Here is a 60948-nt window from a genome sequence, read left to right on the forward strand (position 1 = left end):
AAATGGGGATCTTGATTTAGGATGTAGCTCAGTTGGTAGAGTGCTTGACCAACACATATAAAGCCCTGGGTTCCAAGCTCAGTACTACATAAAACCAAAGGTGGTGCATGCCTGTAATCCCAGCACTCCACAAGTTCAAGGTTATCCTCAGCTACACAGAGAGGTTTAGGCCAGTTTGGGCTGGAGTTCCTATCAAAAAGCAAAACCAAAAACAAAACATAAAAATTTAAAAAAAAAAAAATAGTGTGAGGGTCCCGGTAGGAGCAGGAGGCAGGGAGGGATGAGAGAACCCACAGGGTATTCAGCCTCTAGCCTGGAGAAGATCTGCTGGTATGGGTTCAAACCCTGCCTGACCCTCGAGAAAGGGCCTCACCTCCCCATCCTTAATTTCTTCTGTGAATCTGTAAAATGGGGTGTGGGCAAGCCCTTATCAGATACTCCTGAGCAGAGTAGCCCCACACTGCTGCCTCTTTGAGTGCCTTTTTGAGCCCCAACCTGTGCGAGCAGCAGGCCCCATGGTTATTCCACTCTAGTATGGCCTTCCTAGGGCCTCATAAAGTCGCTCTTGTCATCTGAAAAGGGGCCTGCACTGTCTGGCTTAGTTACTGTGTCATAATGAGGCTCTTTTGCTGAAGCTCTGCTGCTTGGGACAAGAAGACAGCCCTGGTGGAGGACAAATTCCCCAAAGGAGCAGTGGTAGGCAACTGGGCCCCCCACCCACCCGGGGCCCTGGCAGTGGGGAGCAGCCAGAGCCAATGTAACTGCAGCTTTGGAAGTCAGGCTCACAGAAAAGACCTAAATAGCTATCTCCTCGGGGGAGGCTGGGAGCGGGGGAGGGCAAACTCTCACAGAAACGTCAACTTTTTTAAAAATATGTTTTCAGTAATTGCTGTTCTGTGTCAAGTTTCAGCCTGGTGGGAGTTTCCTGTCAGAATTACTAAGTAGGTGTTCCTAACAGACAAGATAATCACCCCTGTGTAGGTAGGGGCGAGATGCTGAGCACTGATCCGGATCCCTGTGCCCAGGTGAGGTGCCTCCTGGGTGTGCTAGAATGGGGGGGGGCCTCTGGGCTGGGGAAGGTGCTGTGCAGGGGCAGATGAGACAGGGACTCAGAGGGTAACTACACACCAAAAGTAGAGGATGTCGTCCCATTCCAGTCCCTTCAGGACTGCCTTGATCATGTCCTCAGCATCCTAGAGGAGGCAGGATGTGTGTTCTGAGAGGCCTAGAGGGGGCTTCTCTCCCCACCTCAGCTGTGGCTCCTCTCAGCAGCACCAGAGTTCACCTGGGTGATCTCTGGCAGTTTCCAAATCTGAGGTTAAAGGGGTCACTCACTGTCTATCTCTGTCTCTTACTGTCACTGGGGACTTTGGGGTTTTGTTGTTTTGTCTTGCTCAGATTTATTTGTATGTGTATAAATGTTTTGCTTGCATGTATGTCTGCACACTAGGTGCTTGCCTGGTACCCAAAGAAGTCAGAATAGGTCATGACTCTCCTGGAACCTGAGTTACAGATGGTTTTGAGCCACCATGTGGGTGCTGGGAATTGAACCCTGGTCCCCTGCAACAACAGCCAGTGCTCTTAACCACTAAGCCATCTCTCCAGATTTTGCGGGGTGGGGAAGGGCTGTTTGCTTGTTTTTTATTTTGTTTTGGATACAAGATCTCACTATGTAGCCCTGGTTGGCCAAGAGCTCACTATGTAGATCAGGTTGGCCTCAAGTTCACAGAAATCACCTCTGCTAATGGCATGCATCACCATGCCCAGCATGACAAGCTGTTTTTGAGAAAAGGCAGCATACTCTGTGACAGAACTTGGAACAAGAGAGGAATTTATCATTTATCCCACCATCTATTCATCTACCTATCTACCCACCCACTCACCCACCTACTGTCTACCTACCCACTCACTCATGGATCCATCTGTGTATCTACTTATCTACTCATCTACCTTCTAGTCCTTTATGTATCCACCTACCTATCCATTCATCAACCCATCCACCTACCTACTCTCCATCCACCCATTCATCCATCCACCCATCTATCCATCCACCCATCCATCCATCCATCCACCCACCCATCTATCCATCCATCCATCCATCCACCCATCCATCCACCCACCCACCTATCCATCCATCCATCCACCCATCTATCCATCCACCCATCCACCCACCCACCATCCATCCATCCATCCACCCATCTACCCATCCATCCATCTACCCATCCATCCATTCATGCATGACTCCATCCAACCATCCATCCATCCATGCATGACTCCATCCATGCATTCATCTACCTACTCATCCATGTACCCAAGCATTCATCCATGTACTCATCTCTCAACCAGCTCTCCATCCATGCATTCATCTACCTCCTCTTCCATCTACTCACCTATCCCTCATATCCCTTTTCTGAGCAACAGGAAACAGCTAGAGAAGCATAATCCCTGCCCTCAGAGACCACACAAGCTAGGAAGAGGAAGACACAGACAGAAACCCCAGAGGAAGCTGCCTAAGGAACAACCATAAAGTTGGGGGAGAGGAGTGGGTAGCTTGCAGCTCAAGATCATCAGAGGAGATCGGATCAGGATTTTAGAGGCGTCATCCAGGTGAGACTTGAAATCAAGGATCATAAAAGTAGGAGTGCTAGAGAGAGTGATGCTGTCTTTTGTATTTTAGGTTTTAGGTTGTTTGGGTTTTTTTTTTCATTGTTGTTGTTGGTTTTGTTTTGATTTTAGTTTCTTTCAGTCATTATTTGACTCTATAGCCCAAACTAGCCTGAAACTCACTCTGTAGTCCAGACTGCCCTCAAACTCACAATCCTACCACTTCAGCCACCCAAGAGCTGGGGTTACAAATGTGCAACTCTACCCGTGGTTTGTCTTTGAAAGATAAGATAGTACCCATTTCCAGTTATAACTGGGTCAGGGATGTAGATGTAACCAACTGTCTTATTAAATAAGAAACACAGAACCAATGTAAAAGAGAAAGCCGAGAGGTCAGAGCTCAGAGCTAAAACCTTACCCTTCCTCCTGCGGTGTTCCTACCTCTCTGAAAGAGACCTACTTTCTGTGTGTTTGTCTTTAATATAGTCTTTCTGTTCTGCCTTCTCATTGGTTGTAAACCCAAACACATGACTGCCTCGTCACTGCCTGTAAGTACTGCCCTCCAGGTCTTAAAGGCGTGTGTCTCTAATGCTGGCTGTATCCCTGAACACACAGAGACTTACCAACCTGGTCTACAGAGCTAGTCCAGGACAGGCTCCAAAGCTACAGAGAAACCTTGTCTCAAAAAACCAAAAAAAAAAAAAAAAAAAAAAAAAATTGTAGTTTCTAGTTTCCATTTCCTCTGTGCTTTCTTGGGGGTAGGTAGGTGCAAACATTCTAGAGGACACACCTGTAGCCATCAGAGGACAACTCTTGGGTAGTTCTCTCTTTCCACCAGGTGGATCCCAGGGTTTGAACTCAGGCAGCATGGCTTGGTGGCAAGCACCCTTCCCTCCCGGGCCATCTCACTGACCCTCTGTGCCTTCTGAAACTCCTGTTCATCAAATAATAGGTCTCTTGGATTGGAAATCATGTTTTTCCTTCCTGTTGACCACCTCCTTGTAACTTCAACGCACTTTCTCAGAGTTTTCTTCAATTATTATTTAGGTTTTAATTTCTGCTCTCAGTTTGTGAGCTGATAGCTCTTTCTGCTCTCTAACGTGCTTTTATTTATTTATTTATTTATTTTTATTTCATGTGCATTGGTGTTTTGCCACAGGTGTCAGGTCCCCTGGAACTGGAGCTACAGACAGTTGTGAGCTGCCATGTGGGTGCAGGGAATTGAGCCCAGGTCCTCTGGAAGAGTGTCCCTGAGCTTAACCACTGAGCCATCTCTCCAGCCCCCTCTAACATGCTTTTTATGTTCCATATAATTATGTGCCATAACATCCATGACTATGTGTGTGAATTCTTTCCACAGCCAAGAGTATCTGTTGTCTCTTCAAGGATAACGTCTCTTCCCATTTTCTTTCACTGTGTGTGTGTTTATCTCCTATTTCCACTTTGCTGGGTTTTTTTGTTTGTTTGTTTGCACTGCTCAGGACCAAAGCCCAGGCACGGAAGGCCCCTGCTTTGACCTCGCTACAGCCCTACATTCTTCCTTTCTGTTTTCTTCCAGCTCCTTCTCTGCAGTTGTCTGTTTCTGTCTCTCCAACTAGGAGCACCCCATAGCCTTACAACAGTAAGGAGTGTGAAGTTTAAAGGCGGACAGGAAGCTGGTACCCGTCTCTCTGTGGATTCTCTTCAGACTAAGAAAAAGGCCTGCAGCTTTCCATCCTCTCATCTTCTCTCTTTTCAGAACTACACACCATTCCCAGCCTCCAACACAACCAGAAGGATCCCAGCCGTGAATCCTAAGCAGGGGTAACAACCGCTGCTTCCCTCTGCCTGTGGGAGGCAGTCTTGGAAACTGCAGCATGAAGGTGAAGAGCCTGGCTTCAAACCACACCTGGGGTGCATCTGCCTAAGACTGAAGCAAGGGCAAGATGAACCTCTGTCCTCTGGGACCCTCATGCATTGTCAGGCTTATCACAGTTATGCTAATCTGAGCAAATAAGTAAGGGTAGTTAGTAAACATTAAACATTAACAGCCAAGCGGCAGGGAGCCTGGTTTCTTGACAAGACAGAGGACTAGGGACTGACTTCACGCTCTTGTCTGAATCAACTGGAAAAAATTAACTCAAGCAACTGCTCTCAAGATCTGGGACAACTGGGAGGTAGAGAAGAGTGGATCCCTGTGAGTTCAAAGCCAGCTTGGTCAACATAGTTGAGTTCCAGGGCTCCCGAGTAATTTCCTGTTTCATCTCAAAAACCAACAAGACTAAAAACCCCCCAAACAAAAGCAAAACACCCTTCTTCTATCTGAAGGGGAGGTATTTGAGGCCAGGCATAGTGGCGCACACCTTTAATCCCAGCATTTGGGAGGCAGAGGCAGACAGATCTCTATTGAGTTTGAGGCCAGCCTGGTCTATATAGTGAGTTCCAGGATATCTAGAGCTACATTGTGAGACTCTGTTCGAAAAACAAAACAAAACAAAAGAGCTCAGAAAACAGGTGCCAACTTTGGCAAATCATCAGGGTTCCAGGCATCCTGAACCCTTTCTGGAGAAACACAAGATACAGCTTAAAACTAAAAAAAAAATAAGTACTGGCTTCCCCAAAGACCCCTCCCTTTGTCCTCTATGTCCCTCCCCATTAGAGACCCTTTCGGGTCATCCTCACCAGATGACTCTTCTGCCTGTCCCTCTTAGTTCCCCAAACTGTGCTGGTGCCTGTACCAGACCCTGGGTTCCTTTCAGGGCCAGGCTCTCTCCAGGCCAGGCCACGCCCCCAACAGGCTGGCCACGCCTCATTCTGTCCACGGGAGAGTTTCTTCAGAGCTGCAGGTGGGAAGAGACTAGGAAGGTGCACAAAGCCTGTCAATTGGAACCCGCGCGGAGGGGAAGCGTTCCAAAGATCAAGCTGAGTTAGCTGTTCCCGGGTTTAGTAGCAAAACCCTCTCCCGCTGCGCTTCTTGCGTGATTACATGAGTGGGGCTGTGCGTGAGGACGCAGATGAGACGGAGCAGCCCCAGTTCGGCTGCAGGGCCCGACTTTCCCAGTTTCCCCTTCTTGGAGGAACCCAGGAGACCTGCTGGTGGGCTCTGCAGGCCGCAGGCCCAGGCCCAGAGCATGAAATGCGCTGGGACCTTTGCTCTCTGCACGCGGTGGGCGGAGCCGAGCCAGTAGACTGGGTCAGAAACCGAGAGGAGGGCAGGCATGTGGGCGGGGCTTGGAGGAGGGCGGGATCGGGAGAAGGAGAGAGGCGAGGTCTGGAGGTGGGCCTGTTTGGTGGGCGGGGCTACAGGTGGGCGGTCCTACACGACCAAGCCTGTCAGTCGGCGAGCCTCAGTCTCTGCAGAGAAAGATGGCGCCGCGAAGAGAGAGGGTTTCTACGCTGCCTCGGCTCCAACTGTGGGTGCTGTTGTTTCTGCCGCTGCTGCTCGTGCCCCAGCCCATCGCCGGTCATGGCGGCAAGTACTCGCGGGAGAAGAACGAGCCTGAGATGGCCGCCAAGCGCGAGCCCGGGGAGGAGTTCCGCATGGAGAAGCTGAACCAGCTATGGGAGAAGGCCCAGCGGGTGAGCGGGATCGGGGAGATGGACGGGGCTGGGGGTGAGGAGTTGCTTGTGAGCAAAGGAGAGCAGTGCCCTGGTCAAGAGGCTGGCGTGGCCTCCAGGCCGAGGGCAGCCTACCTTTTGTACTGCTTCCCCTAAGTGTCAGGTGGGCCACCCAGACCTTGCAATAAGGAGAGACCCAAAGGCCCAAGAGGAACTTGGTGCTGATCGTACGGGGCTGCGGTTGCCTTTAGTGTAGCTGAAGACCCCAAAGAATGAGTGATGCACCTTCCTACCTATGCACACCAGATCACTCTGTCCAGAAAGCCAATTTTCCAAAGAGCCAGTTATTCAGATGCGGGTAGCCGGGTGCTTTCTACATGAGATCTGGTTTGCAAGCCTTTTCTTTTATTTATATTTTCCCCCTATGCAAAGAAGAAAAGCAGATGACCTGAGATGGTGACAGTAGAGGAACAGCAGATGTCTCAGTTGCTAGCAGAGCTGGTTAATTTGGATGCCTTTCCCAGGGGGGTGAGGGGTGTCACTACACAAGACCTGGAGAATGCCTAACTCACATTTAGCAGATATCTTTATCTGATTCTCTTCCTTTTGGAATGGAGATAGGAAGAGCCTGAGGGCTGGCTTGGAACTTGGGTTCCCCTCCCTGATTAAGATCCTAAAGCAGGGCTTTTGTTGTGGTATAAATAGGCCCTCAGGGCCACAGTCTCTTCCATTCTAGCTTGAAGAGAGTAAGTAGCCCAAGTAGCCCTTTAGCCCTCCAGCTTGAACATTCCTGAGTTTGGGAGGATAGTAAATAATTTGCAAACGAAGAATGAGTTTTCAAAGAAAACAGTGGAGAAACTTTGGCCCTGGAGGATTAGGATGGAGAGATAGTTGGGAGGTTGGCTTCTGGGTCAAGAGGAGTGGTGGACAGCCCCACTGGCCCCTCCTGAACTACCACAGGGCCCAGCTCAGGGCCCAGCCAGTGTCTTGCTGCTGCAAGAGAGGGGACTGTGTGCAGTGTCCAGCCTTGACGGTTTGGGACAGCCCTGTGGCCTGAAGGACCAGTTCAGCAACCTGGAGAAACAGGCCAGGAACACAGCGGGGAGTGGACACCAGCAGAGTGTCAGCCTGGGAACCATCTAGAGTGAAAAGGCCTGCTCTCCCCGACAGCTGTCTCATGTCCACTGTGATGTTCACTGTGAGGAACACTGTTCCCCTGAGATTACCCAAGAGAAGGATGGGGGCCCTGACGACAACACTAGTCTGATAGAGACAAAGTCTGTTGGGGAAATGCAGTCTGGTGCCCACAGAGCCTGACATCCCCTTTTGCTCAGAAGCTAGCCCCAAGTCCTCCACCTGCATGTCCAGGTGACTTTCTCAGACCTGCTGTGGCCGGTCGGTCACCTGTCCTCATCCTGTGCCTGTGTGGTCCCTGGGTCCTTCCCTGCTGTATCCACTCATCTGTTGCAGCATCAATTGTGTCTCCTGATTGTCCACAGCTCCGTGTCACTGCTGGGATGGCTGCTCTCCTCATCCTGGCTAAGCCTTGGGCTGCATGTCCTTCCAGCCCTGGAGCCTTAAAGTTCTGCTAAACGGAAGGGGAGAGATGTCTTCCAGGTGGCTTTCCTTTTAGGCTGCCTTGTGTCCACTCCTCACTTCCAAAGCTGAGTAGTGTTGCTTTTCCTTCCAGCTGTGCCCTAGCTGCTAAGTCACCTCGGCTGAGGGGAAGAGCACCAGGTTCTTATCTTTCATGTAAACATTTGGAATTGGCCTTCTGTTCCTCCAGGATTCAATAGTTATTAGTGCGGCCATCTCCCACCCCTACCTCCACCCTTTAGGTAGATAGGGTGCTCACCTAGGCCCTCCCTGGATTGTAGTCTCTTAGGGGTTCTCGATGATCTTCACCATTCAGGGAGGATTTATTTAGTCTTTAAACAGTCTGTGTTTCTTTGTTTTCCAAATGCAAAACTACATTGTAGTGAATGGAATATAGTTTTATCATGTACGAAGCCAAAGAAAAGATGTGGCAGAGCCGTTTGCCGCACCCCAGTTCCAGCCCACCTTGGTCAGTCTTGAGAGCCCGGGGAATGGAGTAGGTCACGGGAGAATTCTGCAGAGGCCTGGGACCCACCTCCATCTTGTGAGATTGAGCAATGTGACACTTGGGGAGTCATTGCTTCATGCCAGTCTAGCCCTCATGCCCTGACTCTGGTATTACCCAGTTCCTGTTTCATAGACAAGCTTAGGATGAGCTGTGAGCCGGTCAGTGGGGGACTCCCAGCTCAACCAACCATCCTGACTCAGTGCTGTGCCATGCCTAGTGCGTTACAAGATGGAGACTCCTGGGCAATGTGGAGCAAAGGACTGTCCTTGGAGTTGGGAAGAGGGGAACCTCTACAAGTCGTTACACATTCCCAGAGACTCAGTTTCTCATCGACTCTTAGAGCGGCCATGTATTCAGACGACAGGAGTTGACTTCTCAGGTCCCTTGGGAGGGCAGTCCTTCCTTCTGATTTTTTTTTTTTTTTTTTTTTTTTTTTTTTTTTTTTTTTTTTGAGACAAGCTCTCTCTGTGGTAGTATGCCTGGAATGTACAAGTACAAGGCCCTGGATCCCAGTCCTAGCACCTCAAAAAAAAAAAAAAAAAATCAAGTTTTTATTGGGAAGTTTTCTGTAAACTCAGTCTTCTACTATGTGGTGGTTCTTTTTTCTTCTCACACTTATTGTAGAAAAATCATTTCTTTACCAGGTCCAGCCCTTTGCCTCGTACATAGCTCCAGGTGTCAGAATGGGAAGGTGTAGCCGGGTGGTGGTGGGCATACCTTTAATCCCAGCACTTGGGAGGCAGGGGCAGGAGGATCTCAGTGAGTTTGAGGTCAGCCTGGTCTATAAAGCGAGTTCCAGGACAGCCAGGACTGTTATACAGAGAAACCTTGTCTTGAAAACAAAATAAACCAAAACAAACATAAAAGAACATAAAGGTGTCCTGCCCTGATGCAGGAGGCTGCTGACAGCAGACCTCGCCTCAGCTGGGTTTCTGACACAAGGTACAGTCTCTGAAGTCCTTGTGTGTCTTGTCAGCACCCTCCAGCCCTTTCCACTCTGGACTCCTAGTCACCCCCTGCCCCCAGGTCTTGTTGACCATGCCTGTCACACGGAGCTCATCACATGTCGCTCCTTTCTTCTTGGGCAGCTTCATCTGTCTCCTGTGAAGATGGCGGAGCTCCACTCTGACCTGAAAATACAGGAAAGGGACGAACTCAACTGGAAGAAACTGAAGGCGGAAGGCTTGGACGAGGATGGGGAGAAAGAAGCAAAAGTGATCCACAACCTCAATGGTACCTTCCCGTTCTCACGGCGGGTGTAGCCACCAGCTAGGGGCCAAGTTGAGAGAGTGGGGATATTGAGACATCAAGTGTAGCCTGTGAGGTGGCTCATCTGAGGACAGATGTCCTGGGTCGTGGTCAAAAGTCTCTGTGCTGCTTTCTGAATGTTGGAAGGGCGTCAGGTCTGGGGACTTGACGAATTGATACCAAGGCAACCAAAGGCTCTGGAGCTTTTTGGCCAGGAACAGGATATAGGATGTTGTCAGCCAGATGAGGAAGCAGGTATGATCTCAGAATGGACTATGCTGATAAGGCAGGGTTGTGAGCATCACCTTGTTGTGGACATTGAAGGTGGGCAGAGCGCTCACATGCCCTATTCGGTGTGCATACTTATGCATCCTTAGGTCTAGATGATAGGTGTGACTGCTCCACTTGGATTTTCCTCTGCCATCCTCCCAACACCCTCAGCCCACACTCAGGCACTAATAGGAAGAGTTGGGTTCATTGTGTGCCATCCTGTGGCATTCAGGATACAGCACGTAGACTGGCCACCAACCCTTGTGTATGCCCTGGGCAGTGGGGTTCTACCCTAGCTCTGCCACCCCATCTATAATACCCCCACTCCTTGAGCTAACACACTGCTTCCCACATGACCTGGTCATGTGCTGCCTCTCATGGAAGTCCCAAACTGAGTGGAGTGTCTGCCATGAGACGCCACTGGACTGCAGGATGGGTGGAGTTCTTGTTGACTGGCCTCAGCAACTGAACTGTACCCAGGGTTCACACAGGTGGCTTGTTCAGAACTAGCCCTCAGAGTCCATACCTCAGGCCTGATGTCCAATGTGGAGTTGGTCCCCCAGGAGAGGAGGCCAGGAGCTGCCAGAGGGAGGTAGGCAGCCATCTCTGCAGAGATGGGGTTGGGCTCAGAGACAGAGGGATGCAGACGTTCCAAAGACATGGGCTAGTGACCAGCCTCTGGCTAGCCAGGGTCCTGGGCAGGGAGTAGTTTCTTCCAGCTTGGCAGAATCTGGCCCACAACTCAAGTAGGACAAGGCTGCTTGGGCGATGCTTTCTTCTCACTGGTGCCAGGCAGCCGACCTATCAGGGTTTGGAGCCGACACCTGAAGCTGACTCTTCTAAGCACTTGGTAGATGGGTGTTTACTGATGCTGGCTACCCTCTGGCTGTGGTCCATGTGCGCCCCTCCATTCATTGCTTGAGTCATTGTCAATGCTGGTCCCACACCTTGGGGACCAAAGTACAGAGTACAGACCCGTAACCTGGGGGTAAGAAACAGACCCTGCTGGTAATCACAAGGAAGAGGTTAGGTCCCCTAGCTATAGCCAGCTCTACCCTGGGCCAAGCCAGATCCTTAAGGCCTAGTCTCATGGAAGCAGCCTCATCTAGACCCTCAGCTCCTGTGTGCAAAACCCCGCATGGGCTCAGTCCTATGAGGCAGCGATCCTGTCTATTCAGGGGTCATGCCCACTATCAGCTCCAGGGCTACCTCACTCCCCCGGCTGGACCTGGACACTGCTGGGAACTATGTGAGACCTCAACTTTCTGGGATTCCATATCATACAGAGCTCAGCACTCCAGGATCCAGAACCTTGCTCAGCTTTACTTCTGAACAGTCTTGAGCAATTTGCTTATGGGCCCCGAGTCTGATAAAGCCCCCTCTGCCCAAGCTCCCCTCCTACCCCTACCCAGCTCAGGCACCAGGGTTACCCAGCTTGAGGGTAACATTGACAGCTCTTTCCCATGGTGGCAAGCAATGAGCAGGCTTGGGCTGGGCAGCAAAGTTGCAGAGGCAATGCCAGGCACTGGCTTTCTGAGGCTGAGGTATCTGAGCCCCCAGACTCCAAGACTCCAGCAATCCTCCTGCCTAAGCCTCCCACTAGCAGGGATTACAGGCACCAGCGGCTGTCCACTTATAGCTTTGCATGTCTGAGTTAGAGTCCAGATCAAGTCAGTGTATGTACCCACCCTGTCTGCTCACGGATGCCTCCTGACCTATGAGTAGAAGTGGCTTTCCATGGTCATCTAGAAAGCTACAGACCGCTTGTGGCTGTGGTGTAAGGCCCTGTGCTCACAAACTGGACGGTAGGAATGCATATTATACCAGGTTCCAGGGGTTCAAGCTTCCAGACAAAATGAGGCACCTTAGTTCTTAGACCTGGGAAAAGGGTAGAAATCCCCCAAAGACAGGTACAGACTGAGCAACGGGGACACTTGGAGGGCTGGCCGTGACGGAAAGCAGACCCCAGAAGAAGGAACAAGGTGGGGGCTGCAGTGTCAGCCATGTGGCCACTGACCCACTGGAGCGTGGAGACCACAGTGCCATGTAGAACTGTCCAGTGAGTGTGGTGTGGTGAAGGCCCCAAGGAAATGCTGGGGGTCACTGGGTCACCGGCTTAGATCTGACAGGGTGACACAACAGAGAGGTTCTGTACCCTTTCTAGAGAAGACAGAGTCACGGGAGGGACTGATCCCCAGTGGCTAAGTAGACATTAGGCCTAGGAGTGTCTCTGCCTTTAAGAGACAAGCAAACCCTCTAACCAAACAGACATTTTGAGTGGCTGCTCATGGAATACAAGTTCCAGGGCAGCCTGGCTGGCAGGGGCATGGAAGTTAGAGGCCAGGCATTTCTGAAGTCATCTGGCCAGCCTGCCCTTGTTATGTGTTGGTGACAAAAGGTGCCGAGTCCTCCAGAGTGGAGGGGCTATGGTGTGGGTTGGCACAGAGCCTGGGCATCTCAGAGGCCAGGTGCCTGTTGGCCAGCCTCTCCCAGCTATCACCCTGACACCCAGGAGACTGTTCTGTGCTGGTTTTTGCAGGGGTTTGGCATATGCCAGAAATGGGAGCATCATAATGCGGTCCTCCTCCACACATCAGGTCACACACCCTCCCATGAGCTCCTGATTCAGGAGGGCTCAAGCAGGGGGTGTCTGTGGTGGATGGAGTTCAGGATGTCTGTGAGTCCCTGGCCATGCCCTAACCGGGTGCGTGTTTTCCCAGATCACTTAGGAGAAGGGTAAAAGGAATCTTCTAGAAAATGAGAAGCAGACTCACCTTACAGGCCCCCGTGGCAGCTTCTGCCTGTCAAGGCAAACAGTGTCCACTAAAAATCAAATCCCCGCTCTCTAGTCATCTTGGCCAGGTACGGACTGGATGGGAGGAAGGACACCCAGATGGTGCACAGCAACGCACTTGAAGACACCCAGGACGAGCTGGGGGACCCCAGGCTGGAGAAGTTGTGGCACAAGGTACCACTCACCTTCCCACCCCCCTTCTGAACTTGGGTCGACCTATAGAGTTAAGATGTGGGGCCATGGGGCTCTCTCTGTGGTCTTGCTGCCTGCTCTGTGGTGAAGCCTGCTGTGTGGGAACCAACTCAGAGGCTGCTGGCTTCTCCACGAGACATGATCTGTGCTCAGACTTCCCTTCCTGTGAAGTCTGCTGTCCTGGTTGGTCAACAGAGGAGTTCTACACTGCTCCTGGCTGTCAGGACGGCAGGCATTAGACTCTTCAGGGTGTGTGGCTAAATCACACAGGTGTGTCAGGTCAGGCCGCTCTGTCTTTGCTTTGTCTCTGGGACCGGCCTGCGGTCTTGCTTCTGTGCTTAGGTAGGGGGCTCTCAGCTGTGTGCAATGTCAGCGTGGGCTCTTGGTGCCGTGATTGGGAAGGCGGGCAGTGCTGGGTCTGGCCCATCTTTGCTTTGGGGTGCAGACCTAAGCAGAGCACAGGTACAGGGTGGGCGTTGGGATATGGCAGCGGTTCAGTGCCACAGGCTCACTTGGTCCCGCTCCCAGAGGAGCCCGTCTGGGTTACACTCATCTAGTCCCTGCTGGACCATGGAGACGGCCCTGGGGTCACCACCATCCACACAGCCAGAAGAGCTAAGCAGATGTAGGTAACTTCCTCAGTCAGGGTCCTTCCTCTCTCTTCTCTGGCCAGCCCTGTGCTATCTGTGGACATCAAGGAAAAGGGACAGTGTCCATCAGGAGCTTCCAACTGGGGTTTTCTTCTCCTGGTACACACACTTTGTAGAGGGTCACAAGGCTTGCAGAGGATGAGAACAACTCCAAGCTCTTTGCTCTGGAGCAAGGATCCTGCCGACAGGTGCCTGAACTCCTGGGGGGGGGCTGCTAGTGATGAGACAGGCATGGTCACTCCAGGCTGTTTTCTTCTCAGGCAAAGACATCAGGGAAATTCTCCAGTGAAGAACTAGACAAGCTGTGGCGGGAGTTTCTGCACCACAAAGAGAAGATCCATGAATACAATGTGATGCTGGACACACTGAGCAGAGCTGAAGGTGCGCCCTGTGTCCACCTGTGCCCCCCACGCCCACCTGTGCCAGGCCCGGTGTTCCACGGTTCCCAAGGGTTGTGGGGAGGGGACGGGACACTGTTCTCGTGTTTCTACCCATGTTCATGGACGCAAACAGGTTTTGTACCAGTCATGTTAACACCAGTCCGGCTGCACAGATGCAAGGTGGCTTCTGGGGTGACTGAGGTACCCTGACGTAGCAAGCCACCTCGCTCTAACACAAGCCAGCCACCATCACTTTTGACTGATGTGACCTTGCCAAGTAGGGGACCCGAGAAAGTTGGTCCCTGGGGCAGGCCTTTGGGTACAGATGCCGAGACCTCCACCCTTAGACGTTTGTGTGAGAAAGAAAGCACATGCACCAGCCAGCACTCAGGGTCGCAGAGGCATGGCCAGTGGATGGACTCAGGGCCGTCGTGGCCGCTGGGACCCCAGGCCTGCAGGGGAAGGCCTTGTCGGACATGCTGTGTCTTGTTCCACAGAAGGTTATGAGAACCTTCTCAGTCCTTCCGACATGAGCCACATCAAGAGCGACGCGCTGAGCAGCAAGCACAGTGAGCTGAAGGACAGGCTGCGGAGTATCAACCAGGGCCTAGACCGCCTGAGGAAGGTCAGCCACCAGGGCTACAGCCCCACCACCGGTAAGCCTTGCTTGCCCCTATCGGTGTGCAGTTTATTATTATTATTATTATTATTATTATTATTATTATTATTATTATTATTATTTTGTTGTTTGGTTTTGGAGGGGGGTTTTGATTTTGTTGTTGTGTGTGTGTGTTTGTTTGTTTGTTTGTTTGTTTGTTTGTTTGTTTTTCAAGACAGTGTTTCCTCTGTATAGTTTTGGTGCCTGTCCTGGATCTCACTCTGTAGACCAGGCTGGCCTTGAACTCACAGAGATCCACCTGGCTCTGCCTCCCGAGTGCTGGGATCAAAGGCGTGCGCCGCCGCCGCCGCTGCCGCCGCCGCCGCCGCCGCCGCCGCCGCCGCCGCCGCCACCACCACCACCCAGCACCCTATGTGCAGTTTATGCCTGATGGGGGAATTGTCTGCTTCTGTTTGAGGCGGGCAGACTGACAGACACATGCTTAGGGGACAGGTACATGGACTCAGGAGTGCCCAGGAGACTTGTCAAACTCAGTCCTTGTCTGTGTTGAAGAGTGGCCTGTCCTGGGCCTCACTGTAATATAATATAAATGTCTGGGCTGGGAACTAGAGAGAGACGGCTCAGTGATTAGGAGCACTGGTCTCTTCCAGAGGACCTAGGTTCTATCCCTGGCACCGACATGGCTGTTCACAACCACTAACTCCAGTCCCAGGTGGTCCAGTGCCCTCTTCTGGCCTCCGTGGGTACCATGCCTGTGATAGATACATAGACATACATGCAGGCAAAACTCTCATAAAGGTTAATCACCAGAATTGACTTGAAGTGGTAGCAGGGTGGGCCTCCGGGTGGTGGCTCACCCAGGCTGCCTTTTCAGTCTTGATAATCTCACACGGGACTCTCTCCCCAAACCCTTGCCAGTGGAGGCCAGCTTTGCCAGTGATCTCACACTGGCCTTTAGCCCTTCTATCAAGCAGGATGACGACTTCTGCGGCAGTGACAGTCCCACCCTCTGGGGCTTACAAAAGTGTTGGGGCCAGGCTTGCTGTCCATCCTGGGGCTCTAGGCAGTAGGTACCTAGTTTCATCCCTAAACACAGGGCAGTAGCCAGAAATGGATAGAGTTGTGGGGCGTTTACCCACCACCCCCACAGCTTCCCAGAGTTTTCTTGAGTGCGAGCAGCAGGAAATATTAGATAGAAGGATTTATAGCGGAGAATCTTGCGGAGATAAACAGATAGAAAATAAAGGATAGCCTCGAGAGGGCCTGGAACCTATTCCAATGGGCCCGGACTGTCTCTAGTCCAGGGTTTTTATAGAAACGCCAAGGGGTGGAGCAAAAGACCTCGTCCCCCAGCACAGCCAAGTGCAGGCCATCTCAGACACCTGCACTCAGGCCCGTGGTCCTGATCATCCTCTATTCGGACCTGCTGGGTAAAGCCATGAGGAACCCCAGAACGGGCTCCCACATAGAGTCCTGCTTGCACAGCCTTAGACAGCATGGGCCCAGGCAGAACCTCCTCCTTCTGGGGCAGCACCTGCAAGGCCTTGTGGGGCTGGGCTTGAGGCCTACTGTGAAGTCTTAGCACCCTTTCCCAAGACTGCTTGCTGTGGCGATGACCAGTCTACCTTGTAGGCCAGCTGTGAGGTACTGTTGTTGGGTTAATGGGACTTTACAAGGGAGTCTGGCCATGGTCAATGTGCTGGGTGTCACCTCTTTCTCCAACCACAATCCTGCTCTATAGTTGGAATTTTGTCTTTGGGCTGCCAACCAGCTCCCAAATAAAGACACAGAAATTTATTATTAGTTATGAATGCTCAGCCTTAGCTGAGACTTGTCCCACTAGCTCTTTTAATTTAATTTAATTTAACCTGATTCTTTCTATTCATCTGTTTTGCCTCAGGGCTTTTTACCTTTTGTTCTGTATGTCCTTCTTACTTTTCTGCTTTCTTCATGTCTGTCTGGCCACTGGCATCTCTGTTTCTTTCTTCCTTCTTCTGCACCCCGCCCTCAGCCTAAATTCCTCCTCCTCCTTACTCTCCCTGCCCGGAAGTCCCGCCTATACCTCCTTCCTCACTATTGGCTACTCAGCTTTTTTATTAGACCAATCAGGTGCCTTAGGCAGGCAAGGTGAGACAGCAATACATCTTTGCATAATTAAACAAGTGCAGCACATCTTTACATGGTTAAACAAATATTCTGCACCACTGCCCTCCATGGGCCATCTCCTAGGGAGCTGCATCCAGACAGTCCCTTCGCTTCTCTCACTGGCCTGCCCGTTCCTAGCCCCTACACTCCCAGGAAAAACAGGGTTCCCTTGGGTCCTAGACAGGAGGAGCCCTATGGAAGACTCCTGCTGTGGCTCAGGAGTAGCTGGACCAGGGAGCCTTGCTGTTTACCCCCAGGGGTGAGTTGATATGCCCATCTGGTCTTCATGGACCTATCACACCCCAGCTCTCACTCCCTCTCACCTCAGCAGCGGTCAGGGGTGTGCTGATGGTCCTGGCCAGGTGTAGCAGGTGATTCTGAGTCCAGGGGATATGACCCCTCACTGCAGGCAGTGAGATTACAATCATGCTACATCTAAGCTGGTGCTGTGGGCACAGACCATATACTTACTTAGTGCTCCCAAGATGCAACACACACAGTATTCCCTCAGGCTGACAGGCCACATGGGCCCCTAGCCCCAGGGTGTGTCCTCTACCTACCCAGACAGACGACCCTTGCTCTCCTGCAGAGTTTGAAGAGCCCCGAGTGATAGATCTGTGGGACCTGGCCCAGTCTGCCAACTTCACCGAGAAGGAACTGGAGTCATTCCGGGTAAGGAAACTGGGAGGCAAAGATGTGTCACCTTCTCTTGTGGCCTCCGTCTCTTGCCGGTCTCCAGTGGGATCAGGCTCTCTGTTCTTTTTCCTCATACTGCAGTCCCTTCATGTTTTGTCCTCACCCTTTACCTGCCTGCCCCTGGCCTCTGCAGCCCTGTCATCCTGGTTGGAAGCCAAGTGGCAGCAGGTGGGCACACACCTCCCATGCCCCCAGTCTCAGTACCTCCTGTGTGTGGCATCTGGTTGGAGTGGGGGAGAGGGGCTGCCCGGCATTGTGCTGTGAGAAGCTGAGAGGGATGACGGCCAAGGGGTGAGGTGTGGGCAGAGCTGCGGAGGCTGAGGGGTGGAGTACCTTCTAAGCAGGATTGTTGATAGTTAGTTGCTGTGTAGGGTAGGGTGGAACATGCTTGGGACATGGTTTGAGGCCCCCAAGTTCAAGGCTCCTCCAGTGTGTCTGTGCCCAAGGAGCTCCAGGGGTGGGTCTTCTAGAGGCTGCCACTGACCTCCCAGAAAGCACTGGACCCATGGGGTAAAAGGGAGCAGGCAGCCTGTGAGAAGCAAAAGGCGACCTTGGGAGGCAAGGCAGTGAAGCGGAGGTGAGCCTGTCCTCATGAAGCTTGAGCTTTTGTGGCCTTGGCAAGAGACCTTGTATCCCAAGATGCAGGCTCCCTCAGTCATGATCTCATGAAGGCAGAAGACGGGATAACCACCAGGACCTGGGGTGGTGGGCCTGTTAGGGAAAGAGGGAGCAGAGAAGGTACACAGCACTTGTGGTGAAGCTAATCCCTGGGCATCAGCCTGTCCATGGGGCCAGGAAGGAGCTGGATGCCTAGTAGGCAGGGCTGCTGTTTCCAGAGGTTCCATATCTAGATGTGGTGGGTGGGAGCAGAGTCAGCATGGGAAAGAAGGTACCCAGGGATGAAAGTACAAAGGTCCCTGCTGCCACCCAGTTCTGGTGGACAACCCCCATTTAGAGATTCTTAGCAGTTAAGCATGTACCAGTTTTTGTGTGTGCAGCCAGGTGGTTGCCGGCAGTGGTCAGGACCATTGCTGGACAAGAGACCTTGGGCCTCTGTGTTGGAGGAAGCTAAGTTGTTGACACCCTCTAGGAGGAGCTCAAGCACTTTGAGGCCAAAATTGAAAAGCATAACCACTACCAGAAGCAGCTGGAGATTTCCCACCAGAAACTGAAGCACGTGGAGAGCATCGGTGACCCCGAGCACATCAGCCGCAACAAGGAGAAGTACGTGCTGCTGGAGGAGAAGACCAAGGAGCTGGGCTACAAGGTGGGACACGCCGTTCCTCCCACCCGCCCCGCCCTTGCACCCAGTCCTCTTCAGCCCTGTGCTTTGGGTCTCAACACGTGACCTCCTGACTCGAGGAAACATAAATGCCGTCCATGGGAGCTCGGAGTAGCCAGGTGCTCAGTGTGGCAGATGCTGGCCCTGCCAACAGACGTGATGCCTGTGGACGTGTAGGGCAGCAAGCATGGTGGCAGTCGGGGACAGGGAGCTGTTTCCTGACCTGCTGAGAGGTGTGGGCTTGAATCCTAGGCTGGCCGTGCTGCGGGGAGACTGGGGTGTCCTGCAGAGGCGTGGGGGTCCCCGGGAGCCCTTTGGGGGAACAATCTCTGGGTTAGCTGCAGACAAGCAGAGGCACAGCAACTGCATGAGCAGTCCCCACGGGTTCCTGGAAGCCTGAGGAAGCAGCTTCCTGCCTCTGGAGGGACCTGGGGCTACAGCCGGCATGGGAGAGCTCCTCCCGTACCTTCTCAAGTTGAGCCGCCACGGGGTGTGTTAGCGATGCAGAAATGAGCAAATCTGAGAAGTTAAATGGCAAGAGAAGAGTGCTTACGGATGAGGCTGAAATCCAAGCACATTCTCAGCTGCCCCTGGCTGCCAAGGGACATGGAGCAGTGTGCGAGGGGCCCCGTGAATCTGGACAATAGACTGGGGGTGCTGGGGCCACGGGTATGCTTAGAGACCTGCCAGCAACCGACTCCAGTGGGTAGCACTCCCACCCACCATTTTGAGAGAACTCATAAAATCAGAGATCAAGCCTGGGCCTTGCTGGCAAGCCACTAAGGTTCTAAGTGTTCTTGTGGTGTTAGGGGGTCAGAAATGGAGTCATCTGTGTCCCCTTGCAGGCATCCACCACTGTGAGGGAGAGTCACTGTCCTCATGGCCCATCACAGGGTCTCCAAGAAATAATAGGGCAGACAGATGTCCCAGTGTCTGTGTCTTTTGGGACGATCTGCTTCCGGCTGCTTGTTTTTAGTATCCCTTGTGTTTTTGAGTCTTCCTTATGACATGTTCTAGATGGCTCTGTAATGGAAGATGGCCAGAGTGTTCAGTACTGGTTTTCAGCTGTCTCCTGTGATCTCATGAAATGACAGGCTTGCCATGCTGTCCCCCACTGACAGGTGTCTCTTCCACAGGTGAAGAAGCATCTGCAGGACCTGTCGAGCAGGGTCTCGAGAGCTCGGCACAATGAGCTCTGAGGACCAGGAGCCACCAGCAGAGAGGCTCCTGAAGACACTGGGAGCCAGCAGCATGCCGTCTGCATGCACAGCCCCTGTAACTGGTGTGGCTGACCACAGTGACGTGGCAAGGAGGATCCTTGGACACACCAATATGATCCTGCTGTGGTTGGCAAGGACTTCTTTTCTCTCAAGCAAGTGTGTGTGGCCGTCACCACCCTGGCAGAGGGCCTCGGGCACAGCCACCAGTGAGACATGACTGTTCTCCATGCTGCAGCAGCACAGTTTACATTGAAATGACATAAATCTGTCACTGGAAATGTTCTGTACGGAGTCCTTAAATACATGGCAGGATTTTGAGCCACCCAGTCCTTGCCTGGTGTCTCGATGGATGGGTCCAACTTGAGTCAGAGCCAGCACCGTGGCAAAGTAAGTTATGGATGAAGGGAGGAGGGATGGGCTAGTTTAACCTCTTGAAGCATTTTCCTCAAGGCCCCTATCCTCTCTGTCATGGTCCCCAGACAATCACCGTCCCACTTCACTCACCTTCTCGCCCTCCTTGGTGTCCTGACCCCAGGTAGTTTGAAATCAAGAGCTCAGTAGAGGCGAGATTTCAGGAAGAAGATGGCAGAGGTGAAAGCCAGCAGGTGTGTGTAGAGTGGGGAGGCAAGGGGCATTTTGTGCCTCCCCAAATACCCTGATGGGCTTCCATGCCCAGACTCAGTATCTGATCCCTCACACAGGAGAGTAGCCAAAAGGACCTCTGACCTCTGCAGCCAATCCTGGAAGATCAGGCCATTGGGCTCCATAGTGTCTGGATCTCAGCTCAAAAGTTGAAATCTGCCTAACAGGAGTACACAGTTAACCTTGTTTATAAGAACATCAAAGCTGGGGAGATAGCTTAGTAAATAAAATGCTTGCTCTGGAAGCTTGAGGTCTATCGAGTTCAGATCTCCAGAACCATGTAAATGCCTTGTGGGTGTGGCGGCCTGCCTGTAATCCCAGCACTTGAGAAGCAGGGAAAGAGGACAGCCAGGGCGAGCTGGCTAGCTCTATCAGCCAGTTAGCAAAAGTAGAGCATGATGGAAGAAGACACACAGTTCTGATGTGTGCACACACTTACACGTATACCTGTACACAAGTGAACACATGTAGACACTCATACATGGGCAAAACTTCAAGGGCAGCATGCAAGAAGCCTCCTGTTGGTTAAGGACAGCAGTGGCAAGGAGCAGCAGGCCACAGTGGCTCCCTCACCCACCCAGTGTGTGCCACCGTCCACGCCAGCTAGGATGTGTCCCTTTCAGAACTAGTAAACACCTGCCCAGAGCTCTCAGCAGTGTCTGAGGCCCAGGGAAGTGCCTGTGACAAGGGTTTCAGCTCTGTCTTTCTGGGTCAGAGACACTCGGGTACCCACCAAGGGCCTCCTGTGCCACACGCAGCTCAGGGACCTGGGATGACGCCGGGCCCCTCGAACACCAGGCTCAGTCTACTACAGGAGTAATGCCTGGTATCAGATGCAAGAGAAGGAGATGAACCTTCACTCAGGTTTGTTTCTGTCCCTAGAGCCAGAGGTCAAGGCTGCATTTTCCTACGTAGAAATGAGAAATGAGCGTGTTACGCTGTGTTTGCAGCCCAGTGAGCCACCTCTGTGAGTGATGTGGAGCTCATAGCTGAGTCGGAGCAGATGTGACCAGTGCAGGGGCTGCCTGCTCCTCAAGCTGACCCCTAGGTACAGAATTGGGAGGCTATTCCTGGATAACTCAGGAGTCAGGCCCTACAAACTGCTCCCTGGGTGAGTGTGACCCATGGCAAGGAAAGCTCAAACTACAAACCTGGACGAGGTGGTTCTGGCTGGCAGTGCTCTGCCATCTAGCAGAAGTGCAAGTCCTCAGGCTGGCAGGGGAAGGCATTTGCTGCCCAGGCTGGTGACCTAAGTTCAGTCCCCAGGGACCATATGATAGGAGGGAAGAACAGATTTGTGCAAGTTGTCCTCTGACCACATGTGGGGACATGTGACACGTGTCCCCACACAATAAAATATTTTTCAAAGTATTTCTGGGAAAATGACCTGTGTCCCTATTTTTCCAACCCAAAGGTAAGGTCCCATAAGCCCAGGGTAGCTCAGAGTTGAAAACACAAGACAGCCAGGCCCAGGAGGGAGAGCTTATAGGGGTGACAGCAGAAAGGAGCCAGCAGGTAGGGGGGTGGTGAGACAAACAGGGATGCGAGCATCTGAATGGCACCTCTAGATTCAAGAGATGTCTGCACTGGAAAGAGTGTCTTCACAGGAAAGGAGCTGGAGCCACTTGGCTCATTGGAGGAAGACTAAAGTCACCTTGCATCATGCACAATGCAAAACTGTCCATGGGCCCAGTGTACAAACCATACTGATGGGCCGGGTGGTGGTGGTGGTGAAGAACTAGAAGATGGCCAGGCAGTGGTGGTGCACACCTTTAATCCCAGCACTCAGGAGGCAGAGCCAGGCAGAGCTATGTGAGTTCAAGGCCAGCCTGGTCTACAGAGTGAGATCCAGGACAGGTACCAAAACTATACAGAAAAACCCTGTCTTCAAAAAAACAAAACAAAACAAAATTAAAAACAAAATCTAGAAGATGGCCAGGTGCTAGTGGTGCATACCTTTAATACCAGCACTTTGGGATATAGAGGTAGGTAGATCTCTGTGACTTCAAGGCCAACCAGAGTATAAGCTCCAGGACAACCAGAGCTACACAGAGTAACCCTGTCTCGAAAACAAAAAAAAAGAAAGAAAAGAAAAGAAAAAAGGTAACCCAGGAGGATCTCTTGAAGTTAGACTAAGTTGAATGGTTTACTCATGAAAGAAAAGTTTAGATTTCATCAGAATTGGAAATCTGCTCAGCAAAGATGCCACTAAGAAAGTCAACAGAAAACTGGGCTGTGGCTGGCTCAGTTGGCAGAGTACCCGCTTGGCATGCACCGAGCCCTGGGGTCAGCAGTCCCCAGCACCTCACGCACTGGGTGTAGCAGCACACACCTGTGATCGCAGCACTAATTGGGGAAGGGTCAGAAGTTTGAGGTCATCCTGGGCACGTGAGACTTTATGTCCAAAAAAGGACTTGCCTAAACGGCATAGAGAATTGTCCAGCCAGTTCTTTTTAATGAGCAAAAAGATCGTGTAGGCTCTCTGCCAGTGAAGATGCCCAGCAGCATGAGAAGGGGCACTCAGCATGTACAGGTGGTGAGGATGCAGAATCTTCCAGTGAGATGCCACTGTATCCCCCTCCCTTGAAATGGCTGAGCTCAGAGTCCCCAGGCCCTAGTGCTTGAGTGTGTGTGTGCTTACGTGCGTGCATGTAATGTGCAATGGTGAAGCCTCCCTAAATTTGAACACCACTCTACCAGACAACCTGAATCGGCACTGGCATGTCCTAAGATCAGAATTCCCCAGCAAGTTTACTCCCAGCTGGCCCAGCTGTAAGCAACCTCATTGAGCAGGAGTGTTAGAGGCATAATATATGGTGTGTTTGTGTGCTGGGGCAGTATTTAAATGAGTGACTTGCTAACACGACATGTGTGAATCTCAACACTTTGCTGAGCTAACACAGCTGAATGCAAGACAAGATTAATCTCCAGAGATGGGTGCCAAAGCATCAGTTACACGCTGTCTCTTCAGTTGCTGATGGGGGTATGCTCCTGAAGATGAAAGCTTACGTCAAGAAAGCATGGGACCCAGGAAAGCTGCCTGAAGACTGCAAGATACCAACAGCCGCTAACAGTAAGCCCTTGACTGGGGTAGTTCAGAAGCTTCGAGAAGAGACTCAGCAACAAAAAAAGGTTGCAGCCTGTGTTGGGACATTCTGAGATGAGTTTATACAACTGGATGAGAGTTGACCGTGTATGAACGGTGAGTCACAGAAAATTTCATTCCAAAGAGAGCTGAACTTCAGCAAGGAGGGAAGCGGAGTGACGTGAGGCATCACCCTGAGCTCTCAGTCAACACTGGTTAAACACGAGAGCTGCATGCAGCAAGCACAGAGGATGTGTGCATGCAGCAGGCACAGAGGATATGCACATGCAGGTGGCACAGAGCATCCTCACAGTCCATGGGGTGAATGGATGTGCAGGACCTGAACTAACAAGTGGCCACAAGATGAGCATGTTCATATAGTGACATAAATATAAATTGTCTTAAGATAGTTGAAAGTGGAGGCTGAACAGGGTTGCTATCTTTAGTAACAAGTCTAGATCTGGGAGCTGGGCATGTGGCTCAGCAGGTGCTTAGCACGCTTGCTTAGCATGCACGAAGCCCTGGTTTGGTCTCTAATCACATAAACTGAGTGTGGTGACCCAAGCCTGTGATCCTGTACTTGGGAGATAAAGGCAGGACAATGAGAAGTTCAGGTCATCCTTGGCTACACAGTGAAATCAAGGCTGGCCAGAGCAACATGAGATCCTGTCTCAACAACAACACAAATCTCTCATAGATGTATCTGACTTGAGAAGCATCTCTGATGAAAAACATTAGCAAGTGTCCATCTATGATGTCTTAATAAGCAGCCCAATGCAGGAAAGCTAAACACACAAGCAGGTTATGCAAAGGGGCCATTCTGAGGCCATGGAGCTGTTGGAGTGCTTGAAAAGCTGCTGCTTATCCGATCATGAGGGAAATGCAAATGGGACTCAGACACTCTGAGCACACACCCTGATGGCGTGTCTACCCAGTCCTCCAGACACTCCTAACTAATGAGGCACACCAATCTGACAGGAACCCAAGATGTGCACCTGCTCAGCCTGGCAGAAAGTCTACCACCCACCAGGAGGCAGCATCTTGCAGCAGGACAAGCCACCTGAGCCTCCACACTCATCAGTAATGCCCAACGGCCCACCAAGGTCCCCATATACAGTGTGCTACCAGATACAGTGGCAGTGTGGCTTCTCCGTGTATTAAGAGGAGATAGGCAATGCCTACTTAGAATGCCATTTGTATAAAATAAAAATGTTGGCATATGTGTGTGGTGTGTGTATATATGTATGTGTTTATGTTTACATGTGTGGGCAAATATGGAGGCTATATTACCACATGTGTGTGTATATAAGTGGAGGCCCAAAGTTAGTATTGGGTGTTTTTCTCAATCATACTCAAGTTCGGGTCACTGAACCTGGAATTCACCAATTCTGCCCTATCTAGCTAGCCATTCTCCTCCCCACCCTCACCCCCAGGGAAGCCTCCTAAGTGCTGGGATGATAGGAGATCCCCCACCCCCGCCTGCATTTCTGTGAGTCCTGAGGATCTGAACTCTGGTTCTCATGTTCTACAAGACTCCCTGACTGTTCTAAAACACACCAGTTTACCCAGGCTGGCTCAAGTTCCAGCAATCATTCTGCCTCAGCTTCCCATGAGCTGGTATCACCGATGGAGCCACCTCACTCAGTTCCTAAACGTTTAACTCCCTTGAGACAGTCATATGAGGAGCTGCGGGCATTGGTGCCCTTGGGTTAGCCAATGGCCACGTGTGGGTGGCATGAGCTGCCTGCTCCTTGAGCTGGATCCTGAGTGCCCAATGGCACCAATCTTACACTCTTCTGTGGGCCTAAATGCCCTGCAGGAAAAAGCTTGAAGGAAACCTTCCCACCCTCCCCACCCTGGCTGCCTCCCAGGCCAACCTTGGTCCTCTCCTGTGAGCCTTCCCGGGATGCCCCACACTGCTGTGGATGATTGTTTGATAAATAAAACACTGATTGGCCAGTAGCCAGACAGGAAGTATAGGCGGGACTAACAGAGAGGAGAGAGGAAAGGACAGGAAGACAGGGAGGGGAGACACCAGCTGCCGTCCAGGGAGCATCATGGAGAGGCAGCAGGTAAAGCCACGGAACACGTGGCGACATATAGATTAACAAAATTGGGCTTAGTGTAAGAGTAAGAGCTAGACAATGGTAGGCCTGAGCTAATGGCCGAGCAGTTTAAATATGAGTCGGTGTGTTTATTTTATAAGTGGGCTCCGGGACTGGCGAGGCAGACATGCCTCAGTCCACTGTGCTCTGCAGCAGTGTACCACCACGTGCTCTTGAGTGTTGTCTCCAGATCTTCGCTCCACTTGCACACTCGGCTGCCTCATCCACAGCTGTGTGCCACACAGATAGATGCCAAGTGCTTCAACATATTCCCTGTTCCGAGATAAGCCTGCCCACCTGACGTGTGTTCCCTGGCCCAGCGTGGAGGGCACAGGAGTCCTTGTGTGAGGTGTTGGTGGCTGATGTAGAAGTAGATGCACTCTTCTGTCAGGATCTGTGTGTACGGTTCCTGGTCCCAAAGTCCTCCCGCGACTCAGACACCAACCAGTACTGGGCCTGGCCTAGAACTGGGCTTGGGTACACAGCCCAGAAAGGATCCAAGGCAGAGTTCCTGATCTGACTGAAGAGAAGTCAGGATAAGACGGTATCCAGGGACAGTGTGAGGAAAGGGTACAGGCAGGCAGCCAAAAAGGCAGTGGGCAGGGCAGAGACAAGGGCCTGGAGAGGCAGGTGCTCAACCCACGGGCCCACTAAGGACCTCTTCCTAGTCGTCAGCTGCAGGCCACTGTTCCTGAGACCTCTCTAGCCACACACAGAGTGGGCCTGGGACTCCACACCACTGACAGTGTTATAGGGATGGCCCCGGGGACAGGCTCTGGATATCCAACTCTGAAAGGAGGTCAAGTGACTCTCTACTGTGGCCTCAATGGGCTATGGCTGTGACCTCAATGGGCTCTCCTGGCTGGCTGAACTCTGGCAGCCCTAAGGCTACCTGGGCTAGAGGTCACCTGCTATCATAGCAGAGCTATCCACCAGAGGTAGCCTCACCCTTCTCTGGACAATCCTAACATGGCTTGGGCTCCAAGGTGGGACCCTCCCTGTGCCACCACTGGCCACATCTGCCGGAGCCCCGAGGTAAGCCTGGATCTGTTCCCTACTATGGCTTCCCACACTCATGGCTGCCCCAGGCCCACTTCACTCTTCAGATGAGTAGTTTTCTAGGGGATCCCCTAGGCATCCCAGTGCAGAAAACATATGGCCCAAGTCATGCAGAGTCACCAGTCCTGGATGAAATGTCCCTCCTACCACATTGCCTTTTCATCACAGAACTACAGCCCTCGTCTAGAGGGACAGACCCCAAGGCTCATTCTCTAGATAAAGCATCTGCCCTGGCTGCCAGGCTGGCCCAGGGATGACAATTCTCTCATGTCACATAGTCACATTCTACCAGTCAGCAGAGGAGACACTCAGGCTAATGTTCTAGTACCTGCCAACACCAGGGCCCCACAAAGGAACTGAGTGCTGACCCCACCCCAGCCAACCACAGACCTAAGGGACTCCTGGTAAACTTCTTGGAGGCAGAAAAGCAGAAGGGCAAAGAGAAGGATGTGATGGACTGCGACTGGATCCTGCCAAAGCTTCTCCCCTCAGGGCTGAGGCAGGCCAGGAGACCTGACACCCCAGAAACTCAGTCCTGGAAATACCATGTGCTGCCCCAAACAACAGGGACATCTGCAAATGCCAACATGGCATCATCATACACCCCCATCCCAGAACCCCTTGGCCCAGAGCAAGATGTTGGCCCCATCCAGTCCAGGGCTGAAATCACATGTGAAAGACCTCACAGCTTTGGAAAATAATATGGATTGTTAAAAATATAACAGTAGAGATTTAAAACAGTTTACCCGACTGGCTGGAAGAGGTCCCAACAAGATGACAAGAATAGTCCTGTGCCCACCATGGCCTTCACCTCAAGGTACAGGGCCTGGCTGCTCATAGTAGACTCACTGCCAAGTGAGCTGTCTGGGTGGGCCCCGGCCCCTGACTGTGCAAGAGGAGGCGGGTAGGGGAGGCTGCAGGATCCCAGCCCCGGAGCCAGTCAGTGGTATGGCAGTTACAAGTCACAGGTCCTTCTACAGTACAGAACTGGTTCAGAGTGCTCTGTTGATACTGTCATTGCGGTCACCTCATCCGGGATGGGGAGTGCAGCTTGCATTCCAGGCCTGGGAGACTGTTTCCGGTTTCCACTGGTTGGCTCTGCTGTTGTGGCAGGTACTGAGGCTACCAACACCTAGAGATAGGTCCCTTGGTGGCTCCATGGCCTAGGAGAACTTGTTCAGGCCAAAGGAAAGGTCGCTCTTGGGCACCAGTGAGGCAAGAGGCCCTGATGGCAGAGAGGAGGCTGCTACATGGCTTTCACACATCGGAATGAACTGATAGGGTACGGGCCCAGAACCTTCGACCGCTCATTCCAATGCACAAAGACCAACCACAGGTTCCATTGGAGACTAAGACTCAGCTTCAATCACTGACCACCAGAGTGTACAGACTAGCCAGGGCCCCGAGCCACAAGGGCCATTATCTGCAAAAGGGGATGGCCTATCCGGCCACATCAGATGTTCCAGCTGGCCAGGTGCCCAGCCAGCCTCAACCTGAGCTGCAGCCTCAGGGTCCTTTCTTCCGCTGCTCCAACTCTGGCAATCGTTCCTCCCGAGTCTGTGCATGCCGGACCCCCACACGATGCGCTGTCTCGGTAGCTGTGATGTCAATCTGGGCATAGCGGGAGGAGGAGCTGGCCCCTGAAAGCAACCCACTGTGAGTGGACCCAGCAGGAATGGCCCCCGGCCCAGCTGCCCCTGGCCGGGTCTCAGGTGTGTCAGGTGATAGGACCAGTGGGCACTCTGATCCTTCTCTACTCCCAACCAACCAAGTAATCATGTCAGGACATGGGCGGCAGCCCAGGGCAGGACCTAAGGGTCCTGGCTTTTGGAAAGGTCATTTGCAAGCTAGAAGGAAGTGCTCCCTTGCCAGGGCTGATGTGCCTGGGGCTCAGGCCCAAAGCTAAGGTCACAACTCCCCTCTGAGGCCTCCCTGTGGGAACTCACCTCGCACACCCCCACTGGCCCCTGGGAACTCCAGGCCCATGTAGTGCAGCTGCAGTCGGGAGGTGGGGCTGATGGGGATATTCACATACGTGGGCATCTCGCTGCGTGGTCGTTCCGGCCCTGGGCTGTCAGCAGCCATGGGCCCTGGAGATCCTGTGGAGAGAGGTCCTCTGAATCCCTGAGATGTAGCTGGGAGCTGTACAGCCAACCCCCCCAAGACCACCCTCCATGGCCCAGTCCCCTCTTCCCATCTTCTACCTCACCCTGGAGACCCTACCCAGGTCTCCCATTTTCCATTCAGCCCAGGGCTATGATCCTAGGACTCACACACTGCCCCCTCCCCAGTCCAGGCACTCATGCATACGGATCCCACAAGGCCTGTTCTCTGTCCAGTCAAACCTCATCTCACAACCTCCCGGGCACCCTCTAGTGCAATCTCCTCACCCCCCACCCCACCCCACCCCACCCCTCACCCCGCTTCTCCAGGGTCAGCATATTCCTGCTGCCTCAGTCTGACCCTCTTCCCTGTCCTGGGTCTTCCACCTGCTACAGGCTGCTGCTGGAGTAATCTCCACTATTGAGGATAATTCCCACCAGGACCCCTCTGCAGATCATAGCCAACAACTCCATCTCTGTCCCCAGAAAAACAGGCACCCTCTCCCTCTCGGACACCTCAGCAGTTTGAATTTTCTTCTAAGAATCCATGTCTTGCCCTTGTCCCATATCCTCACAGTTGACCGCCAATGTGTGCAAAGCCCATGGTGCTAGCTGCCAAGGAGCCAGGGACCCTCCATGCCCAGCTGGCGGTGCTCACAGTAGACTCACTGCCAAGTGAGCTGTCTGGGTGGGCCCCGGCCCCTTCTGTGCAGGCCCAGGGACTCTGCACACAGTTGGCAAATTAAGACCTTTCTCCAGAGTCACTCTCATAATCCTGTCCCTCTGGGGTGAGAACAGTCATATAGGATGGGACACAAAGTACCATTTCAGAGTCATAGGCAAGGGCAGTCATCCTCTATTCCAAGCGCCAGCGGCTTAGACATAGACAGGCTGCTGAAATCCTTGCCCCATAGCACATGCCAAGCCCACAGAATCCAGTTCAGGGCTGGGGCTCAGGATGGGGACATTGAGGGCCCCACAGGTAAGCTTGTTCTGCACCCCGTATCCAGAGAGAGGCTTGGCTGTACCTGTTTGCCCCAGGATCCCGACCACCCTGACCCAGCTCCATCTGAAAGTTTCCACCAGCGCCTCTCCTCCTCCTCTTCTTCCTCCTCCCCTTCCTGCCACCAACATGGCTAGTGTGGAATGTGGCAACCGTTTGCCCTTCACGGAGAAACCCCAAGTTCCCAAGTCACACATCCATCAGCCAGTATATCCAGATGAGACCCCAGGGTTGTAGTGGGGGGGTCCACTTCTGACTATTCACTGACACAAGTGAGCAGTTCTGTCCCCATCCCCCAGACTTGGGGACCCCACGGCAGACCCCCCACTACACAGTACATGTCCTTGGAGGTCTTGAGGTCCTTGTACTGTCCATGCTATGGTGAGGCTCAGCTGCTGCACAGCACCAAGTGGGACATCCATGTGCTGGCCTCCAATCAGGGAGCTGGCTTTGCTCGCTCACAGAACGTCCTGTCTTAGCCCTTGGCAAGCAAAGGTAGGCTCAGTGTTTCAATCCCCAGAAAATCTCGGATCTGAAGCAAAGGATTTCTGAGAATCTGATGCATTTGTAGCACAGAGAATCCATCATAGCCGAAGAAAACCTCCCCAAGGAGGCTTAACCAGCAGGGTGGAGGGAAAGCCAGGGCCAGCCTGCACTGGCCATCCAAGCAAGGAGGCAGAGCCCACAGCAGGCCTTCCCAGGGTTGGGTTGGCAGGCTGGAGAAGGGGCGTGGCTAAGGGAAGGAGGAGAGGGGATGGGTGAGCCAGGGCTGGGGTCTGGGGTCTAGAGACTAGAGATGTCAGACTTCAGCACTGAGCCTTTGAAGGCCAAAAAAGGAGAGCTGGGGCTGGGCTCTGTGCCTTAGTGGGCTTGAATATGTTCCCTGAGTCTAGACACTCTGTCTGGGATTGAATCTACTTTTTCCAAGATGGTCTGGACAGGTGAGTTGAAGAGAAGCAGGGAGAAGCAGGAGAAACCTGAAGCCTAAACTAGATGAAAAGTTCGAAGCCAGCTGACATGGGAAGTCAAAGGCCAGAGGGGTGCTGTTGAGACTCCAACACAGTGAGTGCCTGCTCTCCCGCTAAACTCAGTCTCCTCCCAAAGGGACGTGACCCGCTGGCCAGGAAGGTGTGGGTTCGCTATGCCCCGTGTCCTTCCTGACTTTAATTCAGTTTTGGCTTTGGCAGCATCGTTTTAGAACTCACATGTTTACTAGAACAAAACAGACAACAGGATAGTATCGCCTTCTTCCTTCCCACCGCGGCAGGCTGACCACCATCCGACTATAACCAGGCACATCTCTGTTCCTAGTCTGGTCCAGGGCGAACTCACACGTCCCTCATCAGAGTCAGGGCCCTACCTCCCACGTCACCCTACCCTTGCCCTCAGAGGGAAAGGGCCCTGTCCTCAAGTGGTACCGTCTCCATCTCTTTGGTCCTGGGGTGGATTATCCACTGTATTAAAGTAAAATCCTGGCATCCCTAGTGGGGTGGTAGTAGAAGGAGATGTCTAAACAGTGAGGGCCACCTCTGCTACTCCATGATGTCAGGGAGGACCCTGGACCATAGGCTTCACATGGACCCAGAATTCAGGCTGAGCATTCCAGACAGAAAACCCCAGCAAACAGATGGGATTGGGACTTTCCTGTTGGCCAGGGTGCTGACCCCTGTGGCCTGCCTGTGGCCCCACCCACAGCTTTCTGCCCCAGTGTCTCCTTGGGTCTGACTGGACTCTCTATCTTACCTACAGGGCTTGGCCTTCCAAAGGCACCACTCACCTCTGGAAAAAAAGACGCAGGGATCTGTAGCACCCACGCAGGAGGAGACAAGGAAAGAGGTATCCCTGGCCTCCAGTCACCTGGCCCAAGGTCAGGCACCCGGGACCTATAGGCTCTCCCAACCCTCCCAGGTTGGGCTAGCACCCTCCAGCCTTCATCGGCAGACAGCCAGGCTTCTTCCAAGAAGTGTCCCCTGCTTGCTGAGTACTCTGGCATTCCCACTCTTCCCCAAACCTGTCCTGAGGAGCTGGAACCTCTGGGGGCCATTGCTTCCTTGCCTGTTCACTAGCTGGTACACACTTAGAGCTTGGGGCCAACCCCCTCCAATCTGACTCCTGAGCTACAGACCATGGTCCAGCTGTCACTGGCCACTCCCAGCCAGGCCACTCAGTCATGCTCCAGAGCCATGTACCTCTCTTTAGCTCACCACCTCACCCTACTCACCTGTTCCAGGCTTCCCAAATGCCACTGTCACCCCACTACCCATACCCTTCCCATCCAACAGGGCTACCTCTTAGCTCTAAACCCTTCATCCCTACACTGTGAGTACGGGGAGTTCAAAGCCAGGTGCCTACCTGGATATGTCACAGTGAGTCCAGAGGATGAAGTAGCCATGACCTAGACCAAAGACAACAGGGGTTAGTGTGTACATCCCACTCAACTTTTGCCCTGCCCCCCTGGACCCCAAGAAATGGAATGGTAACTCCAAAAATGGCATAGGTCTGAAGATCTGGGCAACCTACAGTCTGGAGGAACACAGCTTTGTCCTCCAGACCCTTCTGTTCTTAGACCTCATAGCCCCGACCACCCAAGCAATGGTTTGACATGACAATCCAGGAGACAGCTGAGGCCAGTGGTGTTCTAAGAAAGTCTACAAACAAGGTCCCCAAGCTACTCCCTTCTAGCTTATGGCTCAGCCAGACTCCAAGATGACTCCTCATCAGTACTTATGGCCCAGCTAGACCCTACTGCCCATCACCTGAGTAGTACATGGTTACTGAATAACATGCCTACGTGGCCTATAGGGACCACAGTGTTACTCTCCAGCTCTGGCATATTGTCCCATACATTACAGGGCCCTCCTGGGAGCCCATCAGTGAGACAAACAGTCACCCAACTCCGGAATGAGTCCCAGGCCTCTGTTTCAGGCAGAACCGGATCAGGGAGTTGATGGAACATGAGAAGAAACAGCTTAGAGTCGCTGTAGGGGCAGATGGGGGAGGATGAAGGCCGCAGCTGGGTGCATTTGCTATCTCATGCACAGACCTCCCCACTCCAGCTGGGAGAAAGTGGAGGCTGAACATGCCCAGGGCTCCAAACATCCCCAGCCCCTTGTCAAAGGGCCTGTCCTGAGCAGGTAACACAGAGTCCCACAATCCCAGCGACTCTGAAGGAGCAACTTGGTAGTGGGACCTCTTGGGGACAGGGACAGGAACTTGACACCCAGCACTGTTCAAGCCAGCCTTGAGAGTGATAGTCACATGCCTAGGGTACAGACAGGGATACCCCTGAGCAGACCACATGGATCTGAATGCATCGCCATTTATAACAGAGCCCTGTGCAGGCCTGGGGACTCAAGCAGGTATAAAGCAGCCCCCAGGATAAGAATCAAACACCCTAGAGCCAGAGCCAACCACATACAGGCCTCTGAGGGTGTACTTTGTCACCAAGCAAGAAGTCAAGTCCTCAACATCCCCCACAAAGGGCAACTGCTCAGGGAAGGCCATGGCTACAGGATCCACACCAGACCTTAGCATGGGTGGGCCATACAGGACAATAAAGCACATGATCAGCTTAGGTCCTTGGGTGGCCAATGCATGAGGAGGCAAGGTCTGAGACCAGTGTCTACCTATCTGTGAGCCCCTGATGTGAGGGGAAGCCCCCATCATATCAGCCACCCCATCTCATGGAGAGGAGTCGTGGCTGGTGACCCTGGGTTCCACATGAGACCCTAATCACTGACGCCTTTGCCAACTGCTGGGGCTTCTAGTGTCTTGGAGGATGGACTGGTGCAGAAGAGCCTGGGATGGTCTTCCCCTGGAGACTTTCCACTTGACGTCCACCTTCTCCCAGTGTGTCATGGTGCTCCCTTCCTAAAGTGAGGACTTCTTGCCCACAGGACCCAGGTCCAGGGTCCAGGCCAACTTGCCTCAGGTGGAAGAAGGATGGACATTCAGGCTCCTACAGCATGGATTCACCCTTAACAGACCTGCCCACCTGGGTGTCCCTCTGCCTGCTCCAGGGAGGACCCATGGAGACAGAGAGAGCTAAGAATGGAGAACAAGGGCCTCGGGCCAGAGCAGTGCCTGCCCCTCTGGCTGGCCATCCTGCCGGCTCCCTGGTCCCGGGAATCTGCATCCACAGTCCTTTTGCAGGAAGAATGCCTAGCTCCCTCTAGTGAACACACATCTGCTGGGTGCTTACACAGGATCTCATCAGACCCTTGGGCCAGCCCATGAGGTGAGGACGGTTACCCATCAATGGAGGAGGAAACTGAGGCTCCTAGAGGTACAGTGACTTTCAGGGTCACCCAGTCAGTGGGCAGTGAATGTGGCCAAGCCCCCAAAGCCTGCTCTTCCCTACACAGCACCTTGGGGGAGCCAGGCTCCCAACTTCCAGCAGCAAGGATGGGAACGGGCAGGCAGGGAGGCACTGCTCCCTGGAGCTCTCTCCGCACAGGGGAAATGGGTTGGGTTGGGTTAGGGGTTGGGTGAGTCTGAACTCAGAGCAAGCCCTGCATGGGGGGATGAAACATGCAACACTGTGCATAGACAGCCCTGGGCCTGAGTCTGAATGACCACTGCTGATCGCAGTGTGGTTTCCACAAGTCACACACAATACACACAGTCATAACACTCCCCACCCCCCACCACATGCGCACACCATGTACCCAGCCCCAGGGCTATCCAAAGCCGCCTGTCCTCTTTGCCACATCCGCAACACCCAGACCTCAAGCTGAGGGCCAGGCCCCTGGAGTTTCTTCAGTCCCAGGCCTGGAGCGGGGGTCAGCCAAATGGAACAAGGCAAGGCAGTAAGAAAAGATAACTTTATTTCCAGTCTGAGAATGTAATTACAAACAGATTTCTTTAAAAACGCAATAGAGCAACATGATCGGCCGACAGCGCAGGTACAGATGAGTCAGCCTGCCGGATCGGAACTGCAGGTGCCAATGGAGAGACTCACACAGGGTGGGCACAGCCACACCGACCCCCCAACACTGGGAAGCGGAGCACCCCTGCTTCGTGCAAGGGAACACACAGTCTGGGGTGGAAGACACCCGAACACAGAGCCAGGGTGACCCGTGGGTAGGGCCAGAGCCCTCTACATGCCGGTGGAGCCCCGATTTCTTCCACCTGGTCCTGGCCACCAGCTTCCTGGTCCCAGCAAGGAGGCACAGGGGAACACTGCCGGGAGGTTCTGCAAGAGACCCTCCAGCAAACTGACTTTGGGATCCTGGGGAAAACTCAACCTCTGGGGGTGCTGCACACTCCTGTCAGGCAGCCCACTTCCCAGAGTCCTCCAGGAGCCCAGGAGCGGGCTGAAGTGAAGAGGGGGGTCAAAGTCACAGGCCCCTCAAGTCATGGAGCCTCCTGAGCGTCAGTTTCCTCCCCCGTGGGATGGGATACCGACCCCACCTGTGGGTGCTGCAGGGTGACGTGTAAAGCAGATCACGTAAAGACCGTGCCCAGTCTATGGGCTACAAACACAGAGCTGCTGGCTCACAGAACTAGGGATTCTAGAGCAGCTGCGGTAGATTTGATTTGGGGTAGGAAGTGTGTCTGTTTACTGCAGAACTGACCGAGAATGACAGAGGATCAGTTATCCAGGAAGAGGGCAGTGGGCCAAGCCAAGCCTCGTCACTGAGAGCTGACCCCAGCCATGGAGGTCTTCTGTCCCCAGCAGCAATACCTGGCAGGAGCCCCCAGCCCCCCCGTGGGCAGAGCACCCCCGTGCCTGATCCACAGGTGAGGAGACAGCGGGAGAAGCTGGATCAGTGGCTCTCCTGACCCCACCCTGCCCAGCCTCCGTCACTGGCAGCCATAGCACCCACCTAGGGGAGGACAGCCCTATGGATGTCATCCTGCCCCTGAGGCCCTTGCTACAGGTCTGGTGGCTTCTCAAAACATCACGGAGCACCCCCTCTGCAAAGAGGCTAGGGGCCCCCCTCTCCTATCTGGAGGGGCCATATCCAGCCCTTGGCAGCAGTGGCCAGCCTGCTCTCTCAGGGAGGGGGCTTTACCTTGAGTCCGCCACAGACTGAACATGACAAAAAGAAAGCCGGAGGTGGCCCTGCATGGGGGCTGCCTGCTTCCCAGGACTCGCCAGGGGACGGACTGGGCAGCGTGGCTTCACTGCCGGGGCCTTCTGTTGCCTGGCCCCGTCTTCGAGCTCCCAGGCAACTGGCGGGACACCCCGGGGGTGCCTGACCACCCAAGTCCGTGGCTGAACTGTGGTCAGAGCTGCCCTGAGAGGCTGGGCTTGGGTCTCTGGGGGCCTGGCGCAGGCTTCGAGGCGTGTCATAGTGCTGTCGCAATGAGGTGGGCACCTGGTACTCAGCCACCCCAGGTGGGCAGGCACACAGTTTGGGCTCAGGTGCACTGGCTCCAGGCGGCAGGCTAAGCAGAGAACCAAACTCCTCTCCAGCCCGCCACACGTCCAGGTTGCTGCCAGCGTAGGATGAGAAGCTGCCGGAGTACGAGGAGTGACTGCCCGTGGCGATGCCGCTGTCGGAGGAGCTCTGGCGGCCGACCTCCTGTAACTGCCGCGGCCGCAGCGGCTTGAGGGGTGGCCTGGAGGCTCCCAGCATGGCTTCTCCTGGACCCTGGGCAGCCACCAGGCCTGGCCCTTCCTGTGATGTGCTGGCTGAGGACGAGGACTGTTCTGGCCAGGCAGTGAGGCGGCTGCTGGCACTGATGTCTGAGTGGCTGGCCTCGGAGGAGGAGCTGGACAGGCTTCGATCATCCCCTGAGACAAAGCAGAAACTGAGGCTGCTGGGGGGGGTCCACGGAGGTGAGGGGTGCTCTCCAGTGAGCATGCTGTGACAGACAGCCCACTTCTTCCTAGCCTCTACACCTGGACGCTGGAGCAGAAGGCCAGGATCTGCACGACAGCCCTCCCCTCATCCGACGCTGGCCCGCTTTCAATGCCAGCCTTTCTAGAGCCTTCCCTCCCCCAGGCACTTCCTTGGTCCCAGTCTGAGTCTCCCCGACTCCCCCTCACCTCCACAGTCCCTCTGAGGCAGGTACCTGCTTACAGTCCCTCCATGCTGTGTGTCTATGACCCAGCCCCTGAGCTTCCTCCTCCTCCTCTCTCCACCCAACTACTCTGACTACCATCCTGGCCACCTTCCAGCCCAGCCAAGACCCGGGGCAACCCATCCCCCTTCACCACCCCAGGTACGCTCACACACTAGACCGCCCCTTCCTCTGACCCCATCACTGCCTCATCGCCTCATGGGGCTGTGAGCCTCTGAGGACAAGAGCATGCCTGGGATCCAGTCCTGTCCACTACCCTCCCATCCTGCCTCAGGAACTCTGCCTTGCCTCACTCTGTGTGAATGAAAAAAAAAAAAAAAAAAGATGCCACCTTTGCTTTCCCTCTCAGCTTGCCTGGCCTAGCTCGCAGGACTAACCGAGCAGGTGCCAGAGGCGAACCCTCTAAGGAGATAAGAAAGCTTCTTGCAAGCTTAAGAGTCCCTGCTTCTAGAGGGAGGGACTGGGAGGGGAGAGGGCCACCATCCCTGGGAGTGGTGAGAGGCACCAGGCAGTGCTTCTCTGGCCTAGGAAGGCCCGGTACAGCCTGCCTGCCAAGCCGGCCTCGGCCACGGCTGAGTGTCCAGGTTCTTCCATCCTTCTTCCCATTGACAAGTAGCTGTAGAGGACTGTCTGCTCCTGGGAAGCCAGCTCAGTTGGCCCCTGAGCATTTTGTCAGAAAATAGACAGTAAGACTCAATTGCAGACCGCTTGGGCCTTGCCCAGGCCACACAGCTAATGAATGGGTGGGAAGGAATTCAAACCCAGGTCACACTTCCCATCACAGCGGCTCTTGTCATTTGATATGTTTAGAGGATAGCGAGTGAATGGATGAAGGGAGAATAAATGAATGAATAGGAGAAAGCAGAAAGAATGAGTAGGAAGGGGAGCAATGAGTGGCTAAATGAATGGGTAATGAATGAATGAGCAGGAGGAATGGTGGTTGGATGGATGAATGGATGGATGAATGGATGGATGGATGGATGGATGGATGGATGATGGATGGATGGATGATGGATGGATGGATGGGTGGATAAATGGATGGATGGATGGATGGATGGATGAATGGATGGGTGGGTGGGTGGGTGGATGGATGGGTGGATGGATGGATGGATGGTTGGAGAGATGGATGATGGATGGATGGATGGATGGATAAATGGATGGATGGGTGGATGGATGGATGAACGGATGGGTGGGTGGGTGGGTGGATGCATGGGTAGATGAAGAATGAACAAGAGGGAAAAGGCCTGACTGAGATGGATGACAGCTGCCCGCAGAGGTCAGAAGGGTCATGAGTACGCACACAAGGAGACTCCCACAGCCCATGCAGACAGATTGCTGCCCGGCCTTGAGTGGAGTGGGGAGGTGAGTGCTTAGAGAGAGGTCCCAGCAGCCCAGACAAAGCCAACCACTGACTCTACCTCCACTGCCTGGCCTGCCGGAGTGTGAAAGCAGGCTAAGTCGCTTCTCCAGCTGCAGGGCCTCCAGCGCCTCCTGGGCAACACGCTCCTCTGAGGCTGTGGGCCCCCCAGAGCTTGGGTCTGTGCAGAGAAAAGGGTCAGTGAGGCAACAACCACTGCACTCCACCCTACATCACCCTATACTCCACCCTACACCACCCCCACACTCCACCCCTACACCACCAGGATACCTGGTGAGCCTAGAACCTTCAGAGCCAAGGCACCCTGAGCTAGCCCCTAGGAGGCCCAGCTTTGCCCTGCACCTTGACCCAGCTGCTGGGCATCAAACACAGGATACCCAAACCAGTCACTCAGACCCCCTAGATGCCCAACTTAGGTCCCTCTCTGTGGACAAGCCCCCATCTGCCCAGCCCATGTTCTTGTCCCTGTGGACATGCGCCTGAACTACCCAGCCCGAGTCTTTGTCCCTGCAGTTGGTCCCCTATCTGTCCAGCAGAGGTGCCTGTCAGTGTACAACCCCCAGCTCAGGTCCTTGTCCCTGAGGATGGCTCCACTTCTGCCCAGCCTGGGTCACTGTCCCTGCGACAACCCCCACTAAGGCAAATAGACTGACTCCTCTTCCTCACCCTCACCAGGCATGAGCCTCTCCTTGCCAGCAATGGCACTTCCTCAGTACCACAGCTCCCCTGATCTAGGAGAGGTCTGCCCAGCCCTAGCTCACCACACCCACTTCTCAGGAGCCCCACTTTGGTCCAAATGAAATGCCTCCATAATCCTGTTACTGCCTGCAGCTCCCAGGTTGGGTGGGATCTTTTCCTGGCCCCTCATCATCCGCCATCCCTGAGCTATACTGCAATAGGTGACAGAGAGCAGGAAAGTTGTCACCCTGTCCTCCCCAGGCACCCTCCCCTGCTGTCTTTGCTGGGGTGCTCACATAAGGTACTCCTTGCCCATATCCACACTGCCTACCTGAAGCCCTTGACAATGTCAACATTTGGCGGAGAGGCAGCCAGGCTGTAAGCAGTGGGGACCTGCTCCTCTGGCCCTGTGTATGTTCTGTGCACAGCCACTGATGTGTAGAAAAGCTAACCTGTAAGGGAAGCCTCTGGCCACCCCTTTCTAGCTCACAGTAGCCTCCTTCCTTCAGAAAAACCTTGGAGCACAGTTGGTCCCAGAGAACCCAGAGGGGGGTGTCTACGATTGGCATCTTGTTGCCATGGGCTTCCTCAGCTACGAATGCCTAGCCTCCAGCAGTAGTGCCCCCCAATTAGGAAGGGTCCCTAAAGCACCATGATGGCTGTCCTCTGAGCAGGAGTCGCCAGAATCCTCGATCCTTCCCTTCCTTCCTGCCCCCCTGTGCTCTGGTCTTCATGTGGAGGGCTGGGGCCTCAGTGGGTCTGATCCCAGTGAGAGTCCACACAATAGCACACCAGGAAACCTAGATGGTGGGGTGCTGCTCAAGTGCGCATCCCAGGAGCCCCCCACAGCTGTGGGACTTTAATGCCATACCACCCAGAGTCCTGTCACCCTATAACTCCTCCCCACATAGGTCAACGCTCCAGGACTCCACAACTGCCCTAGCTAGATGCTGAGTATGATCCCCACAGTTGGCATGCTGGAGTGACCCAAGGCCCCATATACCTAGGCAGGACACCTCAGGTACAATGTCTATTGTCTGAGCATGCCTGGATGATCTGGCAAGGACAGTTGTAGAGCAGGTCTGGGTACCCCATCAGCCCAGCCATCTGCCAACAGTCACTATCTGGGGACAGCCCACCCCCTGCCTGTGTTGGAGCACAAGTCACTTCCAAAATGACCTTTCTATGCCATTCTCTGCCCAGTGTTCTGTCCAGTGCCCCCTTCACCCAGAACCATTTAAAACAAGCTGGAGAGTGAGTGGGTACCCCTAAAGCCCAGGTGCTGCTTCCAGGCACACAAACAGCGGCCCATACACCAGAGTGAGTTGGGGGATGAATATGCTCCAAAGAACCTCTGAAAATGTGTGTCTCTTGGAGAAAAACATGGTCCCCCCCCACACACACACACCCTGACATCCAGGTGGCCCATTGGCATTTCCCCTTCACATTGTACATCTGCAGCTGCAAGGTAGAAAAGTACCAGCAGGGGGCGCTGCAGGAGGGCTCTGACCACAAGGAAGGCCTCAGGCTCTCCAGCAGCTATCTCACTGGCTGCTGGGGTGGGAGGGGGCAGCAGATAAGGAGCAGATATGGAGGGCCCGGTGCCTGTGCGTTTGGCTCAGCATTTGAAAGTGTGTCTCTATGTCCCATCTCCTGGCAAGATGACCATGTAAGGAACCAGCAGATGGGAGCTTTGACCACCCATGCGTGGTCACACTTGGACCCTGTCCTCATTAGGAATCTTCCACATGAAGCCCCCAGCTCGGGGCCTGGCAGAATCTAGAAAGTCCATCCCACTCTGAGTTCCTCAGTGCCAGGGCCATGAATCTTTTAGCTCTAGCAGCACACCTGGCCAAGGTACCCTCAGCCACTTCAGGGATTAGAGGTTAGATAAGAGGCAGGTTCAGTGGAACCCACTCCCAAATACATCTTGAAACCCCCATGCCTACCAGATAACCTCAGAGTGTCTCCTAGCCCAAATGCCAGGCTCAGACACCATGGTCCTGACCCCTAGCCGCAGAGAAAGATCAGCTGTCCACATGTCAACGTCCTGTGGCCAGGCTCTCTCTGTTCCATCTCCAGGGTCTTGGGCCACTTACTGTCCAGCCCCTGCAGCTGTGGCTTACCTAGATCAACCAGAAGGCCACAGGCCCTGGTGTACCAAGGTCCATGTCCAGGAGGAGGGGCCACTTAGGGACCCCAGGCTGCATAGTGGCTAGAGTGCCAGAGTCCCAGGCCAGGGGGCTCTAGGGTTCTTAGTTGTGGATGGGAAAGGGCAGGCTTCCTCACTAGGTTGACGAAGCAGGTTAGCAGTCCCTGGACCACCAAGTGCCTCTCCCTGCCACATCCCCACACACCTGGGAGAACTGGCCGGAGTCCAAATGGGCCTTTGGTCGGGGAGATGCCTCGGACAATGCAGTCAAACAGGAAGCTGATCTGCTCTCCCTCAGTTGAGGACAAAAAGAAGACTCCAGCCCCTGCAGAGGAAGGACAGAGAGACACAGGGGTCAGCCAGCCCCAGCAGGGCTTGGAGAGACACCCAGAGTAAGCCTGGGGTTCCCAGGTTGGGGTGCAAGAAACCCGAGCAATCTCCAACCCAAATCCAAGTGACCTTGTACAACTTCGTGAAGCCACACCCCCAGAGCCCCAGATCCCTTGTGCCCCCTCTGCTGCCTAGGGAGCCCACAGATGCTTCACACACGCAAACAGCCATGCCTTGGGCACCAGTTCCATACCACCACGGCCCGTCTGAACTAGCCCAAAGCAGCAGCCTTCTCCACCCACAACAACGTGTCCCCAGGGTGCCGAGTTGAGTGCCGTCTCTTTAGCAATGCCTAGGGACTGGGGGCGCGGGGGGGGGGGGGGCTTGTGCCAAGATGCCAGCTGGGTGCCCTTCCCAGTCAGCACCGCATGGCCTGAGAACAGTGGTCCCACATCTCATGAGGGCGACCTGTCCTGACTGCTCTGTCCAAGACTGCTCTCCTAAAAGAATGTTCACCAGCTCACTGCATGCACCTCCTGTGAGGAGACATGCAGGTCAAGCCGCCCTCTGCCCTCCCGGCTCCCTCCAGGCTTCCTGGCAATGGCAAGAGAGGCACTTCTGGGAGGTTTCCTTGGGTGTCTAAGAGCCAGGCTGTCACCTCAGTATGACCGTCACTGACTCAGACCCTCATCCAGGACTGTGCCAAGTCACCTATGGATGTTCGTCCCATGGCGGCACAGTGCAGTGTGCCCACACCACAAATGATCAGCTGTCACTCTAACCAGTGCCGTGTGTCCCCCCCACACACACTAAGAGTGACCTCTTCTTTTCTTGGAGGTCAAAGGTTAAAGATGAGCCCCTGAGGTAGCACATGTGTCCCAGGGCTGCCTCTGCCCCTCCTGCCCACTCAGCTGAAGGAAGGAATGGTGTGCAATCAGTCTAGGGTCACTTGGGCAGAGGGACCACAGAGGTGCTCAGAGCCTTGGTGCCCAGAGAAGCCCAGAGCAATGAGTCAGCAGGGAGGGCACCCTGAGGCCATCTGCCATCAGGCACCAGGCCGGCCCTCCTGCTGGGGCCGAGCATCCACCAAGGGTGAATGAAATCCCTCCCTGGCTGAGTGAATGGGGGAGCAGCCAGGCTGCCTGCTCCCACCTGCTGAGCCAAGGCCATGAGGCTGGACACGGTATGTCACCACACAAGAATCTCCCTCTGCTCCGGGCCTCTGCCATTGCCCAAAGAAAGGCAGGCAGGGTCCATGAGGGATTCTCAGGGGCAGAAGGCCGGGATAGCTAGCTCTCTATGGCTGGGGAAAGGGGTAAGATTTGAGAAGCCCCCTCACTTAAAAATTCTGCCTCCAGGTCATGCTCCATCATTGCTGAAGAACATGAAGCTGTGGATTCCAGGGACTCAGCCAGTACCAAGATATGCAGGCATGGCCACCCCAGTGCACACAGGGAATGGCATCACCTGCGATTGCTGAAGCTTCGTGTTGTCTTAACAACATGGTCTAGCAATGTCATTCTTGTTTTAGAGACAGGCAGACAGAACCCACAGCAGGCCAGAATGTCCATGATCCCAGGCAAGAGATGGACTCAAGCCTAAGGGCAGAGGCCACTGGGACATTGCCCAGCACCACAGCCCTGTTTCTACACTGGAAAGCTGCAGACCAAAAGAAAAGGGGAGGGGGACATAGAGCAGAAGTGGGCAGCTCCCCTGAAGCCTACCCAGGAGGCCACCTCCAGAGGCTCGCTGGCTCAGAAAGGGAGCTGGCAGCTGGCCTCTGCAAGCCAAGAACCCTGCTGGGCCTTAGTTAAGTGAAGCATGCTCATCAGGCTGGCCATCATCTGCTGGCCGGTTCACACAAAGCATCCCGGGCTTGCTCCCTGTCCCCATCTCCCACCCCACCCACTGGAGGGCTCAGCCGGTCTGGCCCCAGCTCTCATGGAAGGCCAGGCCTCTAATCCTGAGCTTACAGGCAGCTGGCAGAAGACACAGGACAATCGGTCCCCCGACTATAAAAAACCACATTACCGAAGGGAGTGGAGCCGGCCCTGCATTCCACCACGGCGGCGTCTGCGGAGTATCATGCTCCCCCAGGAGATGCAGTCAGCCAGACAAGGTCCAGGAGCCAGATAAGGTCCAGGAGCCCAGCAGCTACCAATCCGGGCCCCAAGTGCCCATATGGCATCCCCGCTAGCCACCCTATGTACAGCTCTGGAGGACACCCATCTTCAAGGGCCCATTAACCTGGGCCCTCAGAGTCCAGGGATGAGGCTTCTCTGGGATACATTTCTATTTCCTACCCTGTGCCCCCTGTCCTCTCTACTTGCCTGGGGCTCTCAGAATCACCCTGGGCTCCTAAACATGCCTGCCCTACCTAGCGTGCCTCCACATGAGAGATGCCCATCCATACTCCTTAGCCTGTCACAACGTCCTTTAAGACAGCACCTTTTATTAAGTCGTTCCGAACCCTGACCTTTACCCCCATCTAAGGAAGCCAGATGTTCATCCTGAGATGCTTTCACTTCTGAGACAGAACCTTGTGGTCCGTGCTCTGCCTCACATCCCTTTACCTGTCTGTTGCACTCGACCCCAGACCAAGCACTGTGTGACAGTGGCCCATTGACCTCTCAGGACCTGCTGCCAGAGGGGCCACCCTTAAGTGAGAATGAAAAGACACCTCCGGGGACTTCTCTGTGTTGCTTATTGGCTTGTATGTCCTAAGAAAGGGTAGAGCCCGGGTTCCCTGTCCATGCGCCTGCCCACCCGGGAGGCAAGGTCACCGTCCTTCACCGCCCCAGGGCCAGCCTGAGCCTCCTCCGAGTGGTATAAAGTAACAAAGGTAACTCTCTACTCTTCCAGTTCTGGGAGGAGGCCACTGAGGGAGCCTGGCGCCACCCACTTGTGCCCTCTTGGAACCACCCACCATGCAGAAAAGCCCAGCTATTCTGCTAGAAAAGGAGGTTCCAAGAGGAACTGTGGCCTCCCTACCAAGCACAGACCCTGACACCATCATCCTGGCTTTCACTGTTTGAGTGACCCAATCTGTGTCTGGTGGGACAGGGATGAGCCACCTCGTGGATCCCTACCCAGAACCCTGACCCAGAACGATACGCAGTAGAACAGACACTACACTCAGGGCATTTACTACATGGCAATGGGGAATACAAGGACCCGAAGAGGAGGAGCCAGGAGCTCTTGGGATGTACCTGCTTTAGCTCTAGTGGAGAAGACCCTTGACATGACTATGACAATGACCTCTAGATATACACATAATTCAAAGTGTCTCAGGCTTGGCCCAGCGAGGACCAGCATCTTCCAGAGCAGAGTGAGGGACATCAGCTACAGACCCTGTCAGCTTGTCCCTGGGTACCCTTGACATCACCTTCATCGACCCATGGAATGCTCTGCAGGCCCAGGTGAGGCCACTCCTTCATGACTCCCAATCCTCTGCCTGCTTCTGCTCTCCTGCATCCACTTTGGGCCTTGGGGGTTCCTGCTAACCTACACAGTCTACACCAGCACAGGACCTAATAGGCCCAGACTCTTCTGTTTCTTGAAGACCAAGCCGAGGTCCTGGTTGGGCATGGGGGGCTCCCTTCCAAACCTCAGGAAGAGGGGACCCCCCAAGTCCAAGCTCAGGCACACTGTCGGTACACAGGGCCACCTCAGGAGGGAGTTCCTCGGTGGGAGTTGACACTTGCTCTCCTGTCCAGATGAGGAAGTCAAGGCATTGGGTTCCATCACAATTGCAGTTAGCCACACACCATCACTGGCATCCCCAAAGGGTGAGGTTCCTGTCTAGGAAGCCAGGTTCTCCTATGTAGCAGCCTGAGCTGAGGCACGGAGCCTCCATGCACCCCAGGAGGTCACATGGCCTGTCTCAGAGGTCAGAGGACACTGCCTCTCCTCTCTAACAGCTCGTGACAAGTCAGCCCCCAGAGGACACAGATGGTAGCGGCTGACAGCTGGCCGTGTCTGAATTACCCAGCAGCTGGTCCTGCTCCCTGGCTCCAGCTTGGTACCCACTCTGCCCAAGAAGGCCTTTTGTTCCTCAAGAGGAAGAAGGGCTGGCACGTGGCGGATGGAGGCTTGGGGTAAGCAGCCAGCCCCACCCTGCCTCAGGAACAGCTGCACAGACAAGCAGCAAGGCATGGGCTGCACCACTTCCGTCACTGCCCCCACACGGCCACGAGTACCCATGGCAGCCCATGCCTCAGTCTCCTCTTCTTCAAAACTGAGCTACGGTAGGGGTGGGGCCCATGAGCTAGGGACCGTGTGCTCCCTTAGATGTGTCTCTCTCGGTGTCCTGTAGGGCAGCTCTCAGGAAGCCCACCATGGCCAGCCTGGACCTTGTGTGACAGCAGATACCACACTGATGGGGCCTGGACTCACTCCGTATGCTGATGTCACTATACGACTACAAAGAGAGAGAGTCCACTCAAATCCAGGCCAGCAGAACCTGCAAAGCCACTGGAGACATGGCCCCAGGCCTGGAGAACCGTGACAGGCAGCCACAGGGGCCTGACTCAGTACCAGCCACGGAATGCAGGATCTTCTCTGGAGGCCACAGAGAAGTCTCTGCACACAGCCACATCTCTTGAATGTCACTGTCACCCCACTACTACTGAGTCCAAGAGCTTTGTACCGGATGACTCCTGTCTGGGATGCCTGCATCGCTACCCCTGCTGGCCATGAACAAAGCACTAGGAAGGCACTGGGCTCCAAGAGCCAAGGGTCCTCAGCCCAGCCCTGATCCTGCTGCCCCCACCTCAGCAAGAGGTCCTGCCTCTCCCACAGTCACCTTGCAGATGGTGCTCCTGGAGACCACCAATACCCTGCTACAGCTACTGTGCGGCTAAAGCTTCCTGTTCTTGTCTGGAGAGAAACCAGAATCTTCTAGGCCCCTCTGGCCCTTCCAGACTGTGCTGTGGGGCCTGTTGGTGTCATTCCCAAGTGCCCAGCCTGGGTCAGCTCTCCAGTCCCTCTGTGTCCCTCCCTGTCTCTTGTCTTTCTCCAGGACTCCATGTCTCTGTGAGAACCCATGAGGTTATATTTCACTTCCCTGGGTCAGAATCATACATGGCTATTTGCTTCAAATCTATGTTTGCCAGATACCACCACAGGGGGCTGCAACCTGTCTCCAGTGGCCATGATTGTGAGTGGAGGGATGCTGGGGCCAGAAATGATGCCAAGAAGAGGGACCAGTCCTGAGATGCACTTCCTGGGGACTCTTAAGGAGATTCCACAGAAGAAAGGCCAGGATAGGCACAGTACCGGAGAAAGCCACCAAGATGATCTGACTCAGACTCGGGGACAGCCTGGCATCTTCCTGATGTCTGACACCGACTGAATTCTTAGCAGTAGAGGATCCTGCCGTTCTGGGGACAGGGCATGGAGATGGTCCTGAAAAGCCCTGCAGCTGGCAGGAGCAGGGACTTCCCGGGTTAGTTCCCTCTAGAAACCTCTGCTCGTCCTTAATGTCAGCCTCCTCCACCTTCCCCGACAGGCCTTCTCTTCCTAGTCTTTCCTCTCTCTCCTGGGGTGCCTGTCCCAGAGCAAGTGGCTCCAGCAAATCTCTTCCCCACCAGGTCCCTGACACCCAGACAAACCAACAAGTTTGAGTGGATGAAAAGCAACCTTGGGGACAAAGTCCCCTCTGTGCTCTCTGGGGAGTAGGCTAGGGCAGAACCACAGGGCATGGTCTAGAAAGGACAGGGCCAGGCTGGGGTCTGTCCTCAGGGGTGAAAGAGAATGTTGATTTTATATACTCAAGATCTTCCAAGGCCTTCTGATAATGCCCTCTAGCCATCTGTCCTCCAAGTTAGATATGGCAAAGTTATATGTACCATGACTCAATTTTTATAACCATCATGGCTAAATGGTGGCTTCCAAAAGACCTGCCCATGTGTATATGGAAAGGGTCTTTGCCGGTGAGCTGGGTTGGAATGTGGGCACAACACTATCCTGGCTGATCCAGGTGGCCCTACATACAGCCAGTGACAGTCCTCATGAGAGAGAGAGAGAGACAGAGGAGACACCAGCTGGGACACCAGGAACACAGTTACTGAGGAAATCAGGAATAACCCAGAAGCTCTAGAGGAAGAGCCTCACGTTGGGGACTGTTGACCCCAAACTACAGAGGAGCCAATTTCTGTTGCCTTAACAACCTCATCCTGGTCTGTGGTCCAGTGCAGATGCCTGGGGCTCCATGAGCCACACTGGGCCGCAGTTCCTTTCCTGGGTCTGCCCACATGCAGGGCAGGTGCATGGCCTCCAGCCACTTTTCTGCCCACCGGCCCTGTGTGTCCCATGTTGTGTCAAGGAGTCACAGCATGGCTGCATCAGTTTCTGTGACCAGCTGGAGTAGAGTCAAGCTTGTCCCTATTGGAGACCAGAGCTCCAGGGCACCTGGCAGGGACAGAGGGGTGGGCTTTCCTCGTTGGTCCCTCCATACTGACCTTCCCAGGGAAGTGGTGGGGGCATCACTCCCAGGTCCCTGTGGATACACATCCAGTCAGGCCGTGCTGAGCCTGACTGTGCTACACAGGGGCTGAGTCCAAACTCTTACATCTCACACCCTTCTCACACCCCAGCGTAGGTCAGGGCTACACTCCTAACAAGGGGAGGGAGGGTGGACAGATTACAGAGTTGCCTCCACCGCCTGTCCTGGGAATTCTACTACTCAAGGTCCAGGCCTCTAGACAGCAGAGGCCTCCCTGGCCCTGACGCAGCACCTAACCATGGTCACCACACGGCTTTTTCCAGCAGCCAGTGACCCATGGGCCAAGTAGGATTTCGTCTGGAGGGAGAGAATTCCCAGCAGTGCCAGTGCCAGGGTTATGAAGCAGGACCCAGACTAGCCGGCTCCAGGCACAGTGGTTCCAGGCAGATTCCTGCAGTTGACAAGCTAATTCAGGACCTTGCTCAGAAGCCTCGGGTCAGCCCTGAATAGTTTACCACAGCCACAGAGAAAACACAACAGCCCAGGTCAGATGCTTGCCTTCTCAGCGGCGCTACCATTCAGTGCCCAGGATGGTGACAAGCAGAACGGAGCCCCACCAAGAGACCAAGCTGTACACTCAGAGGGCCCAGAGGAGAAAGGCGTGGCAGGCTCTAAGACACAGGAGCCCAGACAAAGTGAACAGGCCTCCATGGAAATGGGTCCTCTGGCCCAGGCCACCTGAGAGGACTGCCTGGCCTGGAGGGCATGCTGGCCAGCACCACGCGTACCCTGGACCTGGGAATCCCACAGACAGAAGCAAGGATTCCATCATGCTCAATCAGAGTGACTCTAGGAACTCCCAAATCCAGAGGCTCCCAGGAGGGAGAGGCCACAGCGTGACTGACTGACCTATAGTTCCCAGTTATCCAATAACAGAGGAGACCAACTGGCCATCCCACCACCCCAACCACAGGTCACCCTGGAATCCTCTGCTCTTGAGACCTGCCAAGGGAGAAGACTGAGCACCGCAGCTGGCACGGGAAGTGGCCGTGCTTGCCACAGCGCTGGGATGTCATGCTGCCTCTTTGTCCGGGAAGCATGTTGCCTTGCCTCATCACCTCGTGTACCCCTTTGCTAAGCATCTCTTCAGATCACACCTCACCCCCTCAAAGGTCCCCATGGGACTGCCTCCCACTCAGAGGCTCACTGTCTGCCCCTAGTATCCAACAGAGACTGTGGGGCACGGTGTCCACCTCAGCCCTTTGCAGGGCATGGGGTCCAGGCAGCCAGTGACCAGCACAACACATATCTATGCCATCCAAAGAGAGGGAGGCATCACTCCCAGGTCCCTGTGGATACACATCCAGTCAGGCCATGCTGAGCCCAAACTCGTACGTCTCACACCTTCCTCACACCCCAGCGTAGGTCAGGATTACCCCTTTGGCAAGGGGAGGTGAGTGGACAGGCTACAGGAGTCTCCGCCGCCTGTCCTAGGAATTCTACTACTCAAGGTCCGGGCCTCTAGATAGCAGGGGCTCCCTAAACTTAATAGCCTTAACAGCAACCAACCATAGTCACATCGGCCCCATGAGGCCAGGTTGCCAGGAGGATGAGCACCGTGGGCGGTCAGCTCAAAGGCATAGTGCAATTGGCTTCTAAGAGGGAAGAAGGGCTCTGTTCCCTCAGGGACTATAAGTCTGTACTCCACTACTGTGTACACCGTCCCCTTAGAGAGACAAGTAGGGAGAGGTCACTGGAAGACTTCATTCCTGGTAAGAAAGGCCTCAGTGTCCTCCAAATACCACCCACCCACTGAGTTCTCATCCTGGCTACCAGACACCAGGCCATCATGCCTGTCCCATGTCACCCTCTGCATTCACACCCCCCCCCCATGGTCACACCTGAGCTGAGGACCATACGGAATGGCCGTGAGGAACTTTACACCTCCCAGAGGCCAGACGCACCCTTCCCACATGTGGCCATCTCATTGCTGACATTCAGGCAGCTCTGGGCAGCTCAGCAGCCGAGGCAGCTGGTGTGTCTAGAGGAATTCTGGGTCAGTGAAGGCACTTCAACTGTGGCACCCATGGGACCTCACTCATGGCCTCACTTTCTGTATTTTTGTCATTCAATTTGAACAGAAGGAACTCCGACACTGTGACCTCACACAGTGATACTGGGCTGTTCTCTGGAGTTTCCCAGGATCACTCAAGCTCCCTCCCAGCCCCAGAAACAGCCAGGGTCCAGGCTCAGTGCTGAGTACCATGCCCAGCTGGAGCGGCCACAGCCCTGTTGCTTGGGGACACAGCCCAGAGCCTCCTGTCAGGTCCCCAAGCCAACATGCGTAAGCCAGTCAGCTCAAGCGTCCCCAGCACCCGCCACGCACCGCATACTTACAGTACCCACACCTGGTCCCGCCTTCGAAGATGAATCCATTCGGCACAGCCCCATAGCGACGGAGGTCAGACAGCTTCCACTGCCCCATGACGGCCGGAGGGATGTCTTTGGCCAGAACAAGGATGTCATTGCAGAGGTGGAGAGTGGCTGGACCACTCTCCAGCTTGGTGCCAGGAGCTACCGTCACATGGAACCTATGCACTGAGGGCCAGACAGCGGGCAAAAGGGCATTACCAGACTGAAGTGGAAGAAGGAATAGTAAGTAGTCTAGGGTCACGCTGGTGACATTCCCTCACAGCCACCCAGCCAAGAGTAAATGACAAATGTCAGGAAGTGCTAAGGCCATCAGTGAGCTCCACGTACATCCTGCCCAGATTCCAGCGTCTTCCTTAACAGAGGTAAGCAAGTCCTCTGACGGGAGTGACCCCTGCCCATCCCTCCCCAACGTATTTAGGGCAGGTCCCATGCACTAAGGCCTCTCCTTAGGGACCCTCCCATCAAGACAGCCAATGTGGTGCAGTTTCAGAGATGGAAAAGCAAAGTCCAGGAGGTCCCACATCAGAGCGTGGGGTGGAGTAGGTTTCATCCTGTGTCCAAAGCAGAAGGCAGGTCTGCCTGAGGCTAGCATGGCTCAGCAGCAGCTGGATGCTGCCATGGTCCTGTCCACTACTTCAGCTCCGCCCTTTGCCCCGAAAGCCCTTAAGGAGCATGGCCAGAAGCAGTCCCTCCCTCCCAACTCTCCTACATCACCCCACTTCAGAAGGCAGCCCAGGCCTGTGAGCCAGCAACAGCCTGCCGGCCTGCAGTGCCTGTGTGCCAGCCTCCTGCCCACTTCATCTCCAGACCCCAGAGCCAGAGGGACCCTAGTGATGATGCCACCTGGTCCTCTCCCAAGCTGTGGCCTTGGGTCTGTCATTGACAAATCCACTCTTGGGTCGACAGGAGTCTGTCAATCCACACCAGTTCTCTTTTGACATCTATAGAGAGACCTGGGAAGCCCACCATCTTGTGGGATGACCCCCCCCCCCCCCCCCCCCGCCTTACCTGGATTAGGGGGTAGGGGACTACAACCAAGCTATGAACCACCACCAGAGAATTCTCTGGAAAAATGGGAGCTTCTACACTAACACTGCCTGCCCTGTACCTTCACTGCACTGTCCACACCACAGCTCTGGGACTGTCCACCAGGCTCCATTGTTCTTATGGATGAAAGCAAAGCTTCTACCTCAGCTGCCTAAACCTCAGCATGTGTAGGCAATGTGTTTTATTTATTCACTTATCACCATCATCATGACCATTGTGTGTGTGTGTGTGTGTGTGTGTGTGTGTGTGTGTGTGTGTGTGTGTGTGTGTGATGTGGGTGCAGGTGCACACATGCCACAGTGTGCCTGTGGAGATCAGAAGACAATTTGGGGGAATTGGTTCCCTCCTTCCACCCTGAGCCTCTGAAGTTCGATCCCAGTGGCTCCCGCTGACCCCTCTGCATGGGCTCTGGGATGGTACAGAACAGATGGGACACAGAGTGAGGTTGGGGCTACCTTGGTTAGCTAAGGGTCCCAGCTTTAACAGAGCCACTTTAGGGACCTCAAAGAGCTATGGCACCCCAAGGGCCCACCCTCCTCTTTCACTCCGAGACATCCACCCATTTTCATCTTTTCTACAAGATTTCCTGGGGTCTCACCCACCTCTGCAGCCCACACTGGTGAAGGGCCCTAGGGCCTCACCTCAAACCCTGAACTCATGTTACTTACCTTCGCCCAACGCATAGCGGATACGGGTGTCCCAGGCACACATGGCCTCATGGCTATCGAAGCCCAGCATGACGGCCTGGGACAGGCAGATGATGGCCAGAGTGTGGGCCAGGCCTTCATAGGGCAGAGAAGGCTCCAGGCCACAGATGTCCTCCAGGGTGAGACTGCTGCGCTCCCGCAGACCCTTGGAGCGTTCACACCTGTCCTTGTAGACCAGCATCAGCAGGCAGTCTGTTCAGACAGGCGAGAGGCCATCAGTGAGAGGCCACAGCACAAGAGCAAGCCCAAACTACCCCTGCTCTGGGTATCTGAAGCCTACCAGGTATTCATGCCAACAGACCATAGGGCCGACTCCAAACCCCACGCTTCTGGCCTCTTTATGCCCAGCCTGTGTGGTATGGTGAGTGTGTCTAACCTGGCTGCAGTGGAGAGGACTGAGTCTCCACTCCCAGGACCTCCAGAGCAAAGGCATCTTGGAACTGCACCCCAAGTGTGTTTCCTGTCTGCCTTGGAGCTGTCAACACTGCCACTGCACTGCACCCCAGGAGTGTCACTCCCCTTGTGGCATCAGGTAAATCCTCCTGGAGAAGCTGGGTAATCTGGTGCAAGGCATGCTTATATCTCCCTGCCCTCAATAGCCACCATCAGCCTTAGTCAGAAGGTCCTCCAGTCACCAGGCCTCCACACCAGCAGCACCAGGACCCCAGGATGCCTACCTGTGAGGAGGGTATAGGCTCATGGGCCTAATGCAAACACCAAAACACTTTCATGAGAGGCAACCCCAAATAGTGCGTGGCACTCAATGAATGGGTATATTGGACTACACCGAGGAGAGGGTGGAGAAAACCCCACAAGGACCACAGAGCAATGCCTCTGACCTCTGCAAGTCAGACATTCCTGCAAACAGCCTCAGCAAACCTATACAACAACCCGAGTCCCAATCATGACTCCCAGAGCCTCTGTGGTTTTCCTTCCTTCCCTACCCAGAGTCTGAGAGCCAGGACCATGCATGGAATCTGATAGCAGCTAGCTTTCCACGAGAGCCACAGTCTCTTCCCCTACTACCCAACAGGGTCCTGTAGTGGGCGAGCAGCCAGGCAGCATGCTCACCAATAAGCACAGGTGTGTACAACCTTACCAAACTAAGGAGGTAAAGGCAGGAGGGCCACCAGCCTCAGCTGCTCAGCAAGTAGCTACGGACTATGTGAGACCTCATCTCCAGAAGCAGCTAGGCCCTCTGCCTCCTGTTTGTGGACTGAGCTGTGAGCCCTTAGTTGCCGCTCCAGCGCCATGCCTGCCTGCTGTCACGCTCCTCAACATGGTGGCAATCGATGCTTTGTTTTTTCTTTTCTTTTTTGTTTTGTTTTGTTTTTTGGGGGGGAGGGTTTGTTGTTGTTTTTTTTCGAGACAGGGTTTCTCTGTGTAGTTTTGGTGCCTGTCCTGGATCTCACTCTGTAGACCAAGCTGGCCTCGAACTCACAGAGATCCACCTGGCTCTGCCTCCTGAGTGCCACCGCCGCCTGGCTGGCAATCACCTCTTATCCCTCTGAAACTGGGGTCACAGTTAAGAGACTGTCTTGAGTCTCGGGTGAGATGTTGGACTTTGGACTTTTCAACAGTGCTGGGACTGAAAGACATGGAGACTTTGAAGGTGGACTAAATACATTTTATATTAAAAGATCACCCCAAGTCTGTGGGGGTCAGAGAGTGGAGTGTGGTGGTTTGAACAAGAACGGCCCCCATAGGCCCAGATGTTTTAATACGTGGTCTCCAGCTGGTGGGTTTCATTTAGGAGGTGTGGTCTTGTGGAGAAAGTGTGTCACTGGGGGGTGGCCTTTGAGGTGTCCCGCCATTTTGAGTTAGCTCTCTCTGCTTGGTGTTTGTGGATGCAGATGTGAGCTCTCAGCTTCTGCTCCAGCACCATGCCTGCCTGCCAGGTGGCATGCTCTCCACCATGTGGTAATGGACTCTCATCCCTCTGGAGCCATAAGCCCCAAATAAACCCTTCCTTCTGCTAAAACAAACGGGGGGGGGGCGCGGCTTCCACTTACTGTTTGGGAACTTGTCCATTGTTTATAACCACAAAAAAAAAAAAAAAAAAACAGGAAATCATTCCCAATCAGGGGGGAAAAATCTCGCAGAAATCCACCTGCCACCTCAGGGATTCTGGCTCAGTTTCTCTCAGACACAGGTGAGAAAGCCTGAATGATAGATTCACTGGCACAAAGCAAGAAACAGGGCCCAGAGGGAAGCAAATCCAACAAGGCAACAAAACCAGAATGTGTCCCTCGCAAGCATCCCCAAACATACCTGAGAAATAAAACCCAGGGACATACTTGGGATCCACAAAGGAAATCATGGGAAGCATGGGGGTGGGCATAGTCAAGGCCCTATGGGTCCCCAGAATCAGGATGGCAGGGCTAGATGACATCCCCCCCACCTGTCAATCATGTCCTCATCTTGCAGAACCCCACCTGAACCAATGCCCTGAGAACCAAATGTGGGAAGGTGTAAAGACCCCGCATGAGGTGGGCGCTTAATATCTGTTCACGCATCCCCACGCCACTTTCAGCTGCAGCCTGCATGGTTGGCTGTCCGCTGATCTTGGTGAGATGTGCCAGTGTGTGCCAATGACCGGGTCACCGTGACCAAATAGCCCTGGCTCCTTTTACCTCTCAGGCCCTGGGCAAGCAGGACTCAGAGTCCCAGGCCCTTCGTCCCTGGAGAACCCACCCTGATGGTAGTAGCGTCTGAGCCAATGTCCTGCTTCTGCTGCTGCCTGCTGAGGCTGACCTCGCTACCCATCCAACAGACACACTACCACCCCAGCCTGGTCCATACACCTGCCTGTCCTTCAGGCCTCAGCACTGCCACCCTGGGATCTTCTCAGCCTCCTCCAGTGCTCATCTGCAGGCCTCCCTCAGGCTAGAGCCCCCGACCATCCTCCTCACATCCCACTCCACCTCTGCAACTCCAGCATCCCCCAGCACAGCTGTCAAGACCAGCATCTACGTCCTTGTCTGACTCCTTAAGCTCCAATGGTAGCTCAGCCTCTACCTGTGCTAGCACAGAAGTGAGGCTAGCACTCAGCCAGGAGCAGCCTGCTGCTGCGGGGACAGCAGATTGCCACCCCCTTTGTTCAGAAAGCCAATGCTCCCGATGATAGGATCAAGAATGGTGTCGATAAGCTGTTCTTTAACTACCAGACAGTAAATACCTTAGCTGCACAGGGATGCGGCTTCCATCGCAACCACCCAACTCACTAAGCCCACAGCGCAGCATGGGAAGGAAGGCTGTGGAGGCTTCTGTGACTCCTCAGGAGGAGGCAGTGGGCTGGGTTTGGCCCATCTCTACCCTAGGGTAGAATTTTCCACAAGTGGTGCTAAGTCTGATGCTTGATTGGTTTAAAGAGCCACAAAGAAGGACCCCATATTTGACCCCGAGGCCTTATCCTTAGTGGACTGATGCCATCCCTCAATCTATCAGATTTCTGGGGACACAAACTCTCAACCTGTGCCTCAGGACACTGACAATCAGTGAACCCCTTCCTGCATCTACAGAGGCTGAATGGTGGTCACTTTCAGCCTTGAGGGGGGTTGTGGGGAACATCAAAACTGCGGATTGGGAGACAACCTCCTCAGTTATCCTGGGGACACTGACACACCCTCAGATGGGACAGAAGGTGAGGCATGAGAAAGGTCACATGGACACAGGAAGGGGGTGGAGCCATAAGGTCTAAGTCAAGTCTACCCAGAGCCACTAGGAGCAAAGCAAGGCGATGAGCATCTGGCCCTGCCATGGCTTAATCTCACTCTTCTGCCCCTAGACCTGCACAGGGATGGACAACTGGGAGCCACTTTGTGGTGCCTGGGTTTCCAAGTTGCAGTTTCAAGAGGCTAACACAGGCTTCAGGACAGTATCTGCATGTTCAACAGAAATAGGACAGGGTGGCATTCAGTGCTGCAGGAGGGGCCCCTGAACTGGCTGCAGAAGCCGCAGCTACCCCCAGAGTCTTCAGCCTCTGGCTGTGGCTCCATGGGCCTGGGCATGGAGGCAACTGGATGGATAGCTGGAAAGGGCCCCCTCAAGGCGGGCCTGAGTACACAGCAACTGCCCCATGCCCCACCCTCACCCTGCTATCACCCAGTCCCATCTCCTGTGAACTTGGACCAGTGGAAGGAGACACTGGGACATACAAGCCAACAGCTAACTGTTGGCACAGTACTATATGGAGAAGAACAGGTAACAAGATGGTGGGCGGGGTCCTCGTGTGTGTGTGTGTGTGTGTGTGTGTGTGTGTGTGTGTGTGTATCGGGGGTGGAACCCCTCGGGGATGAGCAAATAAATGAACCCTCAAGGACCCAGCTTAGCAGCCTCATAGGGAACAGTTAGGACAAAAGCCCAGAGGTCTCTAGAGAGACTTGAAGGGCCAGGAGAATAAGAAGACGGAGTCACAGGCAGGCGGGCCAGGAAGGCTTGTGCCCAGAAGCTAGCTCTAAGGGTACTGAGCACAGAAGGCTGGCCCAGCCTTGGCTACTGCACAGAGAATAGACTCACTGTGATAGCACAGCTTCAGACACTCCTGTCCCATTAGGGGATACCTTGGGCCTGGGAGCATAGGAAGAAGCAGCCTCAGCATCAGCTCTCTGAATCTGCCCCAGTCCTCCAGGCAGGAGCCACAGGACTGTCTCTAGGTTGGCAAGAGGCCAGTGGAGACTAGAGGCTGGCTCCTGGGATGCCGTGGGAAGAGGATGCCTGGGGAGGGCTTTCTGGGATACAGCTGGGACCAGGGTCTTTCCTAGACGGATGAGGCTAAGAAGCCCATTGGACATTGAATGGCCATGTGGGCAGGCAGCTGGAAGGCGTCTAAAGATGTAAAAATAACCATGGAGTTGTCATGAGCTCACAGAGGCCTTCACAGCCAGGGCTCAGGGCCATGCAGAGGGCAGGAGGGACGGGCAGAGATGAAGCCTCCTGGTGGAGGGAAACACCACAGGGAAGACAGAGTGACCAGGCCTGGAGGCCACAGGAGACAGGGAGGGTGGAGCTGGGAGAAGGCAGAAGAGAGTGGCAGTGACTGGGGGGTGGAGCTAGCCCCAGAGGGCACAGTGACCTTGAGGCAGTACCCTCAGAAGTGTTGTGGATAGGAGCAAGCAGCAGCCTGAGATTAGCCTGAGCCTGGGATGCATGGGGACAAGATGGAGTGTGAGGCCTGAAGTTTATCTTAGGGAAGACACCATATCTGCTGTGCCACGTAAGTAAGAGAGACTCATAGGCATGGGTGCCCCCTAGAATGTGTATGTACATCATGGAGGAGCCAGGGCTCAGCACTGAGACCCAGGCCCACCTTCTGTCCTCCCAGTCACCCTCCAGGCAGCTGTGGGAGTAGCTAGGTAGGGAGCAGCCTAGAGCATCCAGCTAAGGACAGAGATACTTAGAAAAGATATGGCTGCCTGGGTCACACAGTGCAAGAGCTGAATCAAGCCTTGAACCCAGTATTCCAATTCCCTGTGATGGTCCCACGAAGAGAGAGGTCTGGCTGCTATCCTGCCCTGTCCTCATCCGTGGACTGAGGTGCCACCCTATCCCACTGGGAAGGCAGAGGTCTAGATAACCCAAAGCCAGAGGTGCTCAGGGAGTGATTGGGTCACCACCCATGGGATCTCAGGCTTACTGAAATACATCTGCCTTTATCAGAGCCACTGACTTCAAGGTTAAGGTTTCCTTAGCAGAGCACTGGCTGGCATGGGACTCCATCTTCAAGGCTCCCTGTCCCTGTGTGTGGACTTGAGGCTTCTGCTGTCACCATGAGCATGTGGGTGGGATAGTCTCCCGCAGGAAGAGTTCATTGAACCTCTCTGGGACAGTCGTACCTGGCCGCCTACGGATGGTGCTGAGTGAAGGGCCTCTAGCTTTCAGGAATTGAGAGCAAGCCTAGAGAAATGGGGCATGAAACCTCCCCAGGTCCAGGACTTGGGTCCCTCCTGGTGGCTTTCCCAAGCTAGATGAAGCCCCTGATGCAGCCCACGTGGGAAGCAGCAGATTACACCCCCTCTGAGGATGCTGTGCAGCTGTGTATAACCACTGCTGCGGTCTCTCCATGGGCTGTCTGGAACACTCCAACAGAAGACCATACCACTGAGAAAGGAGAGAGGCTGAGACCCGAAGTTCTGGTCTCAGTGAGACGCTGGCCAGGACAGAACCCAGAGCATCCCTTTCCTGAAGGTCCTACCCAGTGGGAGGGACCCAGATGCACATCCTTCGCCAGGCAATAGGCGCACTCTAAAATCCCACACTGAGACAGGCCTGTTAGAAAGAACTTCACATCAGCTAACCCTTAGGGGTACCATGGCCCAGTGGTTATGCAAGGAGCTACAATGTTTACTTTTTTGCTTAACCAGTTCTTTCCATGAGCTCATATTGCCTACCAGAGATCTAGCACTGTGGAACACACCTCTGATCAAAAACGTTTTCCCCCTTTCTGCCAGCTAACCCCTTCCTACAGGACAGCTGCCAGTGTTGGTAGTACACAGAGGAGCGTGGGCATGCTCCCCAACCTCCTGGTCCCGCTCAACTATCTCCCATGAGCCTCCATGACAGAAGCCACAATTTTTTTTTTTTTTTTTTTTTTTTGTTTTTCGAGACAGGGTTTCTCTTGTGTAGCTTTGCGCCTGTCCTGGAGCTCACTTGGTAGCCCAGGTTGGCCTCGAACTCACAGAGATCCGCCTGGCTCTGCCTCCCGAGTGCTGGGATTAAAGGCGTGCGCCACCACCGCCCGGCCAGAAGCCACAATTTTAAAGCCAAGGATCCCTTGATTTCTTAGGACAAGAAAACAGGGCCTTTTTCTCCCTTTCAAATCAGATCAACGGAGTCCAGACCACAGGTCCTCAAGGACATAGGTGCCGGCCTCCATCTAGAGGGAGGACATGTATAGAGCAGGGAAGAGCCAGTCTCCAATGGGACAAGACGGGGAGACAGAAGGGAAAAGCCACAGTGGGGTGGCTATGGGCTGTGTAGCTCAGGAAGAAGTCACCCAAAGCCCAAGAGGTGGTGAGACAATAAGCAGGCTCAGGATGGACAGGCCCAGAGAGGCAGGGCCACATCCCCCACTCTTGGTCACCCCCCAGTTACCTCCCACCCCTAACAAATTCCAGCCCAACTTCAGAGCCTCCTCTGGGGACAGCTTGTAGTCCAGGTTCCTTTACCAGTCCCACCCCTGGGGCCTCTGGCCTGCTCACTGCCGGGCACATGGGAAGCTCTCGGATCCCAACAGTCAGTGAGCACATCTCAGGATGCTCTTTGGGGTAGCATCTATCCCAGGAGCCTTCACCAGCTACTCTAGTGTTTTGTACATGTTTCAGTACAACATGGTCCCACACTCTGGTCACAGTTCATCAAAGCTTCTTCCACTCCCTGTGGCCTTTACCTCTCTCCAGATCCACACCCCAAAGCCTGGTAGTGTCCAGGACCCCTTCCTCTCCCCAGTCTCCAATCTTCCTCTCCCAGACATCCTGGAAACCCAAGGACGAGGACCCCCAGGCTCTGAGGCACAGAGGGTCCGGGCTTGAAGGGCTGATGAAGGCACCAACATTCTGTGGAGCCAGGGCCCTTAGGGAGCCAGCTGAGGCCAGGGCAAAAAGAGACTGACCACAAAAGCAGCTAGTGCATCGTGCCACCCCTCCTGGGAGCTGACAGACACCCAGCATCCTGGAAGTCACTCTGGCTGCCCGCACACGTGTGAGGCTGCCACAACACGTGCCCCCACCCAACTTCCCCTACAGACCCCTGGGTGCCTGGGCCAGCTCCAAGGCACCTGTCTCCCGAAACAGCTGCAGTTCCAGGCTGGAGCTGCTGAACTGCCCTGGCTCCTTGCTGGCCCTCCCCATACAGAGGCCACAGACCCTGGTACCAGTCGCTCTTCCCAGAAGTGTGTCTCCCCCAAACAAAGTAGATGTCACTTTTCTGGGACACAAAAGTAAAACTCTTTCTACCTGGTAGTCCACCTTTGCCCTACCTGAGAGGGTGGGATTGGGGAAGCGTGGCACTGCCTGGGATGCAGTTTGGGAGCTCCTGATGCAAGCATTTCCACCAGAACATCTATGTCCCCATGGAACACTCTGGGGTCTGCTTGGTGCTCCATGGGGAGGCCACAACCCCTCTGGGTCTCTGCTGGTCCAGGAAAGGGGTTGGCTCACCCAGAAGCTGGGGCCCCCTTACGCCCAACTCCACACTCGGGACTTGATTGGGGCTGTTTTGCGGGTGGACAGGTCCCAGGGTCCCGGCGCCGGACCGGCTGCGACTCTCCGGTTACCGCCGCGGGGCCGGGTTTCAGCCGCTCCCCCGCGGCTATTTCGGGAGAGCTGGCACCTCGGCCACGCGCAGCAGGGCCCGCAGGGTCCCACCGGCTCGCTGCGACCCGCCCGCCGCCCGCAGCCCCGCCCGCGGCCCGGCCGCTCACCTGCCACCGGCGATGGCTTGCGCAGCACCAGCCACCTACTCTTCCACTGCGGAGACAGGACAGCGTGAGAGGTCGCCCGCGCGCGCCCGCCCCGCGCCCCTGCCCCCACCCGCGCGCGCCCCCGCCCTGCGCCCCCGCGGCGCCCCAACCTTCTTGCCGTCCCGCAGCTTGACCTGGCCCTCCACCAGCGCTGCCTCGGTCATCTTCTGTCATGGTTCCCGCCGCCCGCCGCGCCCTCTCCGCGCGCCCCGGGCGCCCGAGCCCAGGGTCACTTTCAAAATAACTCCGGGAGGGCCCCGGGCTGCGCCAGGAGGGCGGGCCCGGCGCGGCGGGCGGGGCGCGGCGACACGGGGACCTGGATGCGCGGGAGACTGGGCGGGGCGCTCAGGGGCCGCAGTCTTTAAGACCCTGGCAAAGTGCAAGCCAATAGGTGGCAGTGGGCTTGCGCAGCCTCTGCACCCAGCTGGTTGCCAGCCGGCCCTGCTCCTGCCAGGCCTCCGGACCACTATCTAAGACCACCTGAGGAAGTCTCTCAAAAGAAGGAAACTGTCCCAGGACAACTCCACAGAAGGCTTTGTGGCCATGTGCCT

At 54.5% G+C, this 60948-nt stretch overlaps 2 protein-coding genes across 3 annotated transcripts; one reads left to right on the plus strand and one right to left on the minus strand.

Annotated features, from left to right (window-relative positions):
• Positions 1-3754: 3754 nt before the first annotated feature.
• Lrpap1 (LDL receptor related protein associated protein 1) lies at positions 3755-20067 on the plus strand. Its single transcript, XM_006985578.4, has 8 exons — positions 3755-6162; positions 9334-9478; positions 12613-12731; positions 13660-13780; positions 14277-14435; positions 17133-17215; positions 18330-18506; positions 19658-20067. Exons 1-8 carry the CDS (start codon positions 5950-5952, stop codon positions 19718-19720), a joined length of 1080 nt encoding a protein of 359 aa, XP_006985640.1. The 5' UTR covers positions 3755-5949; the 3' UTR covers positions 19721-20067.
• A 5635-nt stretch (positions 20068-25702) lies between these two features.
• Positions 25703-60664, minus strand: Dok7 (docking protein 7). 2 transcript variants are annotated; one of them, XM_076545720.1, is made up of 10 exons: positions 60508-60664; positions 60359-60404; positions 51901-52131; positions 50150-50350; positions 41183-41302; positions 38188-38307; positions 35755-36479; positions 32090-32132; positions 28579-28731; positions 25703-28272 (listed from the first exon to the last, which is right to left on the minus strand). In XM_076545720.1, exons 1-10 carry the CDS (start codon positions 60559-60561, stop codon positions 28139-28141), a joined length of 1827 nt encoding a protein of 608 aa, XP_076401835.1. In that variant the 5' UTR covers positions 60562-60664; the 3' UTR covers positions 25703-28138. The 2 variants fall into 2 exon arrangements, with proteins under 2 accessions (XP_076401835.1, XP_076401836.1); XM_076545721.1 differs by having other exon boundaries at positions 60532-60636.
• Positions 60665-60948: the final 284 nt, after the last annotated feature.

The sequence above is a fragment of the Peromyscus maniculatus genome, chromosome 10, assembly GCF_049852395.1.
Source record: "Peromyscus maniculatus bairdii isolate BWxNUB_F1_BW_parent chromosome 10, HU_Pman_BW_mat_3.1, whole genome shotgun sequence".
Taxonomy (NCBI): Eukaryota; Metazoa; Chordata; class Mammalia; order Rodentia; family Cricetidae; genus Peromyscus; species Peromyscus maniculatus.

What these genes read in the sequence shown, in the direction of transcription:
- Lrpap1 (XM_006985578.4), top strand. Translation starts at nt 5,950, where the DNA reads ATGGCGCCGCGAAGAGAGAGGGTTTCTACGCTGCCTCGGCTCCAACTG. An exon ending in TATGGGAGAAGGCCCAGCGG is followed by an intron (nt 6,163 to 9,333) that starts GTGAGCGGGATC and finishes CTTCTTGGGCAG; the next exon opens with CTTCATCTGTCTCCTGTGAA. An exon ending in GGGCTACAGCCCCACCACCG is followed by an intron (nt 14,436 to 17,132) that starts GTAAGCCTTGCT and finishes GCTCTCCTGCAG; the next exon opens with AGTTTGAAGAGCCCCGAGTG.
- Dok7 (XM_076545720.1), bottom strand. Translation starts at nt 60,561, where the DNA reads ATGACCGAGGCAGCGCTGGTGGAGGGCCAGGTCAAGCTGCGGGACGGC. An exon ending in ACTCCGGCCAGTTCTCCCAG is followed by an intron (nt 38,308 to 41,182) that starts GTGTGTGGGGAT and finishes TTCTCTGCACAG; the next exon opens with ACCCAAGCTCTGGGGGGCCC. An exon ending in CGGCAGGCCAGGCAGTGGAG is followed by an intron (nt 36,480 to 38,187) that starts GTAGAGTCAGTG and finishes GCTTTGTCTCAG; the next exon opens with GGGATGATCGAAGCCTGTCC.